Source organism: Malurus melanocephalus, unplaced genomic scaffold (assembly GCF_030028575.1).
Source record: "Malurus melanocephalus ecotype Western Australia unplaced genomic scaffold, MMel_1.1 scaffold_88, whole genome shotgun sequence".
In the NCBI taxonomy this organism is placed as follows: Eukaryota; Metazoa; Chordata; class Aves; order Passeriformes; family Maluridae; genus Malurus; species Malurus melanocephalus.
In genome coordinates this window covers 1,548,449-1,619,812 of record NW_026623320.1, presented here as the reverse complement: position 1 = coordinate 1,619,812, position 71,364 = coordinate 1,548,449, and the positions used below count along the sequence as shown (strand labels likewise).

General features: G+C 40.5%; 3 protein-coding genes and 1 long non-coding RNA gene across 8 annotated transcripts in view; 3 read left to right on the top strand and 1 right to left on the bottom strand.

The window, feature by feature from the left end:
* CHST7 (carbohydrate sulfotransferase 7) overlaps positions 1 to 6,346 on the bottom strand; it is a 6,967-nt gene extending 621 nt beyond the window's left edge. The window contains exon 1 of the mRNA XM_057368104.1: positions 1 to 6,346. This exon is cut by the window's left edge and continues 621 nt beyond it. Within this exon, the coding sequence (XP_057224087.1) occupies positions 4,798 to 6,198 (1,401 nt within the window). The 5' untranslated portion in view covers positions 6,199 to 6,346 and the 3' untranslated portion in view covers positions 1 to 4,797.
* Positions 6,347 to 6,459: 113 nt separating this feature from the next.
* LOC130574728 (uncharacterized) lies at positions 6,460 to 11,479 on the top strand. 3 transcript variants are annotated; one of them, XR_008965460.1, is made up of 3 exons: positions 6,460 to 6,928; positions 8,482 to 8,567; positions 8,759 to 11,479. It is a non-coding gene; the product is annotated as an uncharacterized LOC130574728 (long non-coding RNA). The 3 variants fall into 3 exon arrangements; XR_008965459.1 differs by having other exon boundaries at positions 6,460 to 8,567; positions 8,759 to 8,861; positions 10,069 to 11,479; XR_008965458.1 differs by having other exon boundaries at positions 6,460 to 8,567; positions 8,759 to 8,864; positions 10,069 to 11,479.
* Positions 11,480 to 35,157: 23,678 nt separating this feature from the next.
* Positions 35,158 to 59,239, top strand: TUBGCP5 (tubulin gamma complex associated protein 5). Of its 2 annotated transcripts, XM_057368102.1 has the most exons (24): positions 35,158 to 35,362; positions 37,844 to 37,897; positions 37,979 to 38,087; positions 40,073 to 40,169; positions 40,763 to 40,873; positions 41,424 to 41,503; positions 41,969 to 42,104; positions 43,628 to 43,745; positions 45,119 to 45,208; positions 45,883 to 45,976; positions 46,280 to 46,526; positions 46,641 to 46,843; positions 47,448 to 47,563; positions 48,883 to 49,151; positions 50,063 to 50,261; positions 51,628 to 51,816; positions 52,373 to 52,555; positions 52,813 to 52,897; positions 52,997 to 53,117; positions 53,807 to 53,985; positions 54,700 to 54,825; positions 55,420 to 55,508; positions 56,625 to 56,725; positions 57,799 to 59,239. In XM_057368102.1, the coding sequence occupies exons 1-24, from the start codon at positions 35,202 to 35,204 to the stop codon at positions 57,843 to 57,845; spliced, it is 3,204 nt and encodes a 1,067-aa protein (XP_057224085.1). In that variant the 5' UTR covers positions 35,158 to 35,201; the 3' UTR covers positions 57,846 to 59,239. The 2 variants fall into 2 exon arrangements, with proteins under 2 accessions (XP_057224085.1, XP_057224086.1); XM_057368103.1 differs by lacking the exon at positions 40,763 to 40,873 and having other exon boundaries at positions 35,159 to 35,362; positions 57,799 to 59,238.
* A 6,018-nt stretch (positions 59,240 to 65,257) lies between these two features.
* Positions 65,258 to 71,364, top strand: part of CYFIP1 (cytoplasmic FMR1 interacting protein 1) — a 74,180-nt gene continuing 68,073 nt past the window's right edge. Inside the window, exon 1 of one of the 2 annotated variants that reach the window (XM_057368098.1) lies at positions 65,258 to 65,443. The gene's annotated coding sequence lies outside the window, so the exon portion shown is untranslated. The remainder of the gene's footprint in view (positions 65,444 to 71,364) is intronic. The other variant, XM_057368097.1, reaches the window with a different exon arrangement.

Here is a 71,364-nt window from a genome sequence, read left to right as displayed (position 1 = left end):
TGCTGTTCAGAGCTGCGACTGCCAGATACATGTCTCACCCACAGAAAACAGCCCCTTCATCATTGAAACCCACCACCTTAATGTGTTTAGATCTAGCATTCATGTCTTTAAAACAGCCAAGAGAAGGACAATCTGGACTTGGCCTCTCTCACTCACACACACACACAGCAAGTGGGGTGTTGAAAACTTCTGCTAGTGCGAGGTCTGACAAATTGTGTTTCTCCCAAGTCATTCTCCATGGTGGTAGATGTCACRTCAAGTTAAATAGGAAAGACAAAACGACATCTAAGGTAGTCCCAGTGCTGCACAGATTGTGTGGTGACTCTGAAGAATGACATGCACCATCAGAGAGTCTCAGTGACAGCTCTCAGTGTTCAAGAAAGGAACAGAACATGCTGTCGGGCTTGTTGGCTCTCAGGGTTTCAGTTGGTTGATTGCACTACCATAACAAACCCAGAAACTCTGCAGGTTKTTTTTATCGTTGGGCTTTACTGAAAGTGGTGATACTGAGAACTTAATGCAGAAACTCAGGACTTTTCTTGATGCCCAGACTGATTGGGGASGAGGAGCCTAAAATGACCCATGCAATAGTGAAGTTGTTAAAAAAAGTAACTCCACTATTCTAACGTTTCTGGTTAGATACTGCAACTGATACTAAATTATTGCTATTGTACCTGCAGTATCCTAGTATGTACTGTGGATATCTACAAGGCCTCCATCAGTGATATCCTAAGGACTGAAAACAAGGCAGGGGCCAAGAGTATTTCTTGGCCCTAGACTTTCATCACTTCCCACAAGTATGTCAGTACAGCTTGCCTCCCCGAAAGAAACAATTAAAATACAGACATGATGTTGTAAAAGAGCAATTAAGAATTACAGTGTGGAAATATCACAGCCCTTTATGAATAATTACAGTACTCAAGTTTCAGGCCTCCCTTAAGTCAGATGTGTGACAACTAGAAATTAAGTAAAAACAGATGACAGAAATGTCTTGTGAGAATTTGTCATTTTCGTACCCATTTCCCACCATGAATTTTTAATACATTAAAGCTGTTAATTCATTGTGTATAAAGTAGCACAAGTAGGTAATTTTCACCAATCTCAGCCTGAAATACTAAAACTCTATGGCTCAGTCCTGAACTTTGATTCTAAGTTGGCCAAGTTCAGGTTGGCAATAAAAATGTGTTTAGTGTTCCCTTGCTTATCATGCCATCCCCTGCTCTAAAAGCACAGTTATGGTTCAGTTTTCTACATCATTCTGTAGAATGGTTACTTCACTTCAAAATGGCCAAGGCACAAAAGCCCAGCTGCTCTCGAAATGCAGTCTAACTACGAGTGTCCTGCTTTCACCAAGTTCTGCTTGCTTCCAAAGATCTCTGCCATTGAAYTCCATGCTGGTCACCCTAACCTGGCCTGTTTCTGTCTTTTCAGGCAAATACCAACACAGACATTTGACAGTACATTTACTTTTTCTTCAAGGCCTGAGTTTCAAGACCAAGTAAATGCTGTAAGCACTCTGGATGACACTTTCCAATGTCATCAAAAGACCCTGAAGAGAAAAAAGGGATGCATTTGTTGGTGAGCCTTAGTAGTCCTCCTTGGGCAGAAGAATTTCAGATGACTCTCTAGTGACTGAAGTGCAATGTCACACCATCAGTCGTTAAGCAACTGTCATGCAGCCTTACATGCTTGTGCACATACTGGTCTAAGATGTCACTCTAGGCTATTCGCTCCTTTCTCAGCTTTGGATATTCCCTGTGGAATTTTTAGAAGAGTTTTCTAAWGAACTCAGGTGCACTGCGTTTGTGGAATACAAACCACAGATTGCACTTGCTGTATTTTGTACACTTTGCCCAGTAAAGCCCTTTGCACATTACACAAAAAATATAAAATCAAAATAACCACTCATAGAGAGCGATAAGGCTCGTGAACAACTTTTGTTGACAGAAATAATTATTGATACACAAAATGCATCTGMCATAGAATATCCTGAGCTGGAAGAGATCCACAAGGATCATCARAATCCAACTCCAGGCCCTGCATGGGACAGCTCCAAGAAGYACATCACGTGCCTAGAGCATTGTCCAAAACCTTCTGGAGCTCTGTCTTGGGGCCATGATCACTTCCCTGTGGAGCCTGTTCCAGTGCCCARCCACCCTTCCCAAAAAGGGAAGAACCTTCTTCTAATATCCCACATAAACCTCCCCAGACACAACTTCAGGCTTCTCCCTCAGGTCCTGTCACTGGTCACCAGAGACAGTGCCTGCTCCTCCTCTTTCCCTCATGAAGCTGTGGACYGCAGTGAGGTCTCACCTCAGTCTCCTCCAGGCTGAACAGACCAAGTGTCCTCAGACGCTCCTCATACAGCTTCCCCTCAAGGCCCTTCACCACCTTTGCAGCTCAAACATGGAAACTGTTTCAGAAAACACTAAATAATTTGCAGTAAGTGGATTTCCTCCCAGCCACAAGAATCAAGTTAAGCTATATGTCAACACTTCCTCCCTCATCAAGATGAACCATTTTAAGTTAGATTAAGTGCAAACTTTGAAAAACTTAGGAAAGATATTTACCACCTGAAAGAGTGTGATGAGATTCCCTGTCAAGGTGAAGACAATTCTTAACAGTTGCATCACACAATTCTGTGACTGCAACTTGCTAAGAAAAAAATTRACAGGATATACTGGATTTTAATCTCCCATCCAGTTTAAGAAAGTAAGTACCGTATCATATTTTGGTAYGGGCAAAAATCTTACTTTGTTTTCAAACCTGTCACTACAAGCCAGGCTGGGTGTAGTCCTAGAAAAGCCTTCAAAAAAAAGGTTACCCAGCACAGGTTATCAAGGCTTAGTACAGGTATTGTCTATCTATACAAATACCATTATTAAACGCCACTGGAACACCCAGAAACAAATTTTGGTGTCACMGGCACGATGAGAGAATGCAGAAACATCCCTTCGATAATACACAAGGTTGTTCCATCACAAAAGATCCTGTAATACTTACTGCAAGTAGAAGCCCAAGGATTGAGCACTGTAGGAAGCACGCTACTGGGAGATGCATAGATTTGTTCAAAAACATTTTTATGACTACATTTTCCTGACAGATAATGAAAGAAACCTGCTTCTTGTGCCAGATGGGAAGATCAAGGAAAAAAAAAAAAGGAGTTAAAATAAATGAAGGCTGATCCTGACATGTTGTTGTGAAGGTTCATGAGGACAAAACTCAGAGCACAAAAATGTACAATGCAATTCAAACACCTCCTCCATGACAACATAACATCTTTGAACTGCCTTTACTTTCAGCACTTTATATAAATACYGCTTTCTTCCTGATCCTGGATTATCCTCAATTTGAAACTCATATTCTGGGTTTGTATTTGAGAAGTGCATGTAAACATCCCTATAATCCTGTACACTCTTGAGGGGCCATTTAAACACTACCAGACTGTAATGGACTCAAAAGCAGTCTCTATGAAGTTATGAAACTGCATCCCTAAATTACAACTGAACCTTCTATCCCCACATTAAGAAATTAAGAAACAAAGGTACTCATAGATACACACACACCCCGTTCTCGCACAAGTTGCAGGACATCTGCAGGAACAGGTCATTTTAAAATTAAAAAAAAAAAAAAAAAAACTTCAGGGGAGCTTTTTGTTTGTTTCATTTGTTTGGTTTTTTTTTAATATAAGTTTTTATTTGGGAACTCCATGATTAATCTGTTTTAGCCTCTTAGGAAACATTTGCTTTGTCCAGGAGTTGCCAGCTGAGAGGATGTTATTGTTTGGAAGGGATGTGATCAGGGGGACCTACATGGCACAATGTGTTAGCCCGGAAGTGAGGGAAGAAAAGTGATTCTCTCATCTGACAGAGAAAACAAAACGGAAATATAGAGCATTTGCCTTCCAGTTTCATTCACCCCTACACGTGTTCCAAAGAAACATGTTAGTCACCTGTATCTCACATGAGTATCACCAAACTATATAAATATATATATTAAAAAAAAAATACTTTCAAAACAATTACAGATTTCTTTAGGAAAGCAAAGGTTTCTGCCACAAACATCTTCAAAACACATAAGCAGGCGAATGCTTACCCTCTCTGCATGACCACTTACCCTGCTGCTCCGAACGATGGAGAGAGCTGGAAACAGTTCCCCTTCCCTCACCCCTCTCCCTACAGCACCAGCAACCAACAGGAGCAAAGACCATCCCTGCAGCACAGGATGGGAGCAGGAGAGCTGAGTCCTGCCCTGCAGCAAGCACCCTCCTGGCTCTCCAGGCCCCTGCAGCGACTTCACAGAAGCCTCTTGYGTTTTATTAGCAGTAGGACAGAGGCCAGTGTGCTTCAGGGCTCCAGAAGGGCAATGCCTTCCAGGCCCTCTAGTTCCTTGCTGAGAGTCTATACTCAGGGGATTTTTAAATTTACATGCAGTTTGTAGCATACCTGTGCTTTGTACACGATCATGGTTTCACGCTGAAAGGGCTCCAAGAGTGATGCTCGGAGGACACCTCTTGAACTAAACCTTTCTCTGAAATAGAATATCCCCCCTTTCCCTCTCCAYGCAGCCCAGAGGGAACACAGCCACACTGAAGCCACAGCGGGATGGGGGCCTGGACCCTGCCGCGCTGCCTGTACCCGAGGCGAGGTGGGTGTCCCTCAGCCGGGGCTCCCCCGGGGGAGCGCCCTGCCCACCAAGCGGGCTCCTGCCAGGCTGGCGGTGATCCCCGCGCTCAGCTCTGCCCGAGGGCGCCTGTCCGTCCGCCCTCGGGCCAGTCCAGGACGTGCGGCTCTGCCGCTACCGGGTGTCGCTGGCGCTGAGGGGGTAGGCGAGGATGCTCATGGCCTCTCCGCACGCCGCCTCCACCTGCCGCACCTGCTGGCGGCTGAGGCGCTCCCGCCAGGCGTGGACGGCCTCYCGCGCGTCGCGGGCGGAGATGAGGAAGGGCCGGTCGGAGGAGTAGGCAGCGCCGCGGGTCATGTTGAGCACGAAGTCCTCCAGGGCGGGCGGCACCGTCAGCCCGGCGAAGCGCAGCAGGCGGCGCAGCTCGGCGCGGGGCTCCCGCACCAGGTCCTCGTAGCGCAGCTGCGTGTAGCGGCGGCGGAGCCAGCCCGGGGCGCGGCGGGCCAGGAGGAGATCGCGGAGCCAAGCCTGGCAGATCACCTCCAGCGCGCCGCCGAGGAAGAACTCGGCGCGGTGYTGCGGCTGCGGCACCCGCCCGCCGCCCAGCAGCCCGGGCGGCAGCAGGACATGCTGCTGCTGGTGGCGGGCCGGGCCCCGCGGCTCGGCGCGGTGGCGGCTGCGCAGCACCTGGACGCTCTCCCGCAGCAGCGCCTGCCGCGCCTTCAGGCGAGAGTTATGGACGGCGCGGGGGTCGCGGAAGAGCTGCACCACCCGCAGGTTGAGGCCGGGCTCCCGCAGCAGCGGCAGCAGCGCGCTCAGCTCCAGCAGCCGCACGTCCTTGATGACCACCACCGGGTACTTGCGGCACTCGGCCTCTAGCTCCCGCAGCGCCCGCGGCGGACAGGTCTCCTCGCAGGAKGCGCCGTCGACGAGGCCGATCTCCCCCCGGGGCCGCGGGGCGGCAGGGCAGAGCGGCGGCGAACAGATCACCTTGTTGGTCCGCCAGCCGAAGATGCTGGCCGTGGTGAGGTTGTCGGCGGGCGGGGCGGGGGCCAGCGGGTCGCGGGGGCCGGACGGGGCGGCATAGAGGCGCAGGACGGAGAAATCGCATCGGAAGAGGGCGCGCAGCATGTCGCGGAGGGCTCCCTGCAGGCTCAGCGCGTCCCCCGGGTAGAGAGCCTGCCAAAGGTGCCACATGGGCTCGTACAGGTAGAAGACGTCGGGGTGCTGATTGAAGAGCTCTCCGAGGAAGGAGGAGCCASTTCGCCAGGTAGCGTGCAGGTAGATGTGCCGCTTCCCCGCCGTCCCCGCGCTGCCGTTACCCGCCGCCCCGGCCGTGCCCGCTTCATCCTCCTCCTCTTCCTCGTCCAGCGGCGGCCGCTGCTCCCAGCCCCACTCGCTCAGCGCCTCCTCCAAGCTTGGGCAGCGCCGCAGCAGCGGCTCCTCGTCCGCTCGCCCGCGCCTGGCCCCGTAGTCCAGCGCGTAGGGCACCAGCAGGAGCAGCAGCAGCGTGTACAGCACCAGGACCGCGGCGAAGCGGCGATGTTCGCCCCGCCACCGTCGCCGGCCCTTCATCGCGGGGGCCGGCTCGGACCCCGGCTCCGCCGACCCTCTGTCTGCCGGAGGGCGGCTCTTTGCGGAGAAGCAAAGTTAGCGGCGGCGGCGGGGGTGTAGGCGGCGGGCGGTCCTCCCCGCCGGGGAGCACGCCCACGGGCACGCCGGCCCGGCTCGGAGCCGCTGGCCGCGCCGCCCGCCCGCTCTCGCCGCCGCCTCCTGATTCTCCTCCTGCTCCTCCTCGCAGCGCGATGCGGAAGCGCCCGCACCTGCCCCCGCCGCCTGAGCAGCCGCCGCCGGCGGGGCGCGGGCTGCTGCTGCTCCCGTTGCCGCTGCGCCGGGCTCCGGGCCGCCCCTCGCCCGGCCTCCCTCCTTCCCTCCCCCTGACAGGGCCGGAGGGGCGGGCTCGGCACGGCGGGACTCACCCCTGCCCGGGAAGGGGCTCACCGAAAAGGAGGTGTGCTAGCCAGGACAGGTACCGAGMAGCCGAGGGTGTCCCGAGGAGGAGTGGTTGGTCCTGCTATTCATCAGAGCTCCGGAGAAAGAACACGCAAGACGCTACACTAACGAGAAGGGCTGCTAATGCCTTTTTAGGGTAGATGACAGCTATTAAAATCTGCAGTGARTTTCAGAAATGCTGCAGTTCGGCGCTGTAGAGAGCTGCGGGGTTTCTCAGCCACACTTTTGTCAGCGTGTGTGCTGATAGGATGCGGACCTCTCGATCATGACTCATTGCTCCAGTTTCACACCTGTAAGTTCCACGTCTGTCTGAGTTGGTCACCTTTKGCATCTGGGAGGAAGAAATGGGCATCCGCAGAGGGACATTCAACATATTGTGAATATGGCCCTCTTTATTAACTACAGTAAGRGCATAAAGTTACCAGCTCAAACTTAGGCTTCTAGTTTTTTAGACATCTAAGATTACTTGAAGTATCCCGGAAGATGGAAAGTCAGCAAGATGCTGACTTCAGGTATTTAAACTAAAATGTATAGTTTCAAAATCTCCAGCCCAGCCCCTCCCTGCCCTTGGAAGGTGTTCACATAAGGAGATGGACCATGATCCTGTGTTCCTGGTTAAGGCATCCAGCTGTCAGGAAAGTGAGGTCCCCAACCTGCTGATGGTATAGTGGGAGYTGCTGACTGTCCTGACCTCTAGGCAATAGGTGGCATCCTCTGTAAAACAATACTGATATTTAAATATGGTGTGCAGGGTGAAATTCAGAGAGAATAACACAATTCTTGCCCTCAGCATATGCTGCTTTGACTCCTAGAAGAGTCTGTGGTATATATGCACTTGTGGTTAGACACATGACATAACCTTTGCCAAAGACACCACATGCATCAGAGAGGAGAAACAATGTTACATGGGTTCTAAAAATGTTCTTTTTATAGTACAGATATATAGATACACAGTCTGAAGATACTGCACCTAGTATGATACCTAGTTAGTAAAGAGTAATCTTATTTTGAATTTGTCAGGCAAAGTGCAAGGAGCAGAAATCAACGTGAGAGAGAAAAAGCATGTTTCTCTTCCATCCAGGTGGTGAGCCAGTAGTCTGCCTGCTAATGCTTTACTTGCCCCCGTTAATAAATTTTAAAGACTGGGCTTCCTGCCCTTTATAGTGTGCTGAGTGAGTGGATGGTGCCAAACAAGATTTGTGAGCTCCTGAGCTCACAATGTCGAGATTATAGCATTGGAAAAGAAATTCTGCTTATATTTTTGATAACTAACATACACCAGTATCTCACACTCAGCAATGTGGGTTTCACCTCTGGCTCAGTAACAGCAGGATTTCATCCAGACCCTCAAGCAACTAAAAGAGGATGACAGAATAAAAACACACTTGCCAAAATCGGGTTACTGTCTTACAAAAAAACCCTTTTCCCCTATCCGAACACAATGCATACCTAGTATTTTGAGAGGTGTCTCCAGTGTAGTTGACTCTTGTGGCATCATAGTAACTTGGTAGATTTACCAAGGTGGGAATCAGAGAAGTGCTGATAAGAATGGATAACTCTGCCWGAGTTTCTCCTTTGTAAGACAAAATATTGAGCTGGCAGTAGCCTCAGCACCACTGATGGCCAATGAGCCATGCCACAAAACATGTTACTTTAAACTAATTTTGTATTAGTTTCTGTGACACATATTTAGGTCTAAGAACTAAAATCCAGGTCTTAAAGCTACCTAACCAAAGTAAAGCTGTCTTGAAAAGAATGAAACATCTCACAGMGTAAGATAGCCTGACAGACAAATGCGAAACCATAGAAATAAAACTTCATATGTCTTATGCTGATTTTTTTCAGATAATGGAGCTACAAACTTCTGTGGCAACTGTTCTAGAAGTGAAAGATGCAAATCACTTTACCAAAGATTACCTGTTTTAGTAAAGGTAAAACCATAGTTGTTAAAAGACTATCAAACAAWAAAAGAACGACTGTAAATGTTTTGTTCTGCAACCTTCACAACGGGTCCATCTACTGCAAGAGGATTAGGCTGTGTTTGCTTTAGTTGTTTTGGGTTAGGGCTTTTTTGGCATGGGGAGATTCCATCAAAGCTGGTATTCATTTTGCCACCCTGCAGGTGCCTGAGCTAGACTTGKAATCCCTGAGCTCCAGCCTTCCTTGAAGGAAGTACCTACTTCACCTAATTGAGTGCTGGGGAGAGAATTGCTGTCTGATTAAAGGTGGTAAGAGATCAGCTTTCTCTTTTCTCGATTTTCAGTTYTGTATTGTGTTCTCTTTCAGTACAGATAATGGGCATGATTTTCCCCTATTTAGGCTCTTTCTATAAATCATAAAGACACCATTTACATACTCAAATGATCTGCAGCTCCTTCTGAGATGAGGAYAGTTCTGTACCCAAGGGAGACAGCCCCATTCTTCTTAATTGATCTGTGAAGTAGTTTGCCCATTTGGCATCTTGCTCCTGCCATGTTTTGGTGATAGTTTGGGCTTAATGTTATTTTGTAAAGGGGGAGGGGAAGCATATAAGCATAACGTGTTCTGCATGCCTCAGTGTTGCAGTATTTCCTTTCTAGTTTCCAAGCTTGTCACTSTAAGTACTGGCTGTTTTTAATATAACATAACATTGGCTTCCTGTGTATTATCTCTCTAACTTAATTTTTGCTCTTCAGTCTCCCACGGTGCTTCTGCTGTCAAGAGAGACAGTAAATGCTGGAATGCAGCATTTCAGCCTCAATAATTTTTATCTTCTCAGCAGAGGCTTCAAAATAGAAATAGTTGCCTCTATATCTAGCAATCTTTCAGCTCTCGCATGCTCTTGTCATTTTCACAGAGTACTTTGTGAGTAAAAATAGCTGGATTTGATGATAAAATTAAATATGCTTTGCACATAGAGCACCACCCTCAAACATCCTGACTGTTAATGAGCTCTCTGCATGCACATGTTGTCACTCACAGGCTTCAGCCAAGAGGAAGTCTGTGGTTAGTAGCAGCTTAAAAACCTTCAAGAAGCCAACAAGCTAGGACAAATGTCCTTATTTTTGAAGTCACTTTGTCATCAGATTTTCCAACATGTGCAATACCACATGTTTCACATATGGGACCAGACTTAGTAGCTCACATTTCAGAAAGGTCATGTTGGGAATAGTGAGAAGAAGAAGCCAGTCCAGGCAAGATGGCTGATTCAGAAGGGACTTTTTGCAGTGTAGTTTCCCCCAAAGTGAAACAGAGATTGAGGACCTGTGAAAGGTCAAAAATAATGCAGAAATTCTGAGAGACGCGATGGAAATTTAGAGGATCTGAAAAAAGTGGAGAGTAAGACGAAAGCAGAGTACACTTCTAACCCAGGGCTGGTGAGCTGTTGGGTGGGAGTAGCTTCGGATGCAAAGCCCCATTTAGAAGCAGTGAATGCTTTCTGCCTTTCAACAGAAATTCAACTGCAATTCAACTTTCTGCATGCACACCTGATGTCATTCTTCAGCACCTGCAAGGAAGAAAAGGAAATGATGCAGGAAAACTGGCATTCATAAATACCTTCGTCTGTGTACTCCTGATCATTACACTGGCACAAGCCCAGATCTCTGAATTTCTCTGTGGGCTGATTTGAGAGAAGCCAGGTGTACAGTTATTGGTCACAGCCAGCATGGATTCATGAGAGGAAAGTCCTGCTTATCAAACCTGATTTCCTTTTATGACAAGGTAACTGACTGTCATGGTTTTAYTTGGTCCGATTTTTGGTGGTGGAGGGATGGGACCAAKAAACCACAAAGATGGCTCCTGTGAGGAAGTTCTAGAATCTTTCCCCTTCTTCTCCAGCAAAAGGAGCCCTACCCCCTGTGTTTTACAGCCAATCCATCATGGCTCTGAGGTTGATGGACAGGCTGCCCATCAGGCCTGGGCCAATTGCACAGGYTRGTTACACCTCTGTGATGACRTATTGTCTTGTACTTAAGAAGAATTCAAAACAAGATAGGGGCGGCTGCCATGTAGTTTTAGGTTSTTAGTATTTAGTTTTAGTACCATGCATTGGGGAAAAACAGAGCAGGAGGGTGAGGASATGTAAGAATCAAAATGGAGACCCAAAGATCACAGTAAGGAGAAGATGGGATTGGTTTGCTGTGCTGTTGCTGTGGTTCTCGAGCATGGAGAAAATAAGTTGTTCTCGAAAGGACTATTTCATYAATGAGAGACCTGTATAGAAAAGGAGAGCGACCTTGCTCTGAGGAAAAAAAAAAAAAACCTGGCCTTTGAGGACTGGACTGAACTGATTGGAAGCCAAAATAAAAAAGGAAGAGGCTTGACCCCCCCCCCAGGATGTTTGAAGCGAGTTGATGCTAAGAAGAAAATGTGTTCTGCGGGGAGGAGAAGATGCCCCCACCCTACATCTGAAGCAAGTGGATGCTGTGTTCTGCCAGGAGATTTGTGATAGTGGTCTTATGCTGCCGAAACAACGCAGTTTGGCCTTGAAGAACATTCTTTCCTTTTCTCCTACAAGGTAAAGAAAAGACTCCCTTGCCATCAGCAGTTATACACTGACTGTTTCTTGGGAAAAGACCTTCCACAGCTTGGAGCTGTAAGAACACTTCTCCTTTGATGCTGGTCAACAACCGTAATGAGTAGTTTGATCTATGTTAGACTTTCATTCCTGTGCCCTGTGTGTGTGGGAAGACATGGGGGGTGGAGAGGGRCGACCTGAGAAAGAGACGGGTCCCGGAAAGGATAACAGGTGTCTTAAAATGTCCATTTTTATTTTTTTCTTCTCCTTGTAAATTTGTCCCTATCTTTGTTCCCCTCCCCGGTGCAGTAGTATTCTTAGTAGTTTTTAGTAATAAATCTATTTTGCAACTAAAGTTATTTAGCCTGTCTGAACATTCTCTGGAGCACATACATATCTTTCTCTCAATTGTGTTATGTTATCTGAAAGCCATAAATTTTCTTGTTAATTGGGCTTTTGCTCTCCCTTCTRCCCTCTCTGGTGGGAAGGGAGAGAAGATTGTGGATGCAGTGCTTTTGGCTTTCGGTCAAGTTCAAACCACGACACCGATGAAGTTGATCAAGGGTTTGGTTTTGGGTAAAGCTTTTGCTTCTGTCTCTCACAGTATCCTTCTGGACAAAATGCCCAGCACACAGCTGGATAAACATGTCATGTGAYGGGTGAGCAACTGGCTCACAGGTCAGGCATAGCAGATTGCAGTGAATACAGACATCAGACTGGTGACTATCACTAGTGGGGCTCAGCAGGGCTCTATCTTAGGTCCTGTGCTCTAACACATCTTCATAAATGACTTGGATGCAGAACTGGAAGGGATACTAAGCAGGTTCACAAATGACACAAAACTGGGAGCAGCTGTTGCCTCCCTGGAAGGCAGGAAGGCCCTGCAGAGARAYCTTGACAAATTAGAGGGCCTGGGCAATCACCCACAGAATGAAGTTCAACAAGAGAAAGTGCTGGATTCTGCACCTGGAATGGTGCAACCTGGATGTACAGACAGACTGGGGAARGAGATGCTGGAAAGCAGCRACACWGAAAGGGACATGGGAGTCTTGGTCGATGGCAAATTGAACAGGAGTCAGCAGTGCCCTGGCAGCCAGGAGCACCAACCCTGCCCTGGGGGACATCAGGCACAGCATCACCAGCCGGGCAAGGGAGGGGATTGTCCCACTCTGCTCTGCTCTGGGGTGGCCTCACCTTGAATATTGTGTGCAGTTTTGGGCACCACAATATAAGAAAGATATAAAGCTCTTAGAGAGCATCCAAAGGAAAGCAATGAAGAAGGTGAAGGGCCTGGACGGGCAGATATAAAAGGAGTGGCTGAGGTCACTTGGTCTGTTCGGCCTGGAGAAGAGGAGACTGAGAGGATTGCAGTTACAATTTCCTCATAAGGGRAAGAGGAGGGGCAGGCACTGATCTCTTCTYTGTGATGACCATTGACAGGACCTGAGGAATGGCCTGAAGTTGTGCCCAAGGGGATTTAGTTTAGATATTAGAAAAAGGTTCTTCACCCAGAGGGCGGTTGGGCACTGGAACAGGTTCTTCAGGRAAGTGGTCACAGCACCAGCCTAACAGAGTTCAAGAATCATTTGGACACCACTCTCAGGCACATGATAGGACTGTTGAAGATGGTTCTGTGCAGGACCAGGAGTTGGACTTTGATGACCCTTGAGGGTCCCTTCCAACTCAGCTTSTTCTGTGATTCTGTTCAGCTTTTGGTAATACAATCACATAGCCACCATGCAACTCATACCACCCAACAGCTCTGCAAAAGAGCAGGGGCAGCAGAAAGGCACGAGATTCCTCTGTACTCCTCAGACTGAGGGGAACTGGCAGTTGAGTTTGGGGACCAACAGCATGGGTGGAGTTGGAAGGGTGGGGATGCATTGCTCCCTACCCTCCCAAATATCTCCAGTTATTCCTAAGAACAGGTAAAGGTGTAAAGTTAGGCATGCTGCTGACATAAGAGCTGGACACAGAGAGTTAGCTGAGAAGGTGTTCMTATTAAGCCAAATTTTGCACTGCATCCACTGTATTTGGGCTAAGGGATGCTTGGTAGCCCAGTTCAGCATTGATGAACCAGCTGCAGCAGCCTGATGGGTACCCAGCTAGGGGAGCTCTTCTAGGGGTGCCCAAGAGAAGCAGAGATGTTTTGTTTCTACTTTTGCTTTATTTAAAAATGAAGATACAACTAATATATTACACGGTAAATGTCAGAGTAGGGATTGTCTATGGCTTTCCAAGAATGTGTGATCTGGGTATTGAAATGGCAAAAAAAGAAAAAAAAAAAAAAAAAAAAAAAAAAAAAAAAGAAAAAAAAATTAGATTTTTTAAATTTTTTTGTTTTTTTTTTTTTTAATTTAAAACATGGTTAGTCATCAGTGATCTTGTGAGCTCCTCTAACTTCCTCTAAGAAAGGAAGCTAATGCCGTCATTGAAGATGATAAAAAATGCCACTAGGAAATGTAATAAGAAAATGCAGGAGGTAAAAGGCAGAGCAAAGTAAGCTTATGTATTTGTTGAGGTTCAAAAGGAAGCTCAGAAGGAAGTCTGTTATTATTTACAACAGTGTAAATACAGATAAATCTGCAAAAATGAAAGAAAAAAGTATCTATTCTGGGGATCCAACTCAATGCTAATGTAACTTGAATCTTCCAAAATTACACTAAGGATGACTCTAATCTGAAGACTTCCATCCTCTCCCCTGCAGAGTGGGCTCTGTTGTCCACTTAGCAGAAAGACAACCCAGWAACACTTATGCTACACCAACAGCCAGCAGCTCCATCACACTGCCTCACTGCCTGGCAATTAACAGTAGCTATCAAAGTAAAATTATTCTATGGCAATGTGCTTGGGGTCTCACYGCTTTGAGTACAAGAACTGCCTCTACACTAAAATATGTGGGAAATAATAGCTTTTAATGGCAGAAACTATGAATCTTCTTCTGTTTTCTCTCATTGTCACAGGCTTACTATTACTGAATTACAGATGCTGATTAAGAATAACAGCAAGCTTTCACAACTCAACAAGTTAAGCCATTGTGTTGGCATAATTAGGGAACTAATTCTYTCACAGTTCACTCAAGCGAAGAAATGAGCTGGAAAATGCAAGACCTATTTTTAACAGGGGATTTTTTTACCCCTCAAAGTAACCCCTCTGGCAGCTATTGTAACAAAATACTTGCAATTCTTCTGMACCTTCCTAAGGCAACACTACAATTTTTTGACTGAGCATCTATCTGCCTTTTAATTCACTTCAGTCATGTGCAAATCCGTACTGGCATACRCAAATGAAAATGCTGAGTGCTCAATCACTGCACCTACCTCATAAATATGTCCCTTCAAGCTTCCCTAAAGATAATTTTGTAAATTCTGAATTTCTGAATAATTTCTGCAAATTATTCCCAGGAGACATTACTATGCCTGTATGGAAGAAAGACAAATGTCAGAATGTATAATTCACTCAAAATTTAATCTTGTATATGCKTGTGCCAGATTATTTAACTTTCATGAGGAAAATGTTATCAGGCAAAAAGATACTGATTCTGAGAACTTCCTGGAACCTCTGGGAACCAGTTAACTCCTTGGTTGTCATTACTGGGTTATTAATGAGGAAGTCTTTTCTGGTCTTGTTATGCTGTTAATTGGGAGTTTCCGACTGGAATGGCAGTCAGCAGTCCATGATTTCTTTTTTCAGCTGTCTAATGAGTGCAGCAGATTTGAAAATTGGTGTTAGTCTTCTGCTATGGGCCTTTACTACAAGCTTTACAAATTTGTCCAAAGCAATCATAGCACAATTATACACCTGCARTGCACCATTTATTTAGTGATGCATCCCTATGCCTGTATGCTTTAAACACTATATGAAAACCATTTTTGACTGTAAACCTCTGTCAACAAAGAACTTGTACTCTGCTTTCTGTAAAGAGAGACTGCTTAAGTTTGCTCTGGGCATTTTTTGGTATGCAAATGTTAATTGTCAGGCTCTTTGTTACTTTAGCTATGTAGCCAATTCAATGCAGTTTCAGATTTTATATGACTGTTAAAATTGCCTCACAAAATTTACTAAAGCTTTAGCAYAGAAATCATCTGCTCTTCAGTAGCTTCACTCTTATTATGCCTATTAGAAAAATGAAGAGAAAAACACACCAGCCTAGCTCATTAGAYAAGTGGGTGAACAGGGAAATAACACAYAKTAAAAGGTCATTACAGGATATGGARGCTGAATTAAAAAGGARAGATAGATGGTTCTAGCTGAACAGAAATTWAAAAAGTTACATGCAGTTGCAAAGCTGCTGCACAAATTTATTTCAACCATGCAGCTCAAAGAGAAAATATTCAAATGCATCCTGAAAACTTCAAGCTGATCTCAGCACAGTTTCTGCAATACTCCTCAGGTTCTCTCAGAAGAAAATCCTGTTCATTCCACATACTGACTTTGAGCTGACCATGGAAATGTCCTGGGAAAACCTGATGCTCTGTCTAGGCAGATTTCACACATTATTAGCTGCTGAACTTTGCTATATGGAGAAGAGCATGTAGGCAATACTGGTGGTCAAATCAGCTGCTCCACCTTGCTGGCCATGAGGGATAGCCAAGGCTGGAGCAAGTATTTGAAGTCTCTATACCTCTGCTCTGCTTACAGGAAACTTTATTCTAGTTTCTTTTGCTGTATTTCTTGTTGGTGGTGGTTGATTTTTCCTTTGTCTTCCTTCACTGTCTTCAGTCCTCTTACCTCTGGGCTTTTTTTGTTTAATCTCCTGCTGGATGGTCCTGCCACCCAACCTCCAAGGAAGAGCATTGATACATTTGAAGCTGAAGCAGCAGAAACTGCAGAGGATTGTTCATGTTAGTTTTGGTACTCTGATGAAAGGTCCCTACTTAACATCTTTTTTTTGAGAAATTGCCATACTTGGTGGTTTTACTGGATGGTGAYTTTTATTTATGATTTCTCCTTCAACCTACCATTGGGAAATACTCACTGAAAACACTGCAAGATTWCTGGCAAAGCAGGAAGAAAATTTTATTAAATTTTCTAATATTTTAAGTATTTGAAATTGTTGCCACAGCTGCCTCCATTTGAGTTCTGAGGAAGGTCAGTTATCTCAAGCAAGGTAACTCTGATGGGGACCTTTCCTGATTGATGGGTCCAGGCTGGACGGAAACGGGATCCTTGACCATGGTATGGTGGGGGGGCATGGGATTTGGCATGAACAGTGGGTATCCTCAGGGTCTCAGCATTTTTTTACTGACCATTTTCTGCGCCTTTGCCTTTCATTTCTGCCTAAAGCCACTTTACTGACACCCACCTACATCTGAGCAGAGTTGCTGCTGAAAGGGAAAAGGCTTTCCCACTTGTACTCAGAGTTTCTAAAAAAAAAAAGAAACATGCTAGAGGGTTATTGTCTGTATAACCCCTTGAAAACAACACAAACACARCAAGGGTCTGTCTTGTCTGAGTCTCCTTGATGCATACACAGCTGTTTTGCAAAGGTGGTGGGGTATCCTCTTGTGTGGGGACTGTGTCAAATAAGTTCACCACGAAGGGTCATGCCAGCTTCCAAATGTAGCAGAAATAGGGAGCTAAGCAGTCACTTTACATTGTAGTTATTTGGGGGATTTACCTTGGGTTGGCCTYGATGATAAGCTCCCAAACAGGTTTCACCCAAGTTCATGGTCTACAGAATGACTTGAAATAAAGGCATTTCTTAGCAGTGGTATGACCTTGCCTCTTGAGTAACTCAGCCGTAGCAGACTTTAATCTGCTGAACATTGAGGACCTTCCTTAAGGCTCTGGTTTAAGTCATCTCCTGAGTGACACCTTGTAAAAATACAGACTTTTTCAGGAGTACGTGACTCTCATCCAGCTGTCCTGGACCCTGGCATAATGACTTACTGATWGTTATCAAGGATATCAGTCAATTTCTCCAAGCATGGTACATTGAGAAACTCTTTAATGCCAATTCCCTCGCTCTTGATCCATTTTGTTTATTGCTCTTATAAAACTGGCTTTTTTTCCTTTTCAGTACTTGAACTGCCTTCATTCAACAGTATCTTGGGCTTCGATGTACTGTACCTTACAGTACCATCAAAAGGGTTTTGTAGGRAAATCTAAATCACCACTTTTCACAGTAGTTTGGCTTTACTGACTCCGGGGATTCAGATGGAGCCTAGGGATTTCTCAGTGCCATCCTTCTTCCCCTAGGGAAGCCTGACAGTTACTTTGCTAAGCAGTCAAATAGATCAGTTTRCTTAAATGTTTTGTCTGGGATCTAAGATGCTCTGTGTCTATTTACTTCATTGACTTATCTTTATCCTGTGGGAGTCCTAAAAAATTGAGTTTCTCTTTAAAGGGCTCCTGCAAAAACARTTAGAGTAATTAAAATTATCTCTGTTTGTGTTAAGAGACTTGTTTTCCTTCCCTACAAGGCCCAAATAAGAGCTTCCTGTGAACTGAGTTCCAGCCCGGCATGTTGCAGGATGGAGYTTTACTGCCTCAACCACAATTCCTTCTGTCCAACAACATGCTCTAATAAAAAACATTTAATGTCTTTTCTGATTTAATTAGTGATGCCTCCAATTGTCTCCTGATGAAAGTAGAACTAGTTGTGGCATTGCTGAATGCTGTCTCAATTTCTGCTGCCATTGAATGAGAAGACTGTCACGAAGTTTAATATAACTTGATGTGTTTAGCAATTACAGTGACAAATCTCAAATCTTCAAATGATGGGTACTTATCAGTCATCACTACCCTCATCAGCAGTYAGTAGGTAAGTAAATATCTTCTCAGCTGCAAAAAAACCATAGGTTTTCACAGTAATTTGAAACACCTTGAACAGTATTTATAGGAAATGAAAAGCAGGAGAGGATTGTAAAATTAAAATTATGTTTATCTATTTCAGTTTGGAAAAAACAAATAGTCCAAATGAAACAGCACATGGCTAACGTTTCAATCCCAATTAATTTGCCAATCAAACTGAACTGTTGGCTTTCTATTATAATTTTAAGAAGCATATTTTTGAAGTTCAGGAATCAAAAAGGACTCATTTTCTCCATGTGTCTTTGAATAATGTAAGTTTTACAACAGACTAAACCAAATTRCTTAAAACCAGAAAGTGTATTTCCTGTCTGCACCTTGCGGTTCTCCTGTTTGTATTAATTCTGTCCGCTCTTTTCCCTTTGTGTGTCAGCCTGCAACAGTTCAGAAGCAAATCCTTGGAAGGATGTGCTTCTGGATCCAAAGTCTGGATGTGGCTGCAAGAATCATAAGCTTTGTAACAGGAAACAGCTCTAGTTTCATTTTGATAGGGTGGTGTACTCATTTGTGCTATCTATTGACAGAAATGCACTTTATTATGTCTTTCTGATGTAAAAAGATGTATTTAGTGGTTGAAACACAATAAAATTAAATCAATTACAGATCTCCTTCTATTTTTTGTTAGGCAGATGGGATTATTCCTGTTAGTCTCACATTACTATAACAGAGCCTTTATAATATGAACATGAGAAAAATAGTTTCAGTAAGTCTTGTAACAAGCATTAATTAATCAAGATCATGCAACAGCCTCAAATATCTAGGTTATTTTAGATGCAAAGAATTATTCACAGATTCTCTWTAAGAAAATGTTTAGGATCATGTTAAATTCTGGGGAAATTTTTTCACCTGCATTCATCTGTTATCGTCCTTACTGACAGCTTTTTTTTTCCCTCCCTCAACCATACAGATTCTAAAAATCACTCTATGCAGCTCTGGTTGGAGTGCTGCTGATGAATTTCTGCACTCTTCAAACTTCTGGTTGCCAACAGTGGTGCCTTTCCAGCCATTCWGGACAAACTTAAATTGATTAGTTTGGCTTGCTGGAGATACTCAGACCAATTTCAGGAGATCAGCTGATCAGCATATTCACTGGAATTTGCCATGTCTGAAAGTTACTGAGATTTTTGTGGCTAATCTATTTGGCTGTCTTTCTTTGGCTGCTGATTTTGGTTGGGTTGTGTATAGACACGAACCCCTGACACCTGGCATGTGCAAAGCTGTCAGTAAGAAAAAATGACTAAGAACACAGGGATGGACATCTCTTTGGCAATGAGAATAAATGAATGAAAATAAAAGGCAGGGAAACCTGGGACTCACAGCCTCTTTCCCCAGCCCCTGGGATTCTGGAAGGGCAGAGTCTGGTTCTTCAGGCAATAAGCTCATCCCATTAAATTACGTTTTCTTGATGCTTCAAGGTGACCTGGAGAGTATTTGTGAGGCCTAGCTGTTGGCAKTGGGATATTTTCCCACAGTTTTCTGTTTTGGAGAGTCTGGAAAGTCAGTGTCTCCTCAAATACCAGATATCATGGGTTTACTTATTTTTAGGGGCTTTGCACAATCCAAGCCCAAAGATTTACAGGCCAATCAGGTATGAAAATCATGACCACTTGAATTTGAAGCAGGGCAGTAAAAATGCAGTTATTTTTATGCAAGCAACTGCAAAAGTGCTCACAATTTTSCACATTATAGACTGCTGTTCTGATATACTTCTGAAGAGTAGTATGACACATACAAACCGGTTTTTAATTTCTCAGCACAGCCTTATCACACTGTGGTCTTAAAACCACATTGCCTTTGTTTTAGTAGAAGTTACTAAAGAAATTACTGTTAAGAAAAAACCTCTTACACAACAGACACATCAATTCATTGAAAACTTACCACAAAGAACTAGTGTTTTTTTTAGCCAACTCTGCTTTTCTTTAGTTGTACTTAAAATCAGAAGACTACACATGCTCACAGTAGCATAGCAAGTTGGGGTAACCTTCCTGTTTAAAACTAGGTCATGTATCACCTGACTATTTCTGAAATCCCAGTAGAGGAAAACTGCACAAAAYCTTACCAAAAGGAAACCATATGACATAGAAACCTGTTCCTAGGACAGCTTTTCTCTTCTCACATGAGCCTGTGCCTCAGCAGCTGCAGGTGCCATGCCATCACTCTGCAGTGGTACTCAGTAGCCCGCTGCTTTCACAGGCAGATTGTCATTGTGGTCTTGCACCTGAGGCAAGTCTGATTTGGCCATGTAGCTTGTAAGCCCACATAGCGGTTTAAGGGTGTTATATATTTAAGAGAATCATTAAATTAAAATCCCACTGCTCAATTTGAAAAATCCCTYATGCCAGCAGGTTTCTAATTTGTTCAAGCACTTTGTCAGAAAACATCTGCTGGAAGTAGTTGGCATGATTGAAGGAGTGTATCAGAGCAGRCTGCAAAATGTCACCTGCTATAGCAGGGTGGTCTTTTTTCATATTTAAAAATACATGAATATGCCAGTGTATCTCATTGCTATTCTGATATGTCCCTATATTTAAGTGAGTTTCAGCTATGGAATGCAAATGATGACAGCAATTTTCTGGTTATTTAAGTACAAAAGGCTTTGCAGTGATATCCCAGGCACCTGAGCCTGGAATATCACTGATATTCCTAACTGAGACCTGAGCATGGTGTCAATATGTGCCTGATAGTCTTTGTCATCAGTTCTATGCACAGCATACRTATTATTTCAAATGGCTTCATCCTGCACAAGGCTGAGCCCTCTCACATCTCTGTTTCTGCTGAAAGTGAAACATGGTCCTGCCATGCCAGAAGAATTTAGATTATATTCTGTGGGATTGACCTTTGYATTAACCACCTTTAGTTACTTTTATTTTAAGTGCAGTGGTGTAGTCATACAGCTATGCAGCCTTACAAAAATATCAAAGTCGGCGCCATTTAAGAGAATAAAAGCTGGGAATGATGGCTTTGTTAATTAATTGAAGTTCATACTGATGAATATTTAGGATTTAAATGTTCTRCCATAAAGTGCTAATTTAAAGGTTGGTAAGTGACAGCCACTTAGCAGATTGTGTGTTGTTAGAGATAAGGCATGAAGGTAGAATTTGGGCTATCTGGATGCCATAGCTTTTTCTTTTACACTGAATTACTGCATGGCTTGGGACCAGCCTGAGCCTCTCAGCATTTGTCTGTGTTGATCTTGACTGGGAATACTACCATAATGAGTAAAAAAACAGACAAACACATAGCTCTTTGCAAGAATTGAAAACAGTATTATCATTAAAAGGACACAACACAAATATCCAGGTTTCAGGGTAAATTGGAAATTCAGTGCTTTTCTAGCCACACCATCTGCTCAGGCCTACAGGCAGAGCACACTGGTGTAGTATCTAGAGATAAAACAATTTGCAGCACAGGGGAATATAAGTATCTCTGCAGTGGACAGATTAAGCTGCTTTTTTTTTGCATTCTAATCTGTTAATCATGCACAGGGCTTAAGTATAGCTCAAGGCAGACCAGACCTTGAATGATTTAATTTTGTGCTATTTATTGAACTGGATTTAATTTGAAGATATGTTGTTACCCACTGCTCAGCAGTTCTTAAAAAAAAAAAAAAAAACAACGAATGTCCATAATGAGATTTCTGCCATGAATCAGGGATTGTGTGTTTAAAATGGGTCACAGGGCTGGTCTTTCCAGGCTGCTGCAACAGCAGCTGCACTTATAACAGTCATGCAGGTTAACCTTTGCAGGATTCACTTGAGGGGCAAATGTGGAGCACTCCATTTAAAGCAGCACCTACCATCCATGTTTTTTTCATTTTTCACTTGCTTAAAGCAACTGCAGAGAAAACAGAGAAAAAAAATTAAGAGGGAGTAACATCTGGAAATGAGGGGATGGAGTAGTAAATCTGAGCTATGCCACGAAAGATAGAAGTGGTGGTTCTGCCAGTCCAGGAGAGAGTCCGCAGCAGTTCCTGATGAGAAGGGGATAGGCTCCACTTTCAGAAGCCACAAAGGGCTGGATGCAGAAAATCCAAAAATGTGGACTAGCATTTGTTATGCCTTATTGGTCTAGCATTTGCAACTGCTGACAGCATCACAGCAAATCTGAGAGGGAAAGAAACAACCCAAGATGTAAATACACTTTGGGACGAGATGGAAAACCAGCTAAATTAAAATGTGCCTATTAAAGTGTGCTGAAAAGAAGCATCTATTAATTTAAAAAATGTTGCTTTTCTAATTTGTGAAGGGCTGCAGGCTACTCCAGCAACACTTTTACCAGCAAAGCATTACTCGATTTCTTTTTCCCCTGTGTATTTGTGTGAGTGACTTTAGAGTTGWGTGCATTAAATACCAGAAAATTCACTGGTCAGGCCTGGAGATGCTGCACTTGTTCAAGGCAGAGTGAGATAGACTGACTGGAGYCATTGCAAGATCTGGAACAAAGTGATTTCAAAGTGATGGTGTCCAMACCACGTCCTTGCAGATGCAGTGCACAGGAGTGCATGTTTATGAGATTTACTYCTAGTGTGCATTGATCATGCTGTGGCATTTGCTGCTGTTCCTTAACTCATCTCAACATGGCACTTAAATTTTTTCTTCTCCCTATATCTGTTTTGCAGTCAGTCTGTTTTGGAGTAGTTTCAATTGTCACCAAGAATTCTGATGGTTTTCCTTCTATCTTTCTCTCTGTGATGCAATCAGCCTATGGGCAGCTGGATGCTATATCTGTCAGCAGCCGCAGAGGAGCATTTCCTTTTCCTCACACCTCCATATTTCTTCACACCCCACCAGCCCACTTTAATCACAGACTCATAAATGGCTTAGAAATKATTATACTTACTCCTCTGAGTTGATCTATTTCCAGAAATTAGTGGCAGAATGAGGCTTTCAGGCAAATAAGGTGATCTTTTCCAAGTTAGTTGCTTCTTTGGCCATCACAGTCTTCTCTGAAACACACCATTTTTGTTGTTCCCTTTTCCTATGGGAGCTGCMCATTTATTCCTCCAGCCCAAGACACTTAATATTTATTCCTCAGTGGCTTGGACATCAGTTCAGCATCTGTTTCTCTAGTCACAAAGGATAAAAAAAAAATATTTAGTAACTGGTTAAGTCTCAGAATATAAAAAGTTGTTTATTCTGTTCCCAAGAGTCAGAGTTTCAGTTGAGCTCCTCTRAAAAGTGACCAATGGCATGCAGATCAATATGTTAACAAAATTAAGGCTGACAGTAACAAGACAGACACTTCAGTAAGTTTTGCTTTTCTGACAATCACTTAATGAGCCTCTGAACATACTCTATTGTCAAAGTTTGCATTTTTTCACTCAGATGAGTAAACTAAGYGATAATATCACTGACCCTTCACACCCATCCTCTTTTCATTTCAAATGCTGTTGAAAGACTGTACCTTCAGCTAGTTTGGGTGACCTGAGGGGCAACTGCCTTTGGCTGCTGCAATTTTACATGTTGGCACTTGGCCTGAGCTTCACAGAACGATTGAAGCTGGTAGTTGAAGCTCTGTTAAGTCTTCTGGTCCAATATCCACTTATCTTCTAACTTGTTTTTGTGCATCTGTGTTGGAAGCATCTGCAGCTGCACTGATCACCCTCTCTACCCTCCTCAGTCACTGGAGACAAAGTGGCAATCTCAAGGTGCAATTTGTTTGAACAAGTACCAGGTTTTAAATAGGATGAGTCATGCCTAGAAACATCTGTTGCTCTCAGCTGACTGAAGAGAGACCCCAACACCAAAGAAGATTTCTGCACTGGGAATGTTTAATTGGAGCAGATTTATCCTCTATCATCTTTGTATTCATCTTTTAAACTCTCCTGACAGAGCTCTATACACCCTTTGTGTTCAGCTTGCTGCTGAACTAGAAAATATCACCATGAAGAGTAGGTTGAATCTGCATTACCCTGTCTGAACTAGCCCACATTTTATAAGTGTTTGGAAATTCCAGCTAAGTGATGGTGGCAGACTTTCTCCATGCACTTTCACATCTAGTGTTTTCTTACTAGAAGTCTGTAAAGCAATCAGAAAGGCCTCTTTTTATTGTCGATATATGCCAAATGCAGTCCAAGAAATCTCTTGGTGGGCAAAGTGGAAACAGGATACTATCACACTTTAGGTATGTCCATTCCTACTCACTCTCAGGCATACCTTCAGTAATTTACTTGTGTCTTCCAGCCAGGTCATTTTTTTTCTGACTGGTGGACAGAGTCCAGTGCTTCTTCCTTTTTCAACAYCCTTTAAATAAGAGCAATCTGTTTCTATTTGTATTACCTTGAAAGAACTTAATTTGCTAAATACACTGAGCAATATCCCCATCCCAGATGTAGCTTGTGCACTTAACCTGAGTAATTGCTTTCTGGCAGGCTTCTCTACAAATCTGCTGTCTTGTTGCCAAAGAGAGAGCATATTTCCTGTTAATGTGAGGAAGTTTCCAGTATTTTTAACTAAAAACGGCCCTACTGAGTTCATACCCTTAGACTGGAGGAGATCCTCTTCCTGCCCCACAGCAGGCTTACTCTGACTCCTGCCTACACACAGAGCAGATTCAATATTAGAGGTGCATGTCTCRGCCTGTGCAGTGTGAGCTGAGCTGCTGCTGGCTTATGCTGGAGACCCACCTGCAGCAAAGCAAAGCACTGCTCAGCTTCTCTGTGCTTTTGCCACCCTTGTCTGTTGTTATAGTATCAACTTCATTTTGTTTTGCATGCAAGAATTCCATTTCTGCATTTGTTTAAATGACCAACTCAAGCTTTTTTGATAGGAACTTTGTTCAAGTACCTGAATATCTGCCCTCAGGTATTAGATCATCCTATTTCATGGTGCTGAGCTTCCTTATCTTAGTGCTAGGATTCTCAGAAGCTGCTCTTTGTTACAGTTTTTCAATTTCCATCTCCTTTCCTCCTTTTTTTTTTTGGTGTGTTTGTATGTGTGTTGACATTTCATGTTTTATCTAGCCAGTAATAAGTGGCTTGTCTCCTAGCTTGACTTACTTTGAAGGCATCTCTTCTTTTGTAGCTTCTCCTTGCACAACTTCCTTCCAGAAGGTAGCAAGAGAGTTTAATTTAAGCATGTGTGGCTTAATGCCTAGGTGCATTTTAGTGGATATTTATTATATTGCTCTCCTTTGAAGTCAGGCCACCTGAACTATTGCCAGCTTCTGCTAAAAGTATTTACCAAGCCAGGTGACAGCTGYGAGATGACCGGATGAAAAGTAAAATAAATTAAGAAACTAGCAAGTAGGTGCAGAAAACAAACAAAAAGAAACAGCAACCTCAACCTTTACTGGCTATCTGTGTTTGAGGAGATTCCCAAAGTCCTCTGTTTTATTCAGCCAGGAGCTGCCAGGACATGTCAGCAGCTGGTTGGAATCAGGAGCTGCTTCTCTTGACAAGCTGTGTGCTCTGGCACTAATCCTCTGAGCTACAACCTGCTGTTTACAGCAAAGCTTTTCCAGTGATTTTCTTTGGCACACTGATGATTCAGCTGAATATAAACACACTTCTGGAGACATCCTGTATCCCACGGTCATGACACTTCAGTTCTAAACACAGTACTAATTTATGACTCCCCAATTTGTGAAAYGCTGTCTCAGATAGCATTAGCTTGCGATTCTGCCACAGTGCTTTRGAGAGTCCAGGCTGGCCACCTGGCCTGTCCTCTGTTAGTATCAACTTACCAATAGATGGGTCAATTACCTTGTGTTAAGTCTCCCTTTTGACTAACAGGTGAATCAGGACCTGAATTTATGAGAAYCTAAGCACATACATTTTCTATATTAMAAGCCTCAACAGCTACTTATTTTAYCATGGTTTCAATTARGACAAGAAATATARCTTGTAAGTAGCTTTAGACARTGAGTAATTATGGTAAGTTGGGGGCTATTACCAGTTAGAGCTTGCAGGGTCCTGTTTTTGCTAACAGGAAGATGACAAGTTTGAAGGGGCTTGTGAATTTGAAAGTGATAAAATGAGGTGCTCTTCCACAAAAGGATTACAATTCTATCTTGGTGTTATAAAGAAGAACTAAGTAAAATTAAATTACCCAGGTGTGCCAGCTTCAGAAGGAAATCCTTGCATATAAAACCAGGCAGGGAAGGAATCACTTATCTTCAGACAAGTTAAGAACTTGTGGGACCTATAGGAGTACAAGTCATTAATATATACCTGATCCTAAGAACAACCTGCAATGTATTCTGGAACCCTCAACCCTTCTACAGCTTTTCTRCCATTCGTGGCAGTGAAAAATATGTTTCAAAATTGCTAGGCTACATCACATCAAATGATGGCAATTCAGCCAGATTAAAATCTTTCTCTAAACCTTGCAGAACAGAACATTTGCTCCCCCAAAGCCCTTAAATCTCAGAACTTTTCCACCCATAAGCATGCTAAGATAGTATGAGGATTTTTATTATATATAAAAATCACAGCTAGGAGCTTGCACAAAACATAGCAGAAAAAAATAGAGAATAACTTTGACAGAAGCTCATCCATATCCAACTCCCTTTCTGTGTTTTCCAGATGGCATTCATATTATCACTTTTTATGGAAGTCATGTTGATGATGTCCTAAATCTGTCTTTCAATTGTCTTGGTGTGCTTGATGCYGATGCGGTCTTGTCCTAGTTAGAATTCTTGATATTGAAAGAAGAGCCTTCTTTGAAGATTTCCTAGGACCATTACCTTTGGAATAAATCAATCTCTCTTAATAGACACCTTAGTGGTTTTCCATGTCTCCTCACCAAAAASTAGGAAGTCTGCACTGAAAGCATATATTTCTGAGAGAGGTGTTCTTAATTTATGAAGGTGSTTTGTTGCTTAGCATTCATTGCTCATTGCCAATATAGATAAGTGAAACTAGTTTTTCCTTGCTGTTCCTGTAATACATCTGTATGCATTAAGGTGTTTTGGAATGCACCTAGMAATACATTTTGATTTCTTTTCTTGAAGAACAATTTTCTTTTCATTRAGCAATATTTTTAACAGATCAGGGCAACCACAATAATTAAGACAATCCAAAAGAAATCCATCTGCCCAATGTAGTCACYCTCTTTGTGGCTAGCAGTGCAGAAACAATATTGCAGTTAGGGTGAGGTGATCACACTTCTAATTGTGGAAAAGTTAGCACTGGCAGGTGCCATGCTCTGCTTGTGCCCAAGCTGGTAAGGCATACCAGTGCCCAAACTGCCACACAGAGCTCACTACCTTAGTCCATACAGAGTCAGTCCGTAAGTGGAAGGGCATTAGGGAATCATGTGTGTCATCTCTGTGAAGATGCACTTCAGTGTTGTATTTCTGGGCTCCTAACAGCACTGTGCTCCTCAATGCAGCTGGAGTGTAGTCTAGACACATCTGCGTGAGTTATGTGTAGAAACCTATTTGAACCTGATGGGTTCGGGTCATTCACTTGGTTTCAGAGTCATAGAAAAATGTCTGTGTTGTCTCTGGACTCTGATTGCCAGAGCAGTATAGCTACATTCATGTCTGGTGCCCAAGCTACTGAGACATGCATGAAACAAACCCATAAGGTCCTGCACCTGCAGCACTCTTCTGTGTCAGACCAGCAGAAAGTGGCAAACAGACTATGTACCTTCCAGCCAGTCCTGATGGCCTCCTTAGCTGCTCTGTACAGAGCTCAGCATATTTTTTTAGAAACTGCTTGTCTCTTCACTTGTTTTGTGTGCATGAAGCTTGCTTCAGTCTTCTTTCTTCTGCTGCTTCCTGTTAAGCTGTTTTGCTCTTGCTGTTATTCTCCCCGCTTCATCAGTAGTTCTCTCATGTTTTTACATATTTTCACTTTCATAGCTGATGTTATGAAACTGAAACAGCTCTTCTGATGCTGAAACACTGAGTGTTTCTGTCTACTATGCTGAAACATTGAGCGTTTCTTTCTTGTACTGGTGGGCTACTGAAGAGGTGTGGCCCTCTCTGTTTCAGTTTCTACTGACATGCCTATGTTTGGAAGCCAATGGGCCATTGTACATTTGTCAGTAACTGCTAGATTTTCCACAAATGTATTTTTGCAGCACTCTGGAGAATTTCAAGATATTTAATGTATCTCTAAGTAGAGCTCAAAGAACCAAYAGTGTATTCACACAACATCTGACTTAATCATTCACAATTTGATTAGACTCAGAACCAGTCCAAACGTGCTCAAGATTTTAACATCATTGTTTTTTGCTACCTAGGCACTACATGTCATCCTAAAGACCTCAAGGAACACATGCTATAGCAAGGTATAACAAGTACCTTTACTGTATTTAAAGTAAGTTTTCAGTACTGTATGTTTGGTTTTTATTTTTCTGGTGTAGAAATAAACTCTCGTAGTTCTTACACTGAGTGGTTCTTCCTGAGTCAATTCTCCTTCTGCATCCAACAGCACTGAGACAGAACTGCCAGATTTCTGTCATGAAAATTCTGGAAGCTGATGACAGTGATTTGTGACGTATAATTTGCTTGAACTGGGCCACATGCTAATAGTAATTTTAAGAATATTAAAAGTTCCCTATTTCACCAGAATTTTTGCCAGTTCCTCTCATAATTTTCACATTGTTCAATTCAATTTCCATTACTGGTGTGATCTACAGGGACTTTTCAGGACCTTGTTTAGTTCTGCGTTTTGCAAGAGGCCATTGCATTCTTCAGATTAAGATGGCCTCTTGTTGAGGCCAGCTTGGCTCCCAATAGCTTTTTTCATCAGCTACAGTTGTTTTATGCAATGGAAAATCCTCTGAGCATAGAGGTGRTTGGGTACAGATGAATCTATTACATCCTCTCTAGCCACAGAGCTATGTGGGATTTATCTCTTGGGAATGATGCACTAAAAAAACTCCATTATTATCCATTCCCAAATCCTCACTCCTTGTGTCTTTTTTTGAAAATGCTCTAAGAGGTCATGGTGGGCAAATTTTAGTCTCATAACTCTCATGGGAAAATACATAAGTAACTGGGTAAACATTCCTCCTGTGCCACTCCCCAAATTTATGTACTTTATGTACTTTATATATCTCAGTCACAGATCAGCTGGATTGTGCTGGGTTTAGCTGGGACAGAGTTAATTTTCTTCAGAGCAGCCAGTTTGGGGCTGTGTTTTGGATTTGCACAGGAAATAGTGCTGATTACTCAGGGATGTTTTTGTTATTTCTACGCAGTGCTGACACAGAGCCAAGGCCTTTTATGCCTCTCACCCCACCCAASCCAAGAGGAGTATGAGGATGCAAAAGGAGTTGGGAGGGGACACCAGGACAGCTGATCCTAATTGACCACAGGGATATCCCATATCATATGGAGACATGCTCAGCATACAAAGCTGGAGGAAGAAGAGGGGGCTGTTTGAAGTGATGGTGCTTCTCATCCCAAGTCACKGTTACATGTGATGGAGCATGGTTTTCCTGGACATGGCTGGACACATGCCTGATGACGGGAAGCAGTGAATTAATTCTTTGCATTACTTTGCTTATGTGTGTGKTTTTTGCTTTCCCTAATAAGCTGTGTTCATCTCAACCCACGAGTTTTCTCACTTTTACACTTCCAATTCTCTCCCTCATCCCACTAGGGGAAAGTGAGCAAGCAGCTAAGTGTGGCTTAGCTGCTGAGTAGCGTTAAACCATGACATAGATGAAGRTTCCTAGTTCCCTGATCATCTAGAGAAGAAGGACTAGTAAAACCTTCATAATTTATAGGATTTATGCTAGTTTAGCATCTCCAGAGGGATGTATTTGCTAAATTCAGCAAAACACATAAATCAGCTGTATGGTAAGTCATAAAGCAAGTGCTAATTAGTCTGTAAAACTGCAGTCATGGTCTAGTGCAAATAMTGCTTTTCTGTAGTGATATGCTACCTGCACAAGTTGTAGGACTCAACAACATGCAGGCATCAATTTCATYCCCACTCAGCCAAAAGATTTGTGCAATTTGTGTAGGATTTGATGCAGAACATTTGATTTTAAAAGGAAAACTCAGGAAGGAACTTAGTCTTCAGCACCGTTCTTTGTACCAAAAAGAAAGCTCAGAATTCTGCTTTCTGAACATATAGAGAATTAGAAAAATTCACAGTTTTCATCCCCAAGCTCCTTCTCACCAAGTACTGTACAAATGTCTCTTCTCGGGGTTGTATGGCTATGTCTGTTTAGAATGTTCTGAGGTCTGCCTACCTCTTTCATCACCCGGACTATCTCTCACCCTTCCAAWTGTCACTGGATCAAAACAGTTCTTAGGTGTCTATGGTAATCCCTGAGAAACTGTTGAGCAGCTGTCATTTTTCTTCCCTTTAGGCAGAGATATTTACCAGAGTTTTGTGGAGAAAGCTGCCTTAATCTCTGCTGTCAGCACAGGTACAGGAACTTGCACTTTTCTTGCAATTATCTCAAATGAAATTGAAGACTTCTAATTATTTCAACTTGTTTTCACACAATGACAGAATATCCTGAGCTGGAAGGAACCCACAAGGACCATCAAGTCCAGCTTTTTACCCTGCACAGGAYCCTCCCCRAGAGTCACACCATGGGCCTGAGAATGTTGTCCAAATGCTTCTTAAACTCTGTCAGGCTTAGTGCTGGGACCACTGCCCTGGGGACTTGTTCCAGTGCCCAACCACCTTTTTCTAATATCCAGCCCAAACCTCCCMTGACACAATTTCAGGCCATTCCCTYGGGTCCTATCCCTGGGTACTTGTAATTGKATTAAATTACCAGGTTTCCAACARGTTAGCCTATAATATAGCAATGACRTTACTTGCTCTATGTTCATTAGAAATTTGCAGCTCAAGGACAAGCTAAATTGATTTCTTGTACTTCATTTTTTCTTGAATGTCATCCTTATCCTGTTCTATGTTGCATAGGAGTGCAGCTGATAAAACTAAGCAACAATACCACTACACAAGTTGTAATATTTTTGCAAATAAGAATAGAATAACAACACTTTCRGAATAATCTGTCATGAGTGGAAACTTAGTGCACTTAGAATGAAAGGAAAACTCAATTCTAGAAGGGCACTATATTATCAGTTGTAAAGGGTACAATGAAAGAAGAAAGCATTTACTCTTTTCCCTTTTTTGGAAGAGAATAAAGCAGCGTATGGTAAAACTGTCCAGGGAAATTAAGTGGGTGGGGAARATGAAGAAATCAGGATCAGAATATAAATGGCCGTGACAAGCTCCACAAACTGAAACGCTTGCTACCATTTGTGGAGGTCAAGCTCACTTTCCACAAGGGATTAAAAGAACAGTTCTTCAGCCTAATTTACAAACGGGCAAGAAAACCTGGGACCAGGGCAACTCCACTCACCTTTTGTAACTACATTACTGAAGGAAAATGTACTATATCTAATTAAAAAGTCAGAGTAAGCATCACCATTTCAATAAAGAGGCAAAGATCCAGTTTCACTAAGCTACAGCCTGACAGTTGAAGTGTAACTATTCAGTAACACTAGAGATCATAGAATATCCTGAGTAGGAAGGCACTCACGAGGATCTTAAAAATCCAACTCTTGGCCCTGCACAGGATAGCCCCAAGAAGCACATATGTACCTGAGACCATTGTCCAAATGCTTCTTGAACTCTGGCACATATTTCAATATACTGACAATTTGCTATTCAGGGGGAATAGTGATATCTGGGATACAACAGGATTTCTATGTCTTATGACTGGGTCTTCCATGATACCAAACACCAAGTATTACAGCTYTACCACAACTGCCCTGATGGGATAGATCACATAAACCTAAGCTGAACCTCATACCAAATCTTTATCAGTCTTGTACAAAAATGTGTTTGATTTATAATTAATGATATTGTAATGTCTGAAATATCTATTTAAACATACATCCAACTAACAGGAAGTGTGAACCATTATAAAATGTAGACTTAAAATCAGTTGCAGCATTTTTAAAACTCTGTCCTACATTCAGTTCTGAAACTCTATCAGATGAAGATTTGAGAATAAGACACTATAGTGCACTTCAAASATACTGTAGTAAAAAGTTATCAGATTTCCTCCTTCCTGTTAAGGATAAAGATCAGGTTCATCATCTTCCTGTTGCTTTTCAGAGGCAATTTTGTGTGAGTTCTAGTGTAAATTATGAGCTAACAGCCTCCTCTAGTATTCAGTGACCTGGATTGATTTTTGYATGACCGTGAAAAAGCAGCTCAGCATATCAGTTTTATATATCCTAAGGATGGTACAAGAGCCCCAAAAGTATTCTGTAACCCACCCCCCCCTCCCCTCAGCTAATTATCAAATACCTGTTTCCTCAGATTCACTGAAAAATTACTCCCCCGGCTTAAAGTCCTAAGTATGTTTTTAAACACAGTGTTTTAAATATACTCCCCATCTGTTCTGTGGAATTCACCCAAGGCTTTGTTGGTAACCGAGGTGGCTGGGGACAGTGATGGCAGCTCTGATCATCTCACGCATGAAGCATGAGCTCCTGTGGCTGGCTTGTCAAATGGTCCATTGCAGCCTGATGTGTTCCACCTCAGGCATTTCTTCACCTGCCTTAGGATCCTCCTTAACGGGATTAAATTGGCCCATCACCTGGGATTGAGAAGCAGGGGAGAGGTTGCCTGCAGTTTCTCTAAAGGATGCACAGTTCACCAAAYGATTTGCATTGTAAGTCCTCCTCCAACATGTGACTAGACACAGGTGGCATATTGTAATATGACATTACAGAAAGGGACACATTTCCTAAACATGATCTAATCCCATGAGCAAGGAAGATTTTAGTTGAAATACTTCTAATTCAAAGCAGTGTGATGTGGAAGGACACTTGGGTGGGAAGAGACAGCAACCACATGAAAATAAAGGAATATAGAGCAAACTATTAAGCTTCCCAGTATTAAGTCTTTAAAAAAGTTTAAATCTACATTTAGAGGGGGCCCTCTTGCTTTCTCCCTGCCCCATGCACCCTCCCCCTGCTGAAATCAAATATCAAGCCTTGCTACTGTAAACTGGCAAAACAAAAATAGAAATGAGGCTTGTGATGAGGGAAAAAAAAGGAAAGATTTGTAGTGTTAAAGCCTTTTATGACTGAGGCAGCACAGATGTTATACATTTACCCCAGCCCTTGTATTGTGTTTTGAAAACCAGCAACAGATTTCTGATTCACCAGTCACAAAGGGTGTGCTTTCATTGCCTGAGGCTTTCCATTGCTTGAGAGTGTGGTTCTTGACACCTCCAAAGGAAAGGATCAGTGAATTGATCAGGGTTAAAACTCCTAGCAAAACAGAAACATGACTATTTTTATCTTATTCCCTGATTTGTTTCACCATGCTGCTCCATATACAGCACAGTTGAGGGTGTGGTGTGAGGGGAAATGGAATGTACAAGGCAGTTGGGAAGCAGGAAACCTTTCAAACGGCACTGTCATTAAAGCCCATGTTTCATGATCCTCAGCTTGTCACAAGGCAGCTGCTAAGACCYGGAATACTTCTCACTGAGAAAGCATCACTATCTTTTTTTTGTGATGGGGTGCTGAAACAGGTGGCTGCCACACACATTTCACCACAAAAGGCACAGGTGACACACGCATGCTCTTGTGCTGCAAGGCCTAGAACTTCCCCTCTGAACAGCARTTGCAGGGGTAGCACAGGTGTGCTTAAATACATAGGAGTTAAGTGATAAACACAGTTAACTTTGTATAAAAAAAACTTGAAGTCTTAGTATATAAAAATTTTGTGTAAAAGCCAAACACAATATTCTAATTATTAATTACTACTGGACAGAGCACTGGAGTGTCTACTGACTGTGCAGACCATTACTTAACRTATAGGACAACAACTTATGTCTCAAAACATTGTTTGGCTACAACAACTAAATAGTAAAAAAAAAAGACTACTGCTAATCTAAAGCAGAAAACACAGGCAACATCAAGAGGAGATTGAAGAACACAAGTAAAGTTTTAGASACTTTCCCTTTGAATGTTTATGAAGTTAAGGCTTTATAAGAAAGGCCCTGGAGCAGAGACCCTCCGAGCTCATGTTCACGCTGAGCATCCTGCTGCAGGCAGCACTTTATTGCAGTTCTGCATCTCAACCCTAAGGTAGGATGTAGGCTACCAACATAAATATGTACTAGTATTTCTTAATATGCCATAACGTACTAGAAGTTCAGTGTTATTTTGCATTAACCACTACATTTTTACATAATTATTCACATTATGGTGGTATGCGAAATATATTTTAACTTTAAAAGGGCATTTCCGAGGCCTTCTTCCTACCACTCCTTTTGATCTACTACTAGCTACTCCTTTCATTGTGCCAGTATATTCCTTAATGGGGAAGAATAAAAAAATTTGGCGAGGTGAATTACAACCCAATAATTGTTGATTAGATCAAGCAGGACAAGGCTCAATGGTGAAGGATAAAACAACTGCAGCAATGCAGAGAKTGCTATAGGAATTGGCCAGTAATACCATTTCCCACCAGTTTGGCTAGGTTCTTTCCAGAAGGAATCTCCCAGCTCGGCTGCTGGGAGTCCTTGCAGTACTATAAAACCRCAAGAATCACAAAAGCTTTTTAAGCTGCTCAGCAAAGGTTTGACACGGAACTGGGACAAACTGGTTTCCCACTGCACTTCTGATATGCCTGCTCAGGATCTGAGTACAGAATATCCACCAGCAGCGGTTTCTCCAGCTGTGACAAAGCAAGGATTCAGTCAGGGAAGAACAGACAGCCTCTTATTTGGATTGGTAATCATCCTATAAACAATATAGCCTTAAACTGCACCAGGGGGACTTTRGATATTAGGAGCAATTTCTTCACACAAAGGGTGATTAGATGTTGGAACGGGCTGYCCAGGCAGGTAGCGGAGTCACTGGAGGTGTTTAAGGAAAGGTTGGACGTGGCACCGAATGCCATGGGCTGTTGACATGATGCCGTTGGGTCATAGCTTGGATTCGGCGGTCTCAGAAGCCTCGTCCAACTGTGACCACTCAGTAATTACCAGTTACTGATCTCGAGTGATTATGGGGACGTTCCGGAAGACAAGTGGCATTCCCATAACAGGGGGCGCTGAAGCAGTGGGGGCGGATCGGCGGTGCCTCTCCAGGCGATGCACGGTGCCGCCCGCTCCCTCACGCCCTTTCCCGCCGCTGCCGCCCCGCCGGGAGGTGCCGCGCGCCCGCTCCCCCGCCCCTCACAGCGCGGCCGCCACGCGCGTGCGCCGCGCGGGGAAGCCTCGCGAGAGGAGGGGCGGGAGGCGGYGGTGGCGGCGGTGCCGTCCCCGGTCCCTGTGTCCCCTTGCCCCTCCGCCGGGCCATGGCGGCGCCACCGGCCTCGCCCGGCCCCCGCGGCCGCTTCGAGCAGGAGCAGGACCGCGCCGTCCGCGCCCTGGTGCGCTGTGTGACCGGCCTGCCCGAGGAGGAGCTGGGCGGAGAGCGCTTCCAGGCGGCGCTCAATTTCGCCTGGTCCAACTTCAGGTCAGCGGGAGCGTGGMGGGTCCCGGTGCCTGCCGCGGGGGTGTGGGACGGGGCCGCGTCCCGCCGTGCCCTCGGTGCGCCGTGTCTGGGGAAGCGCCGGGGGCCGTGTACGAGTCTCTGCCACAGGRTCAGTGACTGCTACTCCCTCACGTTCGAGCCTTGGTCTTTCAGGGATTTTATCCTGCTTTGTAAAAAGGTGCCTTTCAACGTGTTCATTTAGGTGCCCAAAAACTTCATTGGAGGGAGGTGCATTATGGTTATGTGTAAAGAGCAAGTGAGGAGGGCTGTGCCAAATGGAGATAAGCCTTCTGACCAAGAATGCTGTGTGCTTATGTGACAGGTTATCAGTCTGCAGGAAAAGAATGTGTTTGGTGTTATTTGGGCTTGTCAGAAACGTGGTCTTCATTTTGTAATATATAGTGTCTGTAGCCCTTTAATTCTATTATATTGCCACCTGAAATACCCTTACTCAAGTTTTACACACAGTTTTCAGTTATCACAGTTATTATTCCAGTGTATTCTGCCAGYTTGAGTTGGACTTGATGATCCTTGTGGGTTTCTTCCAAGTCAGAATCTTCTGTGAAACTTACATGATGTATTTCCAATTACCCGTACTATCAATAACTGCTGCTCTTCGTAATCTTATGCAGAAGTTGATGCAGCTAGTACTTAATCCATACAAAATCAATGCTACTTTACATTTTTCATGCTGATTAAATACATTTTTGGAGGAGCAGTAGCATAACTGCATTGCGTCTGTGAATCCTAACTAGTAAAAGGCTCAAATAAAATTCTTTTAATATGCAAATCTCACCTTCAGTTTTGGTCCCCCAGTTGCTTGTGTAGCTGTATGTTCTTTTAGATTGGGGAATTGTTGGGGTTTTGTTCGTTTTTTTACATGTCAGGAAAACAGAGGGGGTGATGCAGAGTGAGCAATAAACTTTTGACAGGGAGGGTTGGGAAGAGGAAGGGCTTTCTYCTGCCAGAATTGTTGTCCAAGGAATGGACATCAGTGCATGGGACATCAGCCTGAGATTATCTAGTATTATATTTGCAAACAATGAGACCTTAGGTTGTAGCAGAAATTCTCTTTAGTTTTAAGTTTGTGAAACTTGTTACTGATATTGTTAGATTTTACGATGTTTCTGTAGTGTAGTACTCATATYCATCTATTTATGTCCATGCAGCACTCTAGTCCTATTCATGATGTTCCCTGCTTGCCTAAAAAAAAAAMWTTTTTTTTGCATGKGTTAGTCATGAATTAAAGTTTTAAGTATTAGACTAAAGAATTTTCACTAATAACTTCCCCATAGCTTAATTTTTCTTTCAGGACAGATTTTTGGTTTGTTTTTTTTATGACTTTTCAGTGTGATGTTCTAAATCTTCCRGTTCTTATACATACCACCATTTTGRATTAATGATTTCCTATGTAAGCTAATATTCTGTAATAAATTAGATAAGCTGTATTTTCTTAAACTTAAATGCCACATACTAAGTCAATGCTATATTTTGTCATGCTCTTATTCCAAATCCTTATACACAGCTAAAATCAAAGTGTTTTTTTTTTGCTTTTCTTTAACACAGGCCTATCTTCACCCTCCAATGCCACTAATTAAAAATCCTTGCTACCTGCCTTATGTTTTACTCTCTAGTTCATTACTTTGACATTGAGGTGATTTCATATTGTCTTTTGAATTTCAGTCTCTTTAGTGTAAGTGTTGCTCATGATTCAGATTCAGCAGTTTTCATTTCTGCCTGTGGTCATGAGAATTTTGCCACTTTCCATCAGCTGTTGCTGGAAACAGTTTGGTTTTGAGGGCCTGCATATAGAGTCTTGACATTGTGCTCAGTATTGTCACATCTTATTCCCTCTTTTTTAATCTCTGTATCTGAGGAACCCATTCATAGCCTAATTTATTCTCCAAAGTGCATTTTACCTTTCATGAGTTCTYATTTTGTCCCTATACATATGCCTTTCTTAGTATATCTGTATTTTTGATTAAGCTCTCTTTTCTTTTGAACTCCCTTATAAAAAGGAGTTTCTTTTGGATTTAGAGGCCTTTCCATGGGGGTGTTTGTTTTGCCTGTGCCTGTGATGTAGGACCTGGATAATTTAGTGCATTTGACATCAATGCCTTTGACAACACAGTTCTTGATCTCCTTGCTCTACTTGACTTAGCAGACAGCATACTTCAATTGCTTARTTTGCTGGTACAGTAGTAATTTTCCATTCAGCTTAGAGTGCTGGTTAGATGTAACTTGCATTCAATTCTTCTGTCTTTCAGGTCAATTATATTTAATCCTTCTTGAGCTAAGATACATTGAGATTGAAATTTGAATTTTGTTGATGCTTAATGCTGTTGTTGAATTAAATGGGCATTATTAAACTACTAATGTTGTCTTCATGTATGTAAATCAGCTTGTTTTCTTCCTTACTTAAGCTTCCTTTTAAACATATTCTAATGCAGATTTCTTACACAGATTTCACCGTTTTCTTGATGTGAACAGTCATAAAGTAGAGAGAACAATAGAAGGGTAAGTTTTATGTCTATATGTTAATAATGCATTGGTTCYATACATTTTGTTAAGTATTCTTGATACTATTTGTGTTATTAGAATACATGAAAAATTGGTAATTCATTCTGACCTTGGAAAAGCTGCAAGCTGGAAAAGACTAACAGAAAAATTTCTGAACTTGCCACTCCCAAGTACTGAAGAAACAAAGGTATGTACATTACAATTTCCTTGTTCTTTTGCCATTCCTTTTGCATTTATACTGGCGATGGGGGCTTCAGTTGCRATGTTGTGTTGGAAATTTCAGGTGACTTAGTAGTGGGCTTTGGAGTTACTGTTCAGGTCATGGATTTCCAGAAATGAAGATGCATTTATTGTCTTCTCAGGGTTTCAGCACATGGAGTTTCATGATTTAAGTACGTGATCTCATTGCAGAGCAGGTGTTTTAGGATCAGCATTTTACAAATGTAGCTGGAGTCTAGGTGAATCTAGATTCCTGTCTGTTGTAAAACAGCAATGAACTGAACATTTCTTAGCCTATTTTTTTTTGCCTTAAGTAATCCATCTGGATGTTTTGGTTTTAGGGTTTCCAGTTGGAGTTCTTCTGTTCTGGCTTCCTTATTGAGATTGAGTGTGTGTTTCACCATTGATACACTTTGTATCTCATCAKTTTAGGATATGGAGTGGATGAATAYGGCAAAAGTTGTCACACTTAGCTGTTTTCCAGTGTGGCAGTATAATAATGAAGTAGAACTTAGAAAGTTCCRGCTGTTGGGAAATTTAAGCTTGTGATTTAAGGGGTGGTGCTCCATATAATGATGTTTTTTWAATAGAGCTGTGTGCTCTGAGTTGCAATCCAATTCTACTTCTCATTGAACTGACATTTATCTTTCTTAGCCTGTTCTAGGTTCCTTTTAATTTGTGGAGAATACCCAAGAACCCTCAATAGCTTATGTATATCTTCAGTTACTATACTGTAGTCTCCAGATTTTTGAAAGTGCACCTTTAGTAGAGCTTGTTTTGAGAATTGAATGAAATTAAAACCAACAAAACCAAACACCCAAACAAGTGCTTAACACATGATTGTTGCAAATATCCTAAGATTTTTTGTATTTCCTTTTCCTTTTAAAAATACAAAAGGAAAAAAACTGGGGTATAGCTGGAGGTAGATTAATTTCATATTTGAGACGTGAAATGGTATTTAGTTTTTAGCAGTGACACAAAGCTGGGAAGATTAAGTATTTATCACTTTCTGTGACTGCTAAGTGAAACACCAGCTCACACATGTGACTCTCTCAATGACCTACTGGTTTTCTTTGGCAAATTCTGGTAAAACCAGTAATGTTCAGTAGGAACATGTTATAATCCTTGTGTAGTAGATATCCTGCTGCTTTATCAGAAATTTGAATTATTTTTTCTAAAATTCTGGTTGATCTTACACCAAAACAGCTTTGTAAGTGTGTTTATGAATGTATGAAAGTGTATAAGGATTTAGCTAGCAGAATCTCCATATGCTTAGATGTGAAATGGTCAGCTGAACATCTTTGTAGGCCAAAGAAATACCTTTTTATCTTAAGAAATGGTTGTACATTGGTAAATAGATTTTGGGGAATAGACAATAATACCAATCTCTGAACCATACGAGTGTTGGCACAGTATTCTCACTTGATTGAAAGCCTCTGTTTCACAACTACAATATTGGACTTAAAGATTCATCTTTAAAGATTGGTGTAGATTTTCAGATGTGAGAAGATAATTTGAACATGATATTAAAATATAATGATTTTAGCTAACTTCATTTTAGCCTCTGTTTGAATTAATCAGCCATGTGAAAAAGGAACCTAAGACCTGTGGCCTTCCAGTTCATCCACATTTATRTGGCTGTCCATCATCCCTTGGCCTGTGGCTACTTCTTACTCTTACTTCGTACTTGCATTTTTTCCGTATTTTCTGATTATCAGCTCAGTAAGAGGCAGCRTATGTTGTTGCTGCTTTTGAAGGATTTTTATAATGATTGGCTGATTTATAGGCAGAAGAAAATGGATAAATTCAATATCATGTTGCAAGATGTTATTTTTGTAACTTGGGGAATGGGAACTAATGGGGAGCATTCCTGCAGGTAATAGGCTGACTTTGTTAATAAGCAAAATCTTCTAGACCGCTTACAGACTTGCTTTTTTCTAATGTGTTTTAAAGACAGATACACACTATTCCATACTGTCTCTTCTTCTGTGTTTGTCTGATTCTCCRTCCAACACCACCTATGTGGAAAAACCAAGAATCAAAGAAGTGGGTAAGTTTACAAGATGTTTATATGGCTAATGAAAGATACAATCCTCAATGCAATCTGATAAGAAGGACATTTTTCCTCTCCATTATTATCTCCTTCACTTCACATTGCTTTATTGGTTGCCTTTATAATTTATATATTTTAAATAGCTTGCAAGTCTTTCCTACCCCTGTTTATGTTGCATCACCTAATTAAGTTTTCCAGCCACTGAAGTACCTTGGGAACTCTCTTTGACTTGTACCGCTATCACAAACAAATGTTCTCCACCTGTGCAGCAGTGTTTACATGCTCAAAGACAGTGGATTTCTATCCTGAGTCACTGTCTTGTACCTCAAACTTAGATCTCGTGAAACAGTTTTGTTGATATAAATTCCTACATTTCATATGTAATCAAGGAAAGGGAGATAYATTTGAAGGTTTCCAGAGGGAGATCCCAGCTGCCTGCTTTCTAAAGTAGGACTCTTTCACTCAGTGCCTGAAAATGAGGCTTGTGCTTAAGTTTGAGTGGATACCATCCCCCATTTGTTTGCAGTGTTTTATCATAGACTGAAAGAAGAATATTTCAGACTAACCTAAAGAAAATCTTGCATCTTAAGATTCCTTTTTGAATGATCTCTGCACATTCCCTCGGCGGTGTTTTGAATGCACTTTCAGCCCATTCCAGGAATGTGAATATGAAGAGGTTATCTCAAACAGCACTAATTACAGTTGAGTAAGCTTCACATTTAAGATATCATATGTTGTAAGTGTGATTGTTACTTTGAAAGTATCGCACATCACATCATGGATGTGTGGTGTCTTTTTTAGAGAGTAAGACAGTTCTTGGTTTATGTCGTTTACAGTCTGGGATCCTTGTGTATATGTAAATTGTACATTTAGAATGTTTCCATTGAGCTAAATGGAACTTAACGAGTCACAATAAGTGGTGTGTTGCATTCTTGCATGTTCTTCCAGGATTGAATTGTAGGGTAGTGTAATGTTACATGGATAAATGTGCTGAAGGCACACTGTGATGCGTATTTTGAGTGTATAAGCAATAAAGTTGAGAATTAGTAACAGATATACATGGTTGATATGTCACAATTTATGTCATGTCAAAAGTGCATAACCTTGTTAAAGGAACAGTGGTGTAACCTTAAGTGGAARGGAATGCCTTTTATTTTAAAGCATCAAGATAATTTTAACTTTGGAAGTGTTTTTAGAGGAAAAACTGTAGTTAGGTGATACTTACTGTTTTTATATTTCTACTTTTCKTAGAGAAGGAAGAAGAATTTGATTGGGCTAAATATTTGATGGAGGGAGAAGAAATTTACTTTGGCGCAGACATAGATACACCAGTAAGTAATTTCTTAAAAGCAAAAACACCAGCTGTATAAACTGGTTTGAAGTGTGTTAGAGATCTGATTGAGTATCTAGTTTGTATGCTCTGCTCATTGATTCTTGCAATACATTTCTGAATAYCATGAAATAACACAGACCCAAGCAGAATAATAGTAATACAAATACTTTTGTTTTTCACAATGTTATGACTTAGTGCTGCAGTTAAGCTGTCTGCTTCTGCTGGCCCTGCTTATACCTAATCAGAACTTGCTGCAGTTCTGTGATCTGTTTCAGATCTCTCGCCTGGTAAATAATGTTGTGTATAACTTAAATTCTCTGTTAGACAGTTATGTTAGTGTCCTGGATTTACTTTATAGTGTAAGAAAGAAGAGAATAGTTAATGTTTGGCTTGAATAGGAGCTGAATAAAAATCTGTCTACTGTATTGTACTGAAGTGTCCTGGGGTTTGTTGYTCTTCACAGGAYTGGTCTGGAGAAAGTGAAGAGGAAGATGACACTCAGCCCTTGAGCAGGGAGGACTCTGGTATTCAAGTAGACAGGACACCTTTAGAAGACCAAGATCCAAATAAGAAGACAGTACCTAATGCTTCCTGGAAAGGTTAGAATAATCTGATACAGTGAGACATACTAAAATTCAGCAAGCTAATGCAGCTTTTTTAATTATTCTTTAGTGAGGTATTGTGTTACAGGTCTATAATTGTAGTAAGGTGCACCTTACTGTTCATTACTGAGGGTTTTTTTTTTCAATTAAGAAACTGTATGGATGGTTTGGTCTRATTTCTGCTATTGCTAATGGAGAAGAATTCTGTTCATTTCTGTGGAAATTTACGTGGATATTCCAATATAGAAAGAAAAATTTACACCATAAATRCAGCATGTAGTTATATGGATATAATGTAAGTTTTTATTATTAAGTATCGCAATGCTGAAACAAAATTTGGTTTMCAACAAAAATAGTTGGTTCAGTTCTGGGTATGAAATGTTTCTGAAAAATATAGGTTTATGTAGTTAAAACACTAGTAGCTTATTCTTGAATAGCTTCAGGGAAAATTAAATGTAGCTGTATTTTTTTCATAAAACATTGTAGGGTACAGATTACTGGTATATGGCAACTGCATAATACATATAAGCAGTAGCTATCTAACTGGGATTAGATAAAGTTCTCTTGACAATAATATTTAAGAAAAAACATTTCGGTAATGTATGTAAATGCCTAGTAAAAATGAACATACTGATGAAGATGATGACATTTSGCAGTTTATTTTTTAGGTTGGCTTGTTTTCGTATATAGCATTTCAGAATTGCCCGAGACAGARGCACAAAAAAATTGGAAACCATGTAAATCTTCAAGCTTATAGAATCATGGTATATTCTGAGCTGGAGGGRACCCACAAGGATYATCAAARTCCAGCTCCTGGTCCTGCACAGGGTCATCTCCAAGAGGGACACCATGGGCCTGAGAGCATTGTCCAAGTTATTCTTGAGCTCTGTCAGGCTCGTGCYTGTGACCACTTTCCTAGGGAGCCTATTCCAGTGCTCAGCCACTCCCTGGGTGAAGATCCTGATATCCAGCCTAAACCCACCCTGACACAACTTCAGGCCATTCCCTTGGGTCCTGTCATAGGTTACCAGAGAGACGAAATCAGTGCCTGCTCCTGCGCTTCCTCTTATGAGGAAGTTGTATTCTGCAGTGAGGTCTCCACTCAGTCTCCTCCAGGCTAAACAGACGAAGTGACCTCAGCTGATGGTCATATGGGTTTCTCTTATGGCCATCTTCGTTGYCCTCCCTTGGACATTTCAAATAGATTTATATCWTTCTTACATTGTGGCACCCCAAACTGCTCACAGTATCCAGGAAAAGCCTCACCAGTGCTGAGCAGAGCTTATTTTYTAGGACTTTGCAAAATTTGGGAAATGTGACATTTCAATGTAAATTAATTTGTGCACAGTAGTGCCATAACATGATTGCAGTAAAGCATAATGGTTAAAAATGGTAGTTCATTTGAAAAGCTCTGGGACTCCTCGTTGAGTGAATAGGCTTATTAATAACTCTTCCTGTGTTTTATAAGCATTTCCYGCATAAATAAAAAACACCTTGCCAATTGTCATGTGTTTTCACAGTTGGTGAACCCGATGCCCGCAGCTGGCTGGAGCAGCAYGTAGTTCCTCAGTACTGGACAGGAAGAGCTCTTCGCTTTTCACATAGTTTGCACTTGCATTCCAACCTGGCTGCAGTCTGGTAAAAACAGTATCACTTATATATTCCTTACCAATATACAATGCTAAATATTGACTTTTTTAAGCATCCTTACCGTTGGAAGTATGAAGATTGTATAGCTATTACAATTAACTTAAAAACAGAATTAAAGGAGTACACATGAATAAGAGGAAAAAAATGCTTTTTCTCTTAATTGATTCTTACTATTTTATTTCATGTTTATTAAGTTTATTRAGAGAGAAAGTTTACATTTTTCAGGGAAGCAAATCTTACTGTTGAATTTTATATGGCTTTACCCTTAAGAGGGTCTCTAAGGAGCTAATGTTGGTGGGTTTTAAGTGGTCCTGGAAGTGAGGACTCCCCTAAAGTTTAACTTTTTAAAATGTTTTTGGTGCCTCCTTTACAAAGTAAGTCTTAAAAACAGATTTTGAGTGGTAAAGGAGCTAAAGCAGTGTATTGCCATAGTTTGCCATGGCCTTGGAAGGAAAATGAGAATTAAAAAGGAGTTTCATTCTTTTGTGTCCCAAATTCCGATGTATCAGTAACATTAGATTTGCCCTTGGTTTTCTTAATTTAATGATTTTCTTAATCAAGTAGTTATTTTAGTATAAGATGGTTGTCTAGGTAGTTATGAACTGCAATTTGCAATGAATATTAGAAAATTGGTAACGTGAATAGAGCAATGCTGCTTCAGCTGCAGTGTTGTTAGCAGATGTGTGCTTTATATAGATGTGTGATATATAACTAATACTACTCAATTTGGACTTTTTGATTTTGAGYTGCATAACTTTTGCCATTGATAATATTAATAAGTGAAAATGCTAAAAATRTAAATAACCATTGTTTAATTTGCTAAAATATGAAAAGATACTGAGAAAAGTTTATCAAGTATTACATAAGACAGGATCATAAGAGAACGTTCTTGGGTGGCTATGGAAGTTTCCACTTCTTAAGTAAACTTACAGGTTAAAGAGTGATTTACCTTATATGGATTAGCGAAATCGATATTTTTCTTTTTAGCTTGTTTTTTTTTTTCTGAGAAGTTAACGATAAATTTTCACAGCATTGAATGAAAAATGAATAATTTGAAAAACCAAACCAAAACAACTCCMCCAAAATAATGCAAATCCAATACTTCAGACATTTGCTACTTAGTTGCTTTTCTTGCTTGTAAGACTAGACGATATTCGAATGTTTTTCCCAGTATCTTGCTTAACAATAGAAAAACAAACTGTGCTTTTGTTTATATACTTAAAATCTCCCCTTGAGCATTGAACCTGTTCATATATGAGCAGAACAAAACTGAGCCTAAAGTTTATTGCTTCATTGTTACTTTCAGGYGATTCAGCAGTTTTTTCAGCCATTAAATTGTTTTCATTTCCTTTTTTCCTAAGGGACCACCATTTGTACGCCAGTGATCCTTTGTAYGTGCCAGAAGAGAAAATACTGGTCACGGAAACTCAGGTTATACGGGAAACTCTTTGGTAAGAGCAGCATCTCAGAGCTTGCATTTTAACTCTCAGTGTTTTTCTCACTGGAAATGAAAGCTCTGTTTTTGAAGATGTGTGAAAAAGTAATTCTTACTGTTCTTTTAATTTACACTGYTTCTGACAATAAAGATACTGCATATGTGTTTTAAACATTCACATTTGAGGCACTGGAACAGGTTGCCCAAAGCAGTTGTGGATGGCTCATCCCTAGTAGTGTTCAAGACCAGCTCTGAGCAGCCTGGTCTGGTGAGAGGAGGGTCACTTCACGGTCTGAATGTTGGAACTAGATGATCTTTAAGGTCCCTTCCATTCTGTGGTTCATGGAGAAAAAAGTAGCTTACTACTTCTTTTTTGCATTGATTGTGGAAGTCTAATAGTTAAAAGGAACCAATTTGTTCTTGTCTGTACAGATTTTTAAAAGTATCCAGTTTTAGAAAATAGGTGGCATCATCCTATAGCTAGAAAATATCTCAACTGAAAAGAAACTTTAGGAAGTACTTACTTCATGACAGTGTTCAGTTGTTCTTGTTCTAGTAACAACTTACAGTGGTCTCCTGTTACTCAAAGAAAATAAATTTACAGGCAAGGGAGAGCTAGTTATTTTATTAATTATATAATTATAAGTCCATTAAGAGGGAAAATGATTACTCTTTTTGTTTCTTTTCAAGGCTACTTTCAGGAGTGAAAAAGCTTTTTATATTTCAGCTGAATGATGGAAAAGTGACTGTGCGAAATGATATTATTGTAACWCATTTAACCCATGTAAGTTGTTTTTGAATCTCAGATTAATATATCTGTAATTAGAAAGATGTAGTTTGGGAGAATAGGAAATCAAACTGCTTGTGGAAAAATTGTAWTTCTACAATTGTGTTTTGTCTAAATAAGAGTATCTGGCTTAATAAAACTGAATGGGCTGTCCCTGTATTGGAGWATGTGATGAAGCAATAGCAACTGCAAAATTGTATAATATTTTCATTAATAAGAATAATATTGTAATTTATTTTTTAGGCTTCATGAAATACAATTTTTCTTGGATGATTCTAAAAGGCTTTTTTTCTTTTTTAGAATTGCCTGAGATCTGTATTGGAGCAGATAGCAGCATATGGTCAAGTTGTGTTTAGGCTACAGAAGTTTATTGATGAAGTGATGGGACACAGYCCAGAAAGCATCATGCATGGAACAGTTTCCACTCCAAAGAAGTCTAGTGAAGCCCCGTTCAGAACYTACCAAGCTTTTATGTGGGCTTTGTATAAATATTTCATAAGCTTTAAAGAAGAACTTACTGAAATTGAAAAATGCATAATCAACAAAGGTACAGTGCAAGGGAAGTTTTAGAAGAGGGGGACATACAAATAATTAACACTGACAAAATTTGCTTTTCTCATAGATGTTATTTTATGCATCTTGGGTTTTTTTTTATTTCTAGATAAAACAATCACTCTTTCAATAGTAATAGATAAATTGTCTCCCAGACTGGCACAGCTGAAGGTTCTTCACAAGGTTTTTAGCACAGGAGTAGCAGAAGTGCCACCTGATACTAGAAATGTTGTACGAGCATCTCATCTGCTGAATACCCTCTACAAAGCTATTCTTGAATATGACAGTGTTGGAGAGGCATCTGAGCAAACGGTAGGAAAAATAATTCCATAATAGAACAACACACTAGAAAATTTACTAACTACATGAATTCATTCAACCTGGACAGAGGATTTATGAGCTGATCAGTAGCAGTGTTTTTTGAGGACTCTGGAAATTCAGAGGCCTGGAAGCTGTGTTGAAAGAGGGAACTTTAGAACAGCTTTCCCTCCTGTTTCTACAACTGCATACTTCAGTTAATGCTGAAATGTGGGGGTTTGGATTTTTACAATAACTTGATTATACTATTGAAAATATAGTTGATGCCATTATGTCCTTTAGTTTTTCTCGTTTCTATATGATGAAGTCACAGAATGTTTTATGACTATCCCTTATTGTTTTAGAGATGTTAGAGTGAAAAAGTGCTGTTTGAATCTGTGATGACAAGAGTAACAAGGGGAAGCATGAACAGTGTAGGCTTCCATTAAAACAAAAAGCTGTAATTTTAATGTCACATTTTATCTTTAAAATCCTTAAGTGTAGTTATGTATATATTATAAATTGTGATTGCACAGTTAAGGATTAGACTTCACCAAATTGCTTTCAATGCTTAATATTAAAAACAATCAGCCTTTTTTTCTTTCTTCCTTGAATTCAGGTATCTCTTTTGTTCTCTCTGTGGGTTGAAACTGTGAGGCCATACTTACAGACAGTGGACGAGTGGATAGTCCATGGTAATTTGTTTGATCCTGCAAAGGAATTTATTATTCAGAGGTAGGAATGCTTGGTGCTAGACACACATAATGCTGTGCAAGTAAKCCCAGGGTAGAGGGCTGTTGTAGAACCCAGGGCAAAGGGTAACAGTAAAAGTATGTTTTCACATTCATTATTTTGCTTAAGAAATAATTTCTTAATCGTACTCCTATAACTTGTCTCAAACTTCCCATTAGGGAARTTACATAGATATGGATCCCTACCATGTATTGTTTTAGAGTAGAAATCAATTATTTTTGTTTTTTACATCTATAGTAAATAATGAGCAGGCTGACTCCCAGTGTACTGACATTTTTAAAAGCAATTAACCATTTTTCAAACCCAAGCCATTTGCAAAAATGACAAAATTTACTTTTTTATTCTGCTGCTAATCTTTAGTTGTTATGAATCAGATGCTATTTGAATTAAAAGACTCATTGCTTCCAGCCTGTAGTAAAGTTAATACAGTGTCTTCAATTACATGCGCMTACCCTAAACATTACTTGAGCTGTTAAATTTTCTTCTGTTGCTATGCTGCATTTTGTTGGTCCCTYTTTTTGACAGCTTGGAGAAGAAAGCAAATACAGAAATTAAAGCTCTGATTTGTAATTACAAATCCATTTTCCCCTACCTGCCAAACTTAATTGAACCTCTGAATGTTARCACATGTTGAGGTGAGCATGAATTTAGACAACAGCTCTAGCAGTACTGTTGTCATAAATCCTTAGCATCCTTATTATGTCTTCTTTTTGTGGTACTATAGTTGTGTTTTCAGTGCTACCAGCAAGGTTTATCTCAACTTTTATTTATATTTATGCTTCATTTTAATTATCTAATTYACATTTTTTCATCTGACTTCAAAGCCAAAGTGTGTATCTGATGTAAACAACAAAAAAGTTCAAAGTGAATTGAAAACTGTGTTTTGTCTACTCAGAATCTTTTAGCTTTCCTAGTAGTAGTTACTTCAGTTTGGGGTTTTAAATAAATCTGCATGTCAGTCACTCATAATTTTAAAATTAAGTATGTATGCCACTGTGAATAGTTAACATCCTGGGCAAATTTAATTATAATTGCTCTATTTGACTTACTGCTGGGGTTTATTTGGTTGTACAATTGTTTTATCTCCTGTGAGCTGATTATTCATCCTGCCAAAGCCATCATTCTTTTCTGTGTCTAGATAGTTTGCAAATATGGATGAGCTAATTTTACACAGCTTTGAAAGTGCTTCATGATTGTTCTAAGAGAAAAGCAAAGCAAAGAACAAAGACGATACATATCCTCTAGTTATGAAAKTCCCTTTTGAAAATGAAAATACTCAACAGCTTTTTATTTCTTTGCAGAAACAAAAATGTTCCAGTTAATCACAGAGATTTTTGGTATGCTACCTATACGTTATATAGTGTGTCAGAAAAAACAGARAATGAAGAGAAGATGAGTGATAATGCYAGTGCCAGTTCYGGCAGTGATCAGGCCCCTTCAAGTMGACAGCACACAATGGTTTCTTTTCTGAAACCTGTGCTAAAGCAAATTATCATGGCTGGGAAATCCATGCAGCTGTTGAAGAATCTTCAATGCAAAGATGGTTCTCCACAGCAGGCTGCATCAAGAGGTGAGATGTCAGTTGGTACACCATCGTGCCTTAGGGTATCTAAAACAGTATGGGTGTATTTTTGGTAATGGGCTTCTCCTGGCTTTAGATTCATATTACACTGTGCCAGATGCCAGTATTTTGGTTGGTACCTTCAGGTGTGATGGAAAACACTCTTCCAATGCAAACAAGTGAAAAGAGCATAATGAATAAAGTTGACTGTTCCATTTTCTTTTTATTGCTTTACCTTTTTCTCAAGCTTATTTTTGTGTGTTTGCAAAACAATTTTTTTTTGTTATCAGACAAAACCAGCTTGCATGTTCTAATAGTATAACTGGTGGTTTTTTGATAGATAATTTTTTTCCATTTTAAAGTGGTTGAGTAAGATAGCATGTGGAATTTTTTTTTGTTTCAAAGCTTACTCATAARTAGATGAAAGATGCTTGGATATCTACGGTTTTTATCTTGATTGTAAAACATAATACAGCATTAGGGACATAACTATAAAACATAATACAGTGTTGGGTTTGGGAAGTTTTTTGCATTCTTTTTTAAGGAAACAAAAAAAATTTCTTTTTGCTGCTGCTTCATGTTTRAAAGTAGGGATAGTTAAATTATTTTGAAGACTCACCTCAGTGAATACTGAAAGGTTTTCAGGTGCTAAAAATTAACTGCCTTTGCACTGGAAGTAGGAAGTTCTTTAACAGTTTCAGAAATATTTTGCATTTCAGACACCCATTCTGCGWTGCATTTGAACATATGCCTGGCCTTAGGCAGTGGGCTAGTCCTGTCATTTTAAATGTGTATTTGAGGGTGTTTTGTTTTCTCAATAGTAGTCTAAATGTAGAGTTTTAGAAGTTAGCTAATGAATGTTGGACTGCAGAATTCTTTCTGTTCAGATGATGTTTTCTCCAATGTGTTGCCCAATTCAGATGCTGAACGGAAGAGTTTATACACGCTGTTCTTGGAATCGGTGCAGTCTCGCTTGCGGCAYGGGGAAGAGTCTGTTCCAGATATTATTACAGAACAGCAGGCCACAAAGCAGAGCCTGATAAAGATGCAGTCTATAGCAGAAAGACACTTGGAACTGGATGATGTCCATGACCCACTGCTGGCTATTAATTTTGCCAGGTAGATGAATGATCTTCCTGCTGTGTTGTTGAGAGCAATGTTCAGTCTGCTGACATTTGGTAGATCTCATTTTTGTTACTGCTGCTGCAACTGAAAACAAGCAAGTTCAGAATAAAGAGGAGCACCAAYAGTCAGTGACAGAAGCTAAATAGACACTGTCCTTGTGCATGGTAAAAGAAAAACAAAATCAATGAAGAATGTGCTTGCAATTGGTAACATAGAAAATGGGAGTAATCTTTATCATAACAGGCTTTTGGCAAATACAGGGTTTAGTAGTGAATACCRTTGTAAAATTTGAACTTTTAAATGAGTTTGCATGGTTTTTATACACAATGTCCTTGATTGCATTGTTATAAGAATGCAGCTCCAGTTTTGCTGTGCTTAAATCATTTATTTACCAAAATAAATGGTAATTTCATAAAATTTCTTCATTCTTCATAGTGAGGGAAGTCCAATAGAGGTTATAAATGTCTTTGAGATCAGCAGGCAAGACAAACTCTGAAAATCATCTGTGATTACAAAGAAGAAAATAGCTATTTAAGTTTTCCCTAAAGACTGTGTATTTAAATGTTCTAATGTCAGTCCTAGGAGGGGCTTTTTTTTAAAGGAATCATAAATAGTATTTTATTATTTCCCCTGTTCATTGGGACTATTCTATTTGTCAAAATTAATTCAATATCTGACTCATCCAGTCTATCAAGGCAATAGCTGCTGTGAGCTGGACTTCCTCTTAAGAGTGGTTTCAACTGGCAGCTAGCTTTTTACAGAATATTACCATAATTTGGTCCTTTCTGTGAAAAAACWATTCAATTTACCATATGTAGACTACAGATAGTCTCTTCCCATCATACAATGTTACAGATATATAGGGACCCATAATTCAGATGCCTCAAACCAGTTCTCCATGTGTGGGGKGGTTTTGCGGTTATTTTTGTTTGTTGTTTTGTGGTTGTTGGTCAAATTTTTATTTTGTTTCTTTAGTTTTATTTTTCTTTCATGGGAAGCTCATCTGACTCTTGTATATGTACAATTCAGTTTTAAAAGTTCTTATCAAAGTAGGTTTGTTTATTAAGCTGTGTAGTATTTGAATTTGATGTTTTTCAGTAGTATGCCTTAAGCAGTTACATGATTATAGAATGCTGTCATTTGTGATTCTCTTATGTCTGGTAATAACACAAACAGTATGGTGGATAATTTGATGAGCTTGATMTGTGCTCTGCTTATGAATCAGCTTTTATTACCCCTGCACCATGTATTTCAGAGCAGAAGACTCAAATTTGATTGAAATCTTTGAAGGTATGGTATCGTTTTATATATTGTATGAATAATGAGCCTTCTTCCCTATGTATCTTGTTTTATTTTGAAGATTGTATTTGGAACAGAGTGACTTTCATGAGAAGTTTACTGGTGGGGATGTCTGTGTGGATAGATCCTCAGAATCCGTGACCTGCCAGACGTTTGAACTGACACTGAGGTCTTGTCTTTATCCTCACATAGACAAACAATACTTGGAATGCTGTGGTAATCTGATGCAAACTTTAAAGAAGGATTATAGGTGAGAAAGTAGRTTTCTTTTTCCTTAACTTTGTTTGTTTATTACAAGTGGTATGTCATCACTAAAAGAAGCAATGTTTTGTTTCTACTCCAGTTTGTTAGCCAGCAATAAAGTCATTGAGGAGAAAAGGGGGATCTAACATGACAGACTTTTGGGTAAAACCTTGGTCTAGCTTAAATCAACAGCAAAGCTGTCATTTGTCATCAGTGGATGTTTGGTGGGAACATTATTGCAAACAGTATTTCTTAATAGTGGTGTCATTTTAAATTCATTTTAGAGAGAGTGATGTGATTTCTGAACCATGCTATTTCTGTGGATTACCTAGCCTGTAGAATGGCTGAATACTATGACTTTCCACTGAAGTTAGTGGGGCTATTAAAGCTTACAGGGAAAAATGCCTTGGTTAAACAAAGGATTCACTGTAGGCTTTGTTATGTTTGTATTACTGAGTTTTTGTAATGAAGAGTTGTTAAGATTTTTGTTTCTGCAACAGTTGTATTTTGCGTTCTCTTGTGTGATGAGACTGAGGAAATGTTATGTGTTTCTCCCTGTTTAGGCTTGTAGAATATTTGCAGGCAATGAGAAACTTTTTCTTACTTGAAGCTGGAGATACCATGTATGATTTCTATACATCTATTTTTGACAAAATTAGAGAAAAGGAAACTTGGCAGAATGTTGCTTTCTTAAATGTTCATCTACAAGAAGCAGTTGGACAACGCTATCCAGAGGACAGTTCAAGGTAAAATGTAAAACAGGCTTTAGTTACGYTTCTTTCACACTTAGCTGTATTAATGTACTTAACTTGCATAGGACAATACAATTATTGTGTATTCATTAAAATGATCTGTTTTAATGAAGTTTTGAGCTGTTACCATCTTTTCTACCAACGTACTCCAGATTAAATCAGTTAGTAGTTAGCAGTGAGAAATAAAAATTAATAGAACTACTCATTTAAACCAGTTTCTCACCTATTACATCACTTGTTTCCTTGCATAGGTTGTCAATATCATTTGAAAATGTTGATACAGCAAAGAAGAAACTCCCTGTCCACACCTTAGATGGTTTGACATTGAGTTACAAGGTAGTGGGTTAATATTGCTGCAGTTCTTACTTTAGAACAGATTTGAAATGTATTRAAGTGACTTATGTATTTTCTGTCTTGATTATTCTCTCCCCTTAGGTTCCTTGGCCTGTGGATATAGTTATAAGCTTAGAATGCCARAAAATTTACAATCAAGTTTTTCTGCTCTTACTGCAAATAAAGTGGGCCAAGTATAGTCTAGATGTTCTACGATTCGATGGTAAGATATTTCTTCAATGAAAGATCCTCTGTAAACTTGTTKTGTGGTCTAAGGTTATAAATAGTATTCTGCTTTCTGAAGTAAGTAATATAAACCAGTTAGAATTTTGATCTTTTTCTATAAAATAATAACCTGTTAGTGCCACAAATTACATGTATTAAGCCAGACATGTTTTTTACTGCTTTTGAGCTTCAGGAACAGCTCCATTCATGCATTCCCTATGTCTCTTTTATTCAAGTCTAGTTAGTTATATTGGAAACTTGTTACACTTTCCAATTCTACAGACCTTGCTGTTGAAAGAAAGTCTGTCTACCACACCSTAATGTTCATATGTAGTCTTTCTATGAGTAATACCTTGCAGACAAGAAAACAAGRTGAAAGAAATACTCTATTTGAGATTGAAACAGTAGGCTTTTGGGGATTATAGAAAGAGATTTTTTTTGTTTTTCTCGACCAACTTAATGTTTATACTCTTCATGTTACATGTAAAAGGGATATTGACTTCATGTCTTAGAAAAATAAATTAGACAGTTGATGGGTTCATGTATGTTTTGAACATCAGCTAAGTAATTATCTTCCTACAAGACTAAACGTATGTGATTTTTTTACTGTTTAAACTTTATGGGTATGACTTTTTGCTTAAATCTTTTCCCAAAAAGAGCAACACTTGCTTTTTTTTTTTTTTTTAGAACTAGTCTCTGCTGCAGAAAACTCACAGGTTAGGGAAGGAACTTCATTAGAACAAGGAACGCTTCCTGTATTTGGACCACAAAAAGAAAGTATAAAACAACAAATACATCGCATGTTCCTCTTAAGAGTGAAACTTATGCATTTTGTCAACAGCCTGCACAACTACATCATGACTAGGGTTAGTCTTACATCACAATTTCGTTTGTATTAAGAGTTGATAACTGGARATGCAGTATTATTTTTCCTTTAAAACCTAAACCCCTCCAAAAACAAAAAGTAAAATGTAAATATAATGTTCTTTCTGCATGTATTTCAGTTTCAACTTGGCCATTTTAAATCAGTAATTCTAAAAATGTTCTAGAATGGACATTACTAATTATTTTTGCCTGTTTCTACCAGTGCTGTATGACTAAATCACAATAATGTGAAAAGGTTTCTGTAAGCGGTTACTCTCTAAAGAGCTATTATGCTTATAAAACTGTTAYGATGGATATTTTAGTTAATTTGATCCTTCTCAAAAAGCTCTAGTACACAGTATRTACAATGACTTCTCAAATACAAAGGCAGTGCCTGTAGATACATATCTGCTCCATTATTGCCTTTTTTTGCTTTTAATAAAATCAATATATGCTCTGGTTCAGCTTCTCTGGGGATAGTCTCTGTGCCCTGGTGTAGTGGCAGAATATCTCTTTATGTGAGGATTGTTGTTGTGTAGTTCTGATAAGAGCTCGAATTTTTTGCTTTTGATGGTAATTTGGAGGCTAATCCTAAAATATGAGAGGGAAAAGCAAGTGAATCATGCAGTGTCAGCTTCTTAAAAAAATACATTGGGAGAGAGTCATAATCACTTGTGCGCACCGTTGAATCTAATAACTTTGGTCTTCTTTTTAAGATTCTTCACAGTACAGGCTTGGAGTTTCAGCATCAGGTAGAAGAAGCCAAAGATTTAGACCAATTGATAAAGATTCATTACAGATATCTATCTACAATTCATGATCGCTGCTTACTGAGAGAAAAGGTGGGCAAAAAATTAGCATGTTTGATATATTGAGTTATCAAGATAACAAAGTAGTTTTGTACTAATTATGCTGTTTTGCAGTTTATAMATATTAAGCAATATATAGGTACTCTGGAGAAAGAGCACCTTGAGGAAGTGTTAGCTTTTCCACATATAACACTGAGATCCAGTTTCCCTTGCTGTTCTCAGCTTAGTTTTTACAAGGAGAGAGAATAAAACTAAATTCTTTATGTTGTATATGACATGACTCTTTTGTTTCTAAGAAATGGGAGGTTTTGAACAAACTGAGGCTTGTTAATGTAAGGAAGATTATGCAGAGTGTTATGGCAGGAAATGGAGGTACATGGATAGCTTTGTAACTCTTCTTCCCATATACTGTCTGTGCAAAGTCCACATCCAGGCAGTCACCTGTGAAATTAATTGGATTACAAAAACAAACATCTTTAATATGGAAGAATCACATTGTACTTAGATGATTGTTTTGACAGATTAGATTAAAGAGCATGTGAGACCTTAGTATTGCAGTGTAATAATGAATATTATTGTGCTYAACAATGAATTTCTGACTTACTCTTTGTGTTCTAATTGTTTTAGGTGAGCTTTGTGAAGGAAGCTATAATSAAAGTGTTGAATTTAGTACTGATGTTTGCAGACCGTTGGCAGGCCGGTTTGGGGGCTTGGAAGTAAGTACACATACCTAAAATTCTACATGGTCATAATTTTGCAGCTCTGAGTATGATTTTGTGCCTAGAACTGCACCAAGCACTCCAGGTGAGGCTGCACCAACGCTGAATACAGTGGGACGAGCACYTCCTTTGTCCATCTGCCTGTGCTATGTTTGATACACCTCCGGATGGGGTTTGCCSTGGCTACCTGGACTCCCTCCCTGCTTCTTCCTGTTGAGTTCCTKWTGACCAGCATCCCCAGATCYCTTTTTGCAGCCAYTCTTTTTCCCATTTATACTTTTGTTTGYGCAACCTGCTGCTTGAAGGATGAATGATACTGGGCAAGTCTCCAAAGCTRTGTCAAACACTCAGAAGTTGATGTATGGTCCTGAAGCCAGCTGGTGTGGACTGGCTTGCTTCATATTTTTCAGGAATAATTTTCTTTGGCACAGATGCTACCTAAAATTTGGATCCCACTCTCCTGTGACATTAGGAAGTTGCTATTTTTGGAGTGTTTTTCTCATTCAAAGTGTCAGAAATAATTTGTGAATGTTGTTGATAAAGACTCAGGGCATGTGATTGCATTCTCTTGCATGTGGCAGGAAAAGTCGTAGCTGGTGTAGTGTCATCTGTATCTTCTTGGGAAAGGGGAAAAAGGAAAGGAGTGCCTATTGTGACTTATGTCTTCTGCCTTGGCTGGTGAGTGCTAGCTGATAGAGTCCAAGGTGGAATTGAAGAGATTGCTGATAGTAAAGCARTGTGGGTTTTCTTGCTTTACTGGCATTACTGGTCCCCAAGGACCTCTAAAGCAATAAGGACCAGGAAGGGCTCTCTTGAAATACAAACCTTTGTAGGAATGATAGGTGTCAGCTGGAATCACACAATTCTTCAAGTCACTGCAGAGATTTCTAAAATGATGAGGTAATTATTAATGCCACTTTGATGGTGCTTAGGTGCTGCTGTCAAAATTGCCTTTGTTTTTAGAAGTAGCATATGCATGCATAACTGAACTAAGTTCAAGCCAGAATTCTATGTAAAGAGTACTTTTGTCATTTATTGTGAAATTTTGGTCATATTTTGAAGATAACACAGGGGCTGCTCTTTTAAGCATTCCTCTGTTAAACTGTTTTGTAGGATGGAGTCCATAGAGAAGATGGAATCTGATTTTAAAAATTGTCACATGTTCCTTGTAACTGTWCTCAACAAAGCTGTCTGTCGAGGCTCTTTTCCCCATTGTAAGTACATGAGGCTTTTCACATACCTGCACTTACACAAGGTTGCTAGGAATGTGTTTATGTTTTAATCTGTTCTAATGTTTGTTGGCACATCTTAAATAATCTCATTTGGTGAGTTACTCACAGAGGGACATGATRGCTTACTTCTTACTAAGTCATTATTTTTTTTAGAGTATTTGTGCCAAGCTTTTCCATGACAGCTGTCTTCAGTTTATCTGTTTACTTGATGAATGAAAGCTGTGTAGCCAAGGAAATGACAAGCAGTTTTCTGAAGTAATTGAACTAAGTACTGGAGGCACAGAAGAGCATTCTTTTTTGTTGGTATTGGGAATGACAGCTGTGATATATCTTGAGCATTTAAGATTTTAGTATTACGGTGCCTCAGCTGCAACTGTGCWGAGCTCTTGGCTCTGCCCATCTGTTGGAAGTTACTTCCTTGGTAGTAGAAACAGTAGAGGATAATATGTCTGTGCTTCTACTTAAAACCTGGTATGAGTCTAAMTTGTTAATCAGTGCCAGTTTGAGTTAGAGGGGCAACTGCTCAGTGAGGTTGTGGGGTATCATACTTAGTGTGTGTTCTCACAGGTTTCTACACCATCTGTAGATGTGCCATAGGTGACCTGACTTAGTGGTAGACTTAACAGTCTTAGGTTAATGGTTGGACTTGATTAATTTAAAGATCTTCTCCAACCTAAATGAGTCTGTCTAAAATAGGCAATATCTGACATCACTGTTACTCACATCTACAAGGACTTTTCTGCAGAACCATCTGTGAGAACACCTTGCTATATATAAACCTCTAYAAGGGTTCCTTTGTGTACAACAGTATTTCAAATGAGCTAATTTTTACYAGTTCTTACCATGTGAAATAACCAATGGCTGATGTTGAATGTGGTGAAATATTATCTAGGCTGTCAGAGACTTACAGACTTTTGTCTGAAGTCCCAAAGTATTTCAACTTAAAAAGTAAATCCRTATCTTCCTTTTAAATGACAGAATTGAATATTGCAATAAATGTTTGCAGAATGCTGCAAATGCAAATTTTAATTACTTTTTTATGGTTTGTTTCACAGTGGAATCTTTAGCTTTGTCACTGATGGCTGGCATGGAGCAAAGTTAACACTCACATCCACTGAATTAATGAAGAACTGATAACAGGATTGATGTTGAAATTCCTATGTTAAAGTATCGTAAGCACTTTGCACTCCAGTTTAAAATGTATATAGCTAAATGATGCTGATGGTTTGGAGCTGTGTAAAATATTTTAAAATGTAAATAATGTACAGATATTTAAGTGTGTAGATTGTGGCAGTGTGTGTATATGCTTCAACATCAAAAACATGTATAGTGTAACATTCATTSCTTGTAAACATTCTTACTTGAAAATACATTAAATATATTTCATGCTGAAAAAGGGATTTTTTTTTCTTTAATTATGAGTAACTGATGACTTACTTTTCCCATTAATTTTTCAGCTGTGAATAGGTCACAGGGCAGTGTGGAGTGGTGTGACTCAAATCTTGTTGTTTAGAAGGTTGGTTGAGTTAATTTTCGGCCTWTTTTTCCTTTGAAAAAAGGCTAAGAAGCATTCATTTTCTTTGCTTAGTGTTTCTTGAGAAATTTTTAAGAAGACTGTTACAAGAAGCTGATGTAAAAAAATACAAGATTAATTGATCAAAATGGATTATAGCTGAACATAAAAAAMCAGTATTTTTTATGTTAAATGTTCAAATGCTTACTAATTTTATGGTAACTCTAGTCAGTTTAAGGTGACAGTGTGTATTATATTAGTTTTAACTATTGGATTGTTGAAATGTTTCAAAGGTGGTAAGATATGAGTTGACCTTTATCTTTCTTTTAAGCCTTTTGCAAGCAAACTTTTGCTAATAGCTAATGTCTTGTAAGGCAGTAGGTTGTGATACAGGAGGGTGCTTTTCTGGACAAGTAAAYGTGAAACTGGTTCTGCACGAGATGATTTGCCCTGTCTCCTCCCCATTAAAGTTTCTCTGGAATTCTGGTATCGGTACGCCTGCATTAAAAAAGATAAAAACAATCATAGCTATTTAARTATTGATTTATTTGAATAAATAAAAGATTTAATAATTAGAATTTCACTGTTGTGTATATTTCTGCTGAAATTCAGTCAGTAACTTAAAGTTTGAGAGCTGTTTCTTTAAGRTAAATGAAGTATATCACTATCAACTGTGTGGCTCATTATAAAACTACTTTTTTCAACTGTAAACAAATAATTATTTTATGGGAAATGGAATATTTATGTTCATATTTGAACAGGAGGTCTCAGAARGTTCTTCCAAGTTAGAGCAATGAAATGTTTTGAGGGAAAAAATGTATTTTTTTAGAAGCGTAACACTTGAGAAAGTTTCTGCTGCCCTGTAATATGTTCTTTTTCATTTGACTGAGTGCAGGTTTTGCTTTAGAGAACATTTTTTGTATTTGCTACCACATTACATACTTTTCTAAGTGGTTGTTTTTTGTGGTAGGTGGACACCTATTAATAAAAGTAATTTGTACTTCTGGTTTACCATGATTGGTTCTCATTTAAGTGTCCACATTATTTATTGCTAACAGAGACAGTGTGTTGTTTAGTAACTCTTTCTTACTCAGAGTAAAATTGAATAGCATACTGAGTTTTAAGATATGCTTTTACTTGGAAGTTCAGCATTTCCAGGCACTGTTTSATTACTTTTTGAGTATGTCTTGTACTTTATGCTTTTGAACAGTTAATGTGGTTGCTTTATATCTGCTTCCTATAYAGTCAGTACCTTCAGTGGAATTCCTGCTTTTCATAGACTTACCTTGGRTAATATTTGCTAGATAYGAGAGAAAAAAGTATTTCAATCCTTCGTGTTGTTGAAACAATAATTCCTAGTAAGTCCCTTTGCAGRTTTTACTTCTTTTATGTGAAAGACYCTGTGCAAGTGAAAGATGTAGCTGTTTCACCCAATTTTCTGCTTAGGAATTAACATTGCATTCTGCAGAGAGATTTCTGTGCAYTTTGTAGGGAAATGATACCTGTATGCCATTTATTCAGCTACCTTCCAATATTTCCTCATCTGTCATCACAAAAGCATGGTGGAAAGTCTGACTCTGACAATGGTTACATCCTCCACATTTAACTTTTTGTGTGTCATTAGTACTTGGTTGACAAATTCCCTTGAATGAGTCCATCTTATGGCTTTCCTTTTTTCTTTAGAACCACAGAAAGAAGCAAGTCCTGTCTTTTAGTGTGCATGCCCTGGATACCACCAAGACTTTTTCATCAGTCCTTTGGCAGTGGTCAAAATGGTTATTTACCTGTTTGGAAAAAAWAAGGGTTTGTGTGACATTAAGGGTATTTTAGCTATTTATTTGCTCAAAGTTCTGTGAAAYGTTTTCTGTTTCCTTTACAAAGCAGTGTAGTTACTTGAATTCTGTCCTGAATCCATTCCTTCTGGRCCTTTTTTTTGACCTTGTTTTCAAATTTCTGTTTTTGTCAGTTATTTCTGAATTTGAATCTTAACTTATGGATACTTTTCCTCTTTGTGAGAGGAGATRGAGCATTTGAATATGATGTACTTGTACTTCTGATAAGTAAACAATTTCAGAGATGTTAGGGGAGATGTAATCTATTCCATGTGGAKGAATTTAAAGGAATTCTGTCATAGTCTGTTGTTTTGTAAATGGTCAAGTTTAGCTAAAGGAAAGCATAAAATACCCAGCAAAGCATGTAGGAATGGAACTATGGAAGCTKTGTAAGGAGGTATAAAGTTCTTTGGAAAAGGACACATTGCATTATTGGATGCTGTCACAATTTCATCTATACTTCATTTCTACCTTCATTTGTTCTTATTAACTTCTGGATGCAGTCTTATCAAAGTTGCAGTATAGAAGGCCTTATCTGACTYGTTACTTTTCTTTCTTCTCCTTTGTTTTTTCCTCTGGTCTTCCATTATCTTTAGGCCGTATTTTAGCACAGATTTAGTAAATTCTCCAGTGCTTTCTTTGCTTTAGTTTTAATAACTCCTAATTAACCACTAGGTCCTTGAGGACCTTTGCTTTTGTCAAACTCTTGATAGCAAAAAAGTTAGCAACCAGTTGCTGATTGGATGGTTTCCRTGGGAGCATGGATTAAAGATAGCAATGCTAAATTAAAGTCTGATAAAAAATATAAAAAAAATCCCTCTGACATGCTTCTTAATCTTACTGACTAAAAATTTGCAAATTTTTCAGCTTTCCTCTTGTACAACTTTACATACTTACAGAAAAATCTTGCCTGGCTGATTGAATTGGTATTTACTGGCAGGTGTAGTGGCTTGTTGCTGCACTGTGCATTTATTGCTGGGAAGGCTGCACAGGATCACAGGTTTCAGGGCCTAGAGATCTAATGAAGTTACCAGTGATAGAGGGGCAGGGCTGGGTGAAGAATGAGGGGGATGAATTGCCTGATATATGTGCCCTAATTTCTGCACTGATGTCCTGCATGGGCAGAATAACAGAATCAGGAAAGGATTTAATGTGTGTTAGTGTCTATTGGGGCTTGTGGTGGGTGGGCTCTGGTGTGGTTTGGCAGCACAGTGTGCAGCAGGCTTGGAAGGCAGAGTGAGGGGGGACACAGGCCCGTTGTACACACATCATTAAACCCCTATGAGTTAACAGAGCTTTGGTCTAGTGTTTCAGGGAGCTGCAAAACAGAGCTAGGGAACCCTGCTTGCTCAGATCCGTTCCAGATGGTGTCACTCGGCACTAGGAGGGAAATCAGAACCAAAAGCTGCAGGTGACATCACATGTTAATTAATTAATATGTAGCATGCTTCTGTTGTCAGCTGTGCTGTTGGCAGGACATGGGCACACAGGGGTAGGAATCTATGTTTTCCTGGAGTTAAAGGTAGKTATGGGTGACCAGATCATTGCATTTGTGTAAGGCTTTTTGAAGTGGAGGTCTCCTGATAGGAGTTGTGTTTAGGTAGCTGGTGTCAGCTTCCTGCTGTGTGTCAGGTCCTCACTTTTCTCATTGAGACCTCTGAGATGCTGCTTTATGCTTGGTCTCTTCTGTCTCAGCTCTCCCAGGCACTCTGCATAGGTGCCTGTCTAAGAGCTGAAACAATGGGTTTGCTGTATGTAGTATGGGAACATACCATATTTTTGTAGCCTTGCTGTGCTTTATACCTTTTGCCACATACGACACCAAGTCTGTGCTTACTCCTGGAGTCGAAAATCTTGTCCAGCTCTTTAGAGTGTGGACAGGTGGCTGATGTGTTGCCAGAGGTTGGATTTAATTTTTAAACTAATYTATCAACAGTTACCTATTTTCTTGCATCATAGGTAACTGTTCTTGAGATATCAGGACCAGTGCCTGTCACGATTTTGTAAATACCTTTCTGTGTCAGGTCATGACAGTRTCCTGTGTTACCTCCTTTTTGAGGATGAAAAGTCTCTGAACTTAGCAGGTAAGAAAAATTAAATGAATAGCTCACTATGCTGTTAAGCTTAAATACCAAAATATCTGCAAAACCAGAGAGTAACCATCATAGACACAGCAGACGCTGAGTAGCAGAAGCACAAGATTCCTGTTAGTTCATAGGCTACTGTGGAATGAAATTCTTCTGTRTAATCCTTTGGGTTCCTGGAAAAGATTCTTTCTTTGCCTGTGGATAAATACTTAAAAGCCCACAGAAGGAAATACAAAGTGAAATTAGCTGAAATTCAGGAAGCACACCTGTGGCTGTCCTGTAGCATAGTGCCTTGAACAACGGCTTTATCTAGTCTTCAGACAATTGCATTAAGGTTGTTTGTACTGCATTATCTCATACTTGTGTGGTTTAGGTGTACGGTACATAAGTTGCCAGGAGTGTGATACATTAGTGTTACAGATCTTCCCAAAGATTGTTGACAGGCATGGGTTAAAATGAGATTAAAATAAATTCCACCCAAGAAAGGATCCCAAATTTTTTTAAGTCTAGCCATTGGCCTGATAAAAAACACACCTAACTTCCAGCGGCTAGGGTATCAGTTTGTGGCTTGATTGGGAATATGTAGATACATGTGTCTTTAGCTACACCTAGAAGGCCTGTGTTCAGTGTGGCAAGGATAATTGAGAAGGGTGAATACAGTAGAGGGAGAAGCATGCCATGGACACCCGCTCAATGTCTTTAGTTGTGCGATGACAGTGCTTGATTAAAGTGCCACTGAAGTGGAAAGAGCAGGGAGTTGTGGGRGCTTTATAAAATTAAATCAGACATCTGGAATGGTGTTAAGTGGGCTTACTTAAAATGGTTCTGGTAGGCRTGCCACATATTACATATGACCATAGACATTGGTAAAATGTGATTGTCCTCTAATTCCTGTATCAGATAATAGGAAATAGAACRCAAATCTTGAGTAGTTGTGTACGATCATTACTTTTTAAAATGATTTTATGGGTTGTTATAAACTAGAGCATAGGAATGCTAATAAAAAGCAGATTGCTCAAGCAGTGGGGAAGCAGCTCCTTCGCCCACTCAGTTATTTAGATGGAGATAACAAGATCTGGGGCTTCAGCCAGTCCTTRGGACAAGCTGTTGTTTCCTGGACAGGATGGTGCCGGCTGGCAGTGTCTTGCTTTCATATGAAGCAGCTGCTTCTGGCACCAGCTGGCTTTTGGCAAGTAGGGGAGCAGCTTTGGTGGTCTTGCTGTGACAGACTGGCAGACCATGAAGTACTGCCCATCTAGGGGCAAGCTGCTGTCGATCAGATCTCATGGGGAGCGTTCGACTTTGCTGTCCTTGCTGCTCTGTTGTGGCCTGAAAACAGATGTCTCATTGCTGTGTAGGCTGAGTGGTTGCATTAAGACCGGGCTGTTCCAAATTTGCACTTACTCAGGACAAGGGAAAAAACTCAATCCTACTTTACAAAGGTGAATTACTTACTTACCAAGCTCATTATCTGAAGCACAGTTTGCAAGAAAGGGCATAGGATGGATTGCACTGGAGACAATCAGCTGTCACTTTAGAAACTGAAGCATCATAGCTCTGGTTGTATTTTACACTTTTGCTGAGCTGGGTTGCGAAGTTAGGCTGACAAGGAGCTGTGATGGTTGAAATGAATTCATTTGGTATATGCGCTCAAAATGCTTATGAATATATACAAGCAGAGAAGAATARCAGCCATGTCCTAGAAAATGAATTGTTTCATCAAAAGGACTATATTGCAGTACTAAGAAAAATATGGCTGTGAAGATGTGTCTATGATGAAATGCTGATGAAATGGTAATGATAGCATTTTGTTGCAGTGCATAACTTCTCCACAAGCTGTGGAAATTCTTGATGATACAGAAWGGGTAGAATAAATGGATTAGATGATACTTGAAATAATGAAAACTGTGAGTTTACCACCCTATCCCCACTCTTCAAAGCCTTTCTTGTAGATGCTATTACAGAAACGTTATTTAAAGAAACTTAATTCAGCATAAACTTTTTTTGGGGAAAACCCAATAACCAATCGTTGAAACAAAACACTAATTCTGTTCTGAGCACAAAAATTATTAATAGCACAGTGTCCCCTGAACAGCTGTTGAAAACAGACCTAAAAGTGCTTGTTATGGCAATACAGTGCAGTTTGATGATGATTAGACAGGATTTTCAAGAGTGAACAAAATGTTGGATGCAACTTGAAGCAGACAAATACAAACAAATAGGCTTTAATGAAAAATTGTTTGGAAGTTCCCATGTTCTCTGGTGACCATCCTTTACTTGGAGYAGTTTGTGGATTGTCTCAGCCATAAACCAGTGGCTGGAAAGAGCAATCTTGACAAACTTCTGTGAGAAAGAYGGCCGTTTAATTTTTTGGCGCAGCATCAAGCTCATTAGATGGAATATTGAACAAATAAAAAGAAAAGCTGAATTTTAAAGGGGAGAGCACTGCATGGAAAAAGTAAGAAAACTTCAAAATGAGCAAGTACWTCTGTTTGGTGTGGTTTACAGGAAAGTAAAAGTGGGAGGTTGYCAAACAGCTACCAGCCTACTTTTTTTTTATGGGTTTCATTTTAATGAAGTGTGGTCATTTCGGATACAAACACCACAGGCATGAGCACCCTCTGCAGGATGTTTAACGGGGTTTCTCACGCGATCCCCTTGTATTCTTTAAGGTTAGGTCTTTCATCCTTGCGTGCAACCACAGCTGTGAAGTGGGAAACCTCCTCCACTGACCCGGCACTGCCGACCCCGGTGCTCCTGGGCTGCTGGTTTTCCCTACGGCGCTGCTGGGGCGGGCACCGTCTGTGGTTTGTACGAGTGGGCGCGGTCGTCCTGGGCGTTGATATGTGTTCCGACAGACAGATTTCCCCGTTTGTGGAGCACAGAAAAAGTCGCTTTGATTAAAAGCAAAGGGCCAGTCGAGCACACATCTCTGCCGCCTGCGGCAGCTCCGGGACTACTCCCGGCTTCCCGGGAGGAGGAGGAGCCGGGGCCGGAGCCTGCGGGGGGCGGGAAGGGGCGGCAGGTTTGGGATGAGGCGGGAGGAGGAGCTGGAGCGGCAGGAAGGGTGTTTCCCTGCGCAACTCCCGGCTGAAGTGACTCAGACAGGAAACTCCCTGCCAGGCGCGGCCCAGGAGCGGAGCCGCCGGGCCGACGCGACCCTCGGCGGCCGGGCCGAGCGGAGCCCCGGGCGGGCGGGCGGACGGACAGACGGACGGGCTCCTGCCGCCGCCGGGMAGCGCCGTTCCCGGGAGCCGGCGGACAGCGGGTGAGCAGCGCTTCCCGGGGCCCTCCCGGGCTCCTGCACCCCCTCTCCCGAATTTGGGCTCTTCATCTGCGGGGCCGGGCTGCTCCGCGTCCCCGCCGCGCCCCTCTCGCGGGTAACCGCGGGCCCCACACGCTCATTTGGGGTTTATTTTTCCCTCACCGCTCGGTGCCCGGTGCTCCCCGCTCGGGGGTCCCGCTGCTCGGGCGGTGCCCCGGGGGCGCGGCGGGAAGGYTCGGCCGGGCCCTCAGGCGGGCCAGCGTCCCGCGGCGGTGGTTGCCTAAAACCCGCTTTTTATTTCTGGCTGTAAGGTTTGGCTTGTTCTCTCTCACGCGTGRCCCGTGTGTCTGCAGCACTCGCCTGGTCGAAGTTCTGCCTCCTAGGCTGTCCTGGAGCAGACCAGAAGGGGGAAAAATATAAGTAAAAAGCCTTATGTAGGTTCATCTCCCTCTTCGGAGGAAGGAGGTGACCTATAGTGTCTGTCTAAGGACGTGGAATAACTTCCTCATGAGGAAGTTGAGAATTAYCCAGTTAAAATAACCAGGCTGTAGTGACAGCAGCAGTATAAAGTTGAAAATCCCCAGATGGAGGTCTACWACCCCATCCCTCCCCTCTAATGAGCAAAGGTGAAGACAGACATGCACTTCATCTCTCTGAGTATTCCTGTAGTTCATCAACATCTCTGCTAATCGTTTTTGCCTTTCAGTAGGCTCTCATTGCCTTGATTTTTATTCCTGTGCTGTTTGATGGCAGGTTGGAATAGCATTTAGCCATGTAAATGGTTGTTTGTGCCAGGAAGGCTGTTGGGAGGAAGCTTCTTTGTGGGATGTAGCCAGTCTGCCTGAAGTGCTGGCTGGAGCGTGTGTATTGGAGGAGGAGGAAAGCTAGCTGGAGGAATTTCTTCTTAATTAGAAGGTCATACCAGGCTTTTCTGTAAACTGTGGGAAATGGAAAGCTTAGGCTAATGAATGACTCCAGTCCTTATTACATTCCAGTTACTTATTTGACATAACTTTATTATAATAAGCTTACTGAACATGTATATATGCAGTGTTGTTGGGTAGTGGTTTTTTTCCAAATCAAATTTCTAATAATACTGATTAATGCAGTTCTGAAATCTCTGAATTAGTTAGRTTTTTATTAATTGCACTTAAACTGTTTTCTGCTCAGAGAACATCTGAGCTATGTGATAGAAAAAGCATTGCTACTTGTTACTTAAGTTCTGATTGTTGACTCCATTGAAGTCCCACTTTTACCTTTAAAAACTTTCTGTTTACAAATTTAAAAAAAAAAAAAAAAAGTTTCTCCTGTTGTAATGTAAAAAGCTCTTTAAGCTTTCCCAGGCAACTGGTCTGTGAAGTCTGGCTGGTGTAGGCAGCCAGTTGTCTCTGTAGCTGCCAGGAGGGAGGAGGAGGAATTTGGAAGAAGTCTGTACAGCTTTGGGATACAGCAGGGAGGTTAGCCCCATTATCATCAAAGCTTGCTTGGCTTACCCTCTAAGAAATGTACAGCAGTCTTTCTTTGGAGCAGCTTGGAATTTTTTTTCTTTTTGTTTTGATAGGGACTCTGCTCTTGATGGAGTACCTCTAACGTGCTTTGATTTTTTAGGTTGTCAGAGCTAWTTTATTTATTCTGAGAATAAACTCTCAGAGTCTTAGAAAATACTCAAATACTCCCACCCTGCAAATTCCCTGCTTGAAGGTGGATAAGACTTTGGTTTACAGGTCTTGGATTTGTCAGTTTCTCTTGAGGGTCCTGATGAGGAGAATGGAGTGGTGTTTGAAATATGTTCAGCTCTGCTATTTTAAAATTTCTCCCTTAATTATCTTAAATTGTTAAAAAAAATTTWAAAAAATCTATAAGAAAGGGAATATTCCACAAACAATTCAGACTTTTCAGTTCTTAACCCTGGAGTGTGTGACTTATAAAAAAGCTGATAGTCCTTTAGTGATGTACCTGTACTATTCAAAGCATTAATTAATAAAATTATTGTTTCTTCAGTTTGCCTTAGATGGAAATTGTCCSCTGGGCTTAAACCAACAAATTCACTTGGTCCATTATGCTGACTTTGTAGCATCATTAAATTATTTCCGGATATCTCTTCCAGCTATGTGTTCAGTGTTAGACTGGAAGGCTGATATACTCCTTAAGTTTTGGTTAGTGCTTTGTTTGTTCATTTTGGGAGAGAATTGTCTTGGAAGGTRGCTTGTTCCCAAGAGTAGGTTTTAAAATCTGGTTGTAACTCTCTTGTCAGAATCATCTGATTTTTATTTTAAATTTTGTTTCTCAAAGATTTCCGAGATACTTAGATTGAGGTGGAAAATTGGAGTGTTGCAATTGACCTATGAGGTTGGAACAAAAAAGTGGAACAAAAAGTCCCCACAAAGCTCTTTTTTGTGGAATTGGTTGTATTCATCCTCTGGCCTGAGAGCTGCTAGAATTGCTTGCAATGCTATTCAAGAGAAAATTAATTTTGTTATAATTTCCATGTCTGTTTATGTGCATATCAAGTGGGTTTCACATTTTATAGTTTTTGCTCTGTGTTCTCGAAGCAAGTTCTTCAAGTGGTTCCTTTGCTCTACCAACAAGTAAACTGAACTTGAATGTTGGGCAACAAGTTTTACTCTGGTGAGTCGGAGGTCAGCTGTGCATGTGTTTCTGAATTTCCACAGTTTATACATTTTTAAATAACTGCAGCTACTGCAGCAAGCCCCAACTTAATAAGCAATTATGCTTGAACCAAGTTAAATGTTTGTTTACCTAGAGATGCTACAGGAGTTGGGCACAACCCAGGCATGAATGGCCAGTGAAGTGGTTTGAGGTGGATCCATCCATGCGCATGGGAATGTGATTCATTTAAACAGTCTTGCGTGTCCCTGTGAGCATGTTCTCAGGGATCAAGGCAAAGAGGGAGTAGTAAATGTAACAGATGTGAATTATTGACATTTAGAACATATACCTTGTTACAAGTGGCTTGTGACAGACCTTACTCTTGAAGGGCATCTTGGTACTTTTTGGCTACATTGTTATTTCAATACGCAGCAAATAAAAGCCACCTGTCTTTGTCCTGGCTTTTGTGCATGTGTGCAGAACTGAGACAGTAACATGAAARAAGGACATTTCAACGTTGTGAAATATGACTGCATACTTACAGCAACTCACTGAGAGCTTGGTAATGGTGCTTTGTATTTGAAGCTACAGACGTCAGTTCAGGATTCTTTACTGCCCATCTGGCCTTAGAAATTGACATTAGTAGGCCTCGGGGGCACACTTTGCTGTGTAATACTGATAACAGAGTGCGTATTGATTTGCTTTGTTAAAGCGTAATTCCATTAATCCACATCACTGCCTTTCTGGTGGTAAAATTAATGTATGGTGCATGGATGAGACTTGCTGCAAGAAGGCAGAGGGTGCAAAATAGCAGATAATCTTTCCATCTCTTGGTGCCAAAAATGTTATAAAATCTTTTGGGTAGCTCCTTATCTCTTAYTAACAGACTGACAAAAATCCTGAAGTTTGTTTTCTTCATAAGACTTAGAAGATTTTCTHTGGGTCAGTATGTATTGTTTACTATCTACCTCTATTATGCCTGTAAATATATGTGCACTCATAAATGGGTATATTTGTGAAAAAAAATTTGTATTTAGACAGTTCAGTGTTTTGAGGGTCAAGGTGTCTATCTTGGTAAGAAAGTTGAGTTGTGGTATGGCACAAATAATCATCAGGCATTCGGCATCTCTGAAGAAACCCTCTTTCCCTCAGGCTGGCCAGCAGCAGACAGCAGTTTAATTTATAGCTGTGTAGCTTTTCTACAGAAAGACCATTGTGGGAGAGGTGATTTAAGGTTGTGGGCAGCCGAGTTGAGCACGGTTCTGGCCGGGGTGTTGGAGAGGGAGCCCATCTCTCCAGGCTTCCCAGATGGGAAATGGTGGTGATCCCTGYTCCCAAGGAGCAGCACTTGTGTCTTGCTGTTGTATCCCTTCCCCACATTTTCTGTAGCTGTTTCATTCTGCCAGACCTCTGCTCCTGCTGGCAGGGACCCCMGTGAGGCACCAGTCTGATGGCCTGGTGAGCTCAGGGCAGGCCCTTGGGGTAGAAATCTGCTGCTTGCTGGGRCAGTCCRTATGTGGGACTKAGCCAGCTGTGGTCTGMTGTGGGCTTGCAAATYTGCAATCATGSTGTGAGATCTCTGTTATACTCTTCWCAATGACAGAGAGRARTAAAAGTGAACATGATGGTTAAATTGGGTGGTTATTCTGTGGTTCCATGTGTGTGTGTCACCAGGACAGGTGCCTTGGCATAGGCAGAGCTTAAACACACAAAAGGGGAGGTTCTACATGTTAACTTTACTAAAGCTTTTCTTATTTCAAGTAATCAGGTAACACRGGTGGAATGGGTGCTTCTGTTCTTGCTTTCATCAGAGGTAAATGCCAGGGCAGCAGGCTGTGGTGTCTTCCTTTTTCCTGGTTTGTGAGTGCTCCTAGCTTACAAAGTGGTTACTTGTGGGGTGAACTTGTGTCATTTCTCTTTGCTTGAACCATATATTSGGAAATTTTCTCAGTTTAACAGTCTGTGTTTCAGCAAGCCTTTCACACAACTGTTTTTTGCAGGTCTGCTTTCCGTTAGTGTTGGTCAGGAGGTAGCAGAGTGATAAATAAACTTCTAAAAACCAACACTGGCTCATTTGGAGAAAAAAAATGCCGTTCCCCCTCCTCTCCCTCCACTGAAAGGCATCTTAAGAATTCAGGCAGTATATAGACTTATGCTTACTAGATGACTCTCTCTGCAAATGATTAGCAAGGTTGAGTCTCAATAATGTGCTCATTAATTAATGTATTCTACAGTAAAAGAAAAAAAATTAAATGGTGCTTTTGGTTTTAGAAACAAACATTTAAAAACCAGTACTATGATTTTATGTTAGGACTTGAGTCTCAAGAGTTGACATGCTAAGCTGTGCAAATGACACAAGGTGGTTTGGAAGATGCTTGCTTTATGCATGATGCACATRTGAGAGATTTGTTTCCAGGGTTTAGATAAAAATATGTTAGTGCTGCACTTCACTTTAAAAATATTTTTATTCTGATAGGGACATGGACACTTYGTTGGCAGGGAATAAATTGCTGTTGACCTGAAGCTATTTATAGCCTTCTTTCAGTATAGCTCTAATTATTTTAAGTGTGTTCAGTGATATCAAATCAATAAGGAGAGTACACTGAATTACACATTCTGAATGTGAAGTTCAGACAAATTGTCATGACGTGTGGCTCAAGATAGATGTGAATGCTTGTCAGGTGATACCTGAAGTAAAGCTTTGGATGAATTTTCACTGAAAGTGCTTATTTTCTTGTATAAAAYGTTACAGATTATGACCTCTTTGAGAGGAAAAAGAGAGCTTAAGAAACGAAAATTTATTTATTTCTGTTTTCTCTTCTACTCTGCTCCGTGTTTTTTCTTAGGTTTTTAAAGAAGCTATTAAACCATGACTTACTTATCTGATTCACTCTCTCCTCCCAAAAATACACATAGTGATAGATTTTTTTTAACAGCTTCTGAAGCCTGTTGGTTTGGTTTTYGTTTTTGTTTTCTTTTTAAACASYGTAATTTTGCAAAATTATACATTATTCTTTTGCTGATTTGGATATTAAATAAAAAGATACTTTTTAGCATGTGTAATACAAATTTGCCTAAAGTGTCTTCCAACTTATTTTTCAGTTGAAGCTGTGAATTCTTTTTAACTGAAAATGAAGAGTGTTGCACTGTTGATTTACCAAGTACTTACAGGTAGACTGAAGGAGTGGGAATGACAGCAGACTGCCTCCATTTCAGAGTCATTTTTATTGAAGCCTTTGTTCARTTTTTAAATTCAAAATAAGGCAATGCTGAAGGCAGAGCTTCAGCTGCAGRCTTGCATTGGAAAAGCCCAC